The following is a 63260-nucleotide window of genomic DNA, read 5'->3' as shown; positions in this document are numbered from 1 at the left end:
ATAGCCAATAATAACTGGCCCGCTACTGCAGACAGCCAATAATAACCAGCCTGCTAAATAATAAAGCCAGCCGGAAAATAATGTTCTGAATTCAGCCAATAAAAGAAAGATAGACTTAATTTATACATCACCTTTCACAACTACCAAACATCTCAAAGCATACATCTACCAATGAAATACTTTTGAATTTGTTACAATTATTCGGTTTATAAGATTGTTATAAGATTTTAATTTAAAGTAAAATAAAGGGGTCATGTGACCTGTTTTGACATCTACCTGACAGCAAGCCTGGGAAGTTTGATTGTTAAAGATTAAGGGAGGCTCAGATTGTTTTACTGGGAAGAAGATGCAAGGTGTTTACACTTGGAGACAGTGGCACCTAACAGTAGATAAACTATGAGTCTCCAAAGTCTCAGAAAAGTGTTGAGAACATTGAATTGTAAACAGTTGTGCTTTAAACTGTCCGTTTACTTCCAAGATGAAAGAAGACTTCAAGGATAGCTAATCAGCATTTCTGTTTAAGAGCAGGTGAAGTATCCCCTCTTAAACAATATAAAATCCATCACATTTCTACTTCCCTTTAGCTCTGAAGACGTGTCATATGGACTTGAAACGTTAACTCTGTTTCCCTCTCCACAGATGCTGCCAGACCTGCTGAGTTTTTCCACCATATTTTGTTTTTATTTCAGATTTCCAGCATATGCAGAATTTTACTTTAATCATAATCAGCATTTCTGTCTGGCTACAAGGCCCATGTGATTTACAATGTCATGAAGATGGGTTTTGGCAGGGAAAGGGTTTCTAAGACATCCCTGAAACTCACAGATAAGTTTGTCTGCTATGATCTAGCTATCTGCTATCATTGGTCAATGAGGTGACAAATTGACATTCCCTTCACAGGAAGAAATGTATGTTTATATATGTAGATATTGCATTTTTGTCTATTGAATTGAGAAATCATATGGGTTAGCTATTTGGTTAAGTTTATAGTTCAATTAGTTCCTGAAACACAGCTTTCAATCATTGGAAAAAGACCATGTCAATCATTTCAAACTAAATCTACAAGACATATCTTTGGAAGGAATGTGCTAGTTGTTAAGCGAACAGCATGAGAATCCACAAACTGGAGTCTATATCACTCTTGAGACATATGACATTATTGTACCAAGGAAACATTAAAGAGAAAACAAAACCACAAGCTAAAATTAATGATCTAACAAAGGCCTGATCTAATTGAAGGAGTGGATTATCGCACTAGCTACAGTAAAGATGTCACAAATTCCCTCTATCGATAGAAAGGTGGATGAGCTAGCAGGTAGTCATAATGTCTCACGCATAGTCAGGTTCTGGAGGTTCCCAGGGCCTTTGCATGTCTCTTTAACATTAAAAAGGGTACTTACACTGTTGGTGCTGTTTGGGTCAGCTTCAATTCAAAAGTTTACTAGTTTACGTTTAACTCAGAATCTAACAGCCTCCTCCTTACGGAGGCCTATATATAACATAAAGCATCAGGCTTCCAGCATTTCAGTTGAAAATCTCACACTTATATGGTGCAGGGGGTGGAAGAGAAACCATCATTAGAAATGTGGTGGTTAAGTTCAGCCTGGTAGAACTGGAACCACACAAGGGTACTCACACAGATCTGGACAATGGGGGAGTTGCAATTCCCAGTTTGTCAAATGCCACAGAGGTGTTGAAGGGGGCAAGAGATAATGACATGCTCAAGCATAGTCACATACAATAACCTTTGTAACATTGTTCAGGGCAGTATCAGTGCTATGGACAGGACCGAACACAGACAAGAGGGATTTGAAGGCTGAGTTTTGGGTCAGATTGACATTGAGATGGGGGTCATGTTTGAGGACTTTAAAGCAGAAAGGAAGGTTAGAAATAGGTGAGAGTTAGATAAGATGGATAGGAAAAGGATTTTACAGGGGGAGCGGGATGACAGCAGTTTAGAAAGAAGGAAGGAATGATGCCTAAGGAAATGGATCTAATAATAATGTCAGCTAGCAAAGGGCACTGAATGTGTAGTTGAATTATCTGGAGTTCACAGAGGAGGGAATCAAGGCAGAAGGAATCAATAGGTCTCCTAGGAGAGATTAATTTGGGGATGAACATAACACAGATAGCTGGTAGAGTATATAGGCACATAATATATGTCAGTGGGAAACCTGTTGTTAAATATAGAGAGAAGGAAGTCCAGACGGGGAAGTGTCTGTGATGGACAATGTAAAGGTGAGGTATGGGTCAAAATTCGAAGCATAGTTAAGAAAGATTAGCATGAAACCACAAGGTCTTGTAGTGTAGTGGGTAGCATCCCTGTCTCTGAGACAGGAGCTTCAGGATTTAATGGCCACAGGAGGTGTGTTCATAACTTGACCAAACAGGTTGATTATCAGCCTGCAAATGCTCCCGATTTCCTATGGCAGACAGTAAGACTGGGAGGGTCTCCTGGTCAGCCATAGCCTGCAGAAGGCAATGGTAAACCATTGCAGTACCTTGCCAAGCATAATCATGGACCAACACAGGGAAGCCCATGGTCACCAAAGCCCTCTTAGGGCATGTTACCCGAAGAGAGAGAATGTGAAATGACAAGAACAGCACCAGTTGTGAGTTTAATTCAGCAAGAGGCCAAGGAGGGGGCTTGAGTAGGAACTGGAAGAAAGAATGTTGGCACTATCCTACACAAAGATAGGCATTGCTGGAATCTGTGTGGCTTCCCCTGGCAGCATCTATTGTGTGAAGGAAATGAATGAAGTTAAAAGAGAAACTATTCAAGGTAAGTGGATGCTGAGCCAGGGAGAAGGTAATGATACTGAATGGAAAAAGCTGAAATCCCGAAGATGGGTAGAGGCCTAAAGCAAGCCTCTTTATCTATGCTGAAAATGTGAGTGGGTCTAAAGAACAAGTGACAAATGATGTCAGATTTTTATGCAGGGGGACATAATCTCCCTTATGCAACAATGGATGGCAAACCAGGTGATGTTGTAAATATCACTTGCTCCAACCTGGAAGGAATCAAACAGACAAAAGTTAATAGCCATGGTCATCTTCACAGCCACTGCCAATGCCATCCCCACCCTGCTCTGAGGCAAAAGGTGGCAGATTTCAGTGAGACCATGCTAAGCGAAGTGGAAATGTCTGACCCAATGTTCTTTGCTGTGGTTCAGGTAGGAGAATTGCTCCCTGAACACCATGGGTGAATATGGCCTCTTGCTTCCTATTCCAGCAGTTTGTCCTGCTATGTGTTTCTCATTCTCCCTGTCATGCGCTAGTCCAATGGGAATGCATATTGCTGTACCTATGAATGGGAGCAAGTTGTTTGCGCAGAGTCCTTGAATTCAAGCCAAAGTCCTTCAGCACCTGTCACACCACTCCTTATAGACTTTAGCCACAGTAAATAATTCTAGAAATCACCAAACACTTCAACATTGCAGTAACAGCAAGTAGAAATTAATCAGCAACTAACTTGTAAGTATTTGACAACTGATTAAAAAGCACTGATGTTTTTATCTCTGCAAGATTAAGTGAGGATGCTGGCTGGAGCGTAGAGCTCCAAAATGGCACCATTGGCATGTTGTAATGATCTGCCTACTCTGCATACTTCCAGCAGGCGATCCCTGTTTATACACTAATGCCATCTGCAAAATGGCATACAGTGCGGCTCACACCTAAAATGTGCTCATGTGCCGTGGACACCATTTGCAGCCAAAATGGTATTTGTAGTGCTGTAAAAGTGGGCACTAAGGAGCCAAATTTTAAACCCCATGGTTTCAGAAAATAAAGCGCTGGAGGTTAAAATATTAAGATTGGAAGTTTAGTTTCAAGGCCAAAACTGAGGGGCTCTTAAAAATACAATTCTTTAAATATATCTTTGGTACATCTCCTCAAAAAAAGTCCTGCTTTTGCTGTGCAGAGACTTCCTTTTTCCACGTTAAGTACTTTGAGATGTTATGCTGAATGAAGAATCGTATTATAATTACAAACTGCTCACCTAAAAATTGGGAAAGTTTGTTAATGAATGTAGTTACAGATCCAAACGTGGAAACTTTTCCATAGAATTAAATTTTCAATTTCAAATTTAATTGCATTTATATTATATAATATACATATATAGGTGTGTGTATATACATATAGTAGTGATATTGTCACCGGACTAGTAATCCAGAGGCTCAGGCTAATGCTCTGGGGACATGGGTTCAAATCCCAGCATGGCGTCTAGTGGAATTTAAATTCAGTTAATAAATAAATGGAATTGAAAGCTAGTCTCAGTAATGGTGGCCGTGAAACTATCATTGATTGTTGTAAAAACCCGCCTGGTTTGCTAATGCCCTTTAGCGAAGGAAATCTGCCATTCTTACCTGGTCTACATGTGATACCAGACCCACAGCAATGACTCTTAACTGCCCTCTGAAGCAGCCTAGCAAGCCATCCTTGCATATACATAATGCACACACACACAGACACAATATCCTATGATGTTGCACATGGTACATCTCTCTGTTATGTGTATCCACTGAAGTATTTTTGTTTTATTCTCTGTTGCCAAAGCTTTTCATCTTGCACTCATCAGGACAAATTCAAGAATGCCAAATTTCAAACAATCACAACAATTTATACTACAGGAGAAAAAGGGTGCTGATTGTTTGGTAATTTGGCTCTTATTGGCTGAGGCATTACCCTGGAGAAAGTAACACAGAACTATAGGCTCCCCATGCTTCTGGGGTAATTCAAAAAAGGCACAAGATTTGAACACATTCCTTCCATTTGAGGAGAACGCATATGAATGTATGTCATTTCTAGTGAGTATAAATGAACCTCATTACAGGCTCGAGTGATTCTCTTAAATTGGTTGTTAGTGTAGCTATTAGTGCACTCAGGATTTATAAAAATTTATTCTTTTACAGGGTGTGGGCATCGCTGTCTAGGCCAGCATTTATTGCCCATCGCTAATTGCCCTTGAGAAGGTGGTAGTGAGCTGCCTTCTTGAACTGCTATAGTCTATGTGGTATAGGTACACCCACAGTGCTGTTAGAGAGGCAATTCCAGGTGTTTGACCCAGTGACAATGAAGAAACGGTGACATAGTTCCAAGTCAGAGTGATGTGATGCCTGGAGGGGAACTTGCAGGTGGTGTTCCCATGTATCTGCTGCCCTTATGCTTCTAGGTGGTAGAAGTTGTGCGGTTTGGAAAGTGCTGTTGAAGGAGCCTCGGTGAGTTGCTGCAGTGCATCTTGTATATGGTACATACTGCTGCCACTTTGCATCGGTGGTGGAGGGAATGAATGTTTAAGGTGATGGGTGATGGATGGGGTGCAAATCAAGCGGGCTACTTTGTCATGGATGGTGTTGAGCTTCTTGAATGTTGTTGGAGCTGCACTCATCCAGATAAGTGGACAGTATTCCATCACACTCCTGACTTGTGCCATGTAAATGGTGGACAGGCTTTGGGGAGACAGGAGGTGAGTTACTCGCCGCAGAATTCCCAGCCTCTGACCTGCTCTTGTAGCCACAGTATTTAAATGGCTGGTCCAATTCAGTTCCCGGTCAATGTTAACCACCAAGATATTGAGAGTTCAGCAATTGCTGCCCAATCACAGACTCACATCTATCAGAAAACGTTTTGTGCCCTGTTGTTTTCTCCATGGCAATGCAAAGTGTGTAAACAGGAAGTGTGCGGAGGATTTTTAATAAGATATAGATATATACAGAATACACAGTAGCACATTTAGAATATTACAATTTTTATTTCTGATGAATAGTCACAATTCAATTTTACAGAACTCACCTTATCCATGTCCCCAGCCAAACCATATTATAAAAATAAGCCCAGTATTCATTGAGAATATGTAGCTGTAAATCTTTGTTCATTGCAATTATCTGATCAGGAAAAGGGATGATAATTAGTATTTAGATATAATAATATTTTGGGGTACATATCCATGCATGAACCCAAGGTTATTATTCATACCAGATGTTATCAATGGGAGAAATCAATGCACAATATATTTTAAATAGATTTTACTCGCAATGGTCCCTATCTGTATACATTAATGCATTTATTTATAGTCATACGGTAGAGTGCCAGAGAATTATCCTGTAGTTACTCACAATATCACCATAACATGTTATTTGCTAATGGAGGATAAAATGCTATTGAGAGCACAAATGCAATAATGCAAATGACAATGGCAACATAACTACATTGACATTCAAAACAGAATTCAGTGTTTATTGATTCTAACTGAAGAGACGAATGTCCAAGTTGCCTAATATCTGTCCTAAAGCTATTTAGATAGGGGACACAACAGAGATCTCCATGTGACACCACATTTAAAAAATAAACAGCAAAATCTTGAGCGCATTGCCTGGCTGGAGCCGCCAGTTGTTTATATGCTGTAGTTTATTATTACCCCTGCTTACTAAAATTACGTAGAATTTATAGCTCAGAATCAGGTCGTTTGACCAAACTGGTCAATGGCCATGCTTTAGTTCCCACAAGAGCCTCCTCCTACCCTACTTTTTCTGGATCCTTTCCCTCCCATGTGTTTATCTAAGTTCCCCTTAAAATATTTGCTTGCTGCTGGCTTTACCCACTCCATGTGGTTACGAGGTCCAATTTTTAACCGTTCTAGGGTAAAGATTTCCTGAAATCCCGAATAAATTCCTTTTTTCAAAAAATATGCTTTATTCATAAAATTTGTAAAGTACATTACATAACAGTTCAAAATTTGACATTACATAATGTGGAAATACGTTTCTTTCATTGCTAACTATTTTATATTTGTGGCCACCAGTTTTGAACTCCCCATATGTGATAATAATATCTTCTCGTCTACCGTATCAAACCCCTTCATAAAAACCTTTATCTGGTCGCCCTCAGTCTTCGCCTTTCTAAAGATCCTGGCTTGTCAGTTTGTTTACACAACAGCATTTTTTTTGGGCTTATAGCAAATGTAAATAAATTAAATACCTATCATATAATTAGACTCGTCGTTATTTGAAGGGATGTCATAGATGCATATGCTAGTTATCCAGTGCCTGCAAGAGAAAGTATTCGCAGATCTGACAACCGGGCGCGTTGTGGGGGGAAAAATGAGTGGAAAAGAGGGAGAAAGAGCCTTTTGCTTCGAATCACATTTGATAGTGGCTGGGTTTCGGATTGATCTCTCACCGACAGATTTGGGCTCGCCCTGGGAGTTGACAGCACTGGGGAGTGAGTGAGGGTTGACTCAGTGAGAGGCGGTAAGCGAGGGTAGGAGCTCCGCCCCAGGTGCTTAGTGGTTGGCGCAGCCCTGCTTCAGCCCGGGCTTGTTATTGAGCATTTCATTCGCCGCCGGCTAGGCGAGCTGTTCCGTAGGATGTTGTGTGCTGTGTATTTCCTCAGTGAGAGGCCGGCTTGCTGTCACTGTGTGCGCCTGCCGACTAACCGATGGCTAGGGCGATGATCAGGAGGGACATCGCCGGCTCTTACCGAGAGGTAAAGGCTTGACCGGGGCGGGGTTTATTGAAAACCAGCCTTTTCCAGGCGGGATCCTTGGATTTTCATTGAGTTGAAATCAGTTTCCTAAAGTCAACTGGTCTGTTTTGAAATAATAGTTTAAAGACTCGCAGTTTTGTTTATCGTGCGTATCGCACACTTTTTTTTTTCTATTCGCAATAACATTTAACATTAGCTTTTCATGTATTCATGTCTTGAACGGGGGATCTGCAGCTGGTTTTACCGCCGCCCGGGAGGGTGAGTAACCCCTCCAGCGGCCAGGAGGGGATCCCGGAGCACGGTCCAAATGGATGGCAACTTCCTGCAACATGCAGCAGCTTTATTGTCTTCAAGTGGCACAGTTAAGGCCAAAGATACTTGTTAGCGTCATCAAAGAGTGCAAGGCTAGTGCATCAAATCTAGTGTTCCTGTGCCAAATCCTGGAATGCAAGATATTTCAGGCCAGATGTTGCGATAAACATTTGTATCCAGTGTGACAATGCTGACATCTTGGGTCAGATGAGTTGGATTAGGCCAGATGTTGCGATAGACATTTGTATCCAGTGTGACAATGCTGACATCTTGGGTCAGATGGGTCGGTTGAAACAATTTCAGAATCTTGAAGATGGAGGTCCAGGAGCCACTATGATTTGCAAACCTAACTGAAGATGCTGCAAGTGCCATGAGTCAGGCGTTACCCAGGTTCAGAATGCGCTTATGGCTTGAAATAGTGGTGATGGGACGTGAGGTTGCAATTAAGAATTTGAAGAACTGAGGTTTATCAATGAAGATACTCCCACATCCATGACAGAGTTTGTGGAAAAAGTTGCTTTTGATGCTGTAAAGTGTACTTCTAATAAATTTTTAATATTAAAAAAAACAAGGAGCCATTGGACATTAAAGAAGGGTGGGACCTAGCTGATCCAGCACCATCCATCAGGAGAAAAGGTAGATTCACTTTGGCTGGGGAGGGGATTGATCGGATCCCTCCTCCATCACCTTCTCACCATTTTTGCCCTCTATATACACCCTGCAGTACATTAGCTCCTCTTTTTCCCTAATTGCGCCCTAATAGATTCTGTCTTCCAACCCTCAAGTACTTCATCCGTGCCTTTCTAGTGCTGTAACTGTATCTCCGAGCAAACTGCTAACCTCCTCCTGTTTTTTCCTTCTGTCATCCTAAATACATTGTAGCCAGGATTACTAAGAGCCAGTTCCTCCCCTTGTTTGAACCAAATTTTTGTGCTTGCCACTATATCATTATCTCACATAGCTACTTGTATCTGCAGTTCAGTAACCATATTTATCCTTGTTGGATCTTGTGGATCATCGTCACATGCTTGTAGTAAGTGGTGACCAAGTTGATACTATAGATAGAGTTGATCAGCAGAAGCTCTTAAGTGGAAAACATTGTTTATTTGCAAAGGTGCTCAGCAGCAACTACATGTGTGCTTTCACTTCAAACCCTATCCCCCTTCCCATATTACTAGCTACAGAGGTAGCCCACACTACTGTTCTATTGGTTACTCAAGATCATGTGATCTTCCTTTATAACATTTTTCTTAAAGATATATTACACATTAGATAGAACCATAATTACCACATCCCTCCCCCTTTACTCGGAAATACATTTTATATTTACAAGTACAATTTTCTCAACATAGCGAAATATTTACACTGATAAGTAATTTACAAGTTCAGTCTTTCTGGTGGTTTCCTTATGCGTGTAGAATGTCTTGGCTCTACAATTTAAGATGCTATGTCAGGAACCTCTTCCTCAGTTGTCTGAACATCAGGTGCTTCACTGGGCACCTGCAGATCTGTATCCTCAACTCTTGCAGGTATATCAGACATGTTGGTGCTGGGCTGAGTTCGCTCAACAGGAAACGTTGACCCGGTCATGAACACTGGTGGAATCATTTCTTGGTAATTTGTTTCTCTCTCCCTTCGATGATCCACGTGTCCCCATATGACTCGGCCTTCCACCTTCATGTGGTAAGATAGAGGTCCAGTCGCTGCACTTATTTTACCCAGTAACCACTTTGGTTCTTTTTCAAATTTCTTCACGTATACCGTCTCTCCCACGATAAATTTCCTCTCACGCCTATACCAGTCGTGTCTAGTTTTCTGACTTACCCCCCTAAACTTGGCATTATTAAACTCAATCTCGTCCTGTGACAGCGTTTCATCAATAACTCTGCAGGTGTGACACCTGTTGTTGTGTGAGGGGTGGCCCTATGATGAAAAAGAAAGCGTGCTAGCCTGGTTGCTAAGGAATCTCCAGTTAACTTTTTCATGCCTGCCTTGAACATTTGAACGGCCCTTTTGTCCAGTCCATTTGAGGAAGGGTGGTACGGTGCAGTTTTTACATGAGTGATACTATTGTGGCTGATAAACCGTTGAAACTCAGCACTCGTAAATGCCGTGCAAATTTCAGAAACGACTACTTCTGGTAGTCCGTGAATGGCAAAACTTTGATGTAGCTTCTTAATTGTAGCAGAAAACACTGGTGACTTCACCTCATATACGTCCATCCATTTTGAGTGCGCATCAACAATGAGCAGAAACATTGTTCCCATGAAAGATCCCACATAGTCAATGTGTAACCCCACACAGAGTCTACCTGGCCACTCCCAAGGGTGCAACAGAACTGTTGAAGGTAACTTTTGCAGTTGCTGACATTGCACACAGTGCTTTACTAAACTCTCTATTTCTCCATCCATCCCAGGCCACCATAGATAGCTGTGTGCTATGGTCTTCATTCGGGAAAGTCCTGGATGTGCACTGTGTAGTTCAATTAACAGTGGCTCTCTTCCCTTTGGAGGTACTATCAGTTGTGCACCCCACAATAAGATGCTATCCTGGATGGTTATTTCATGCCTTCTGTTGAAGTACAGTTTTATTTAATCATATATGGGCTCTTGTGACCAACCATGAAGCACTTGTTCTCGTACTGGAGATAGGACTGGGTCCCGACTTGTCCAGTCTCTGATTTGTTGTGCGCATACCAGTGAGGAATCTAAGAAATTTAACAGTAAAACAAGTTCTTCCACAAGAACTTGCTCATCATTTTCTTGTAAAGGCAAACAACTAAGTGCATCGGCATTTGTAATTTGATTTCCAGGCCCGTGTACAAAAGTATACTCATATGCTGCCAGGATTAATAATTATTTGTGTTTCTGTGTCGTCTTTCTACGTGCCTTCTTCTTTCTAGCGCTGGCTTTAATCTCGACCTTTTTGACTTCAATATTGGCTAGTCTACCTCAAATGCAAGCTTGACTTGAGTGAGCTCAGTGGTTGAGCCTCCCAAAGTTTCAATCATCTGTCTGCTTCTTAGAAAATTCTGCGACTTTTGCCTCCAAAGCCTCTTTGGCTTCATTTAGTTGATTCTTCAGCTCTTCCGTCTCTTATTTGTTTGCTGCCTCCTGGAAAATTGAACATTGTTGTGTCTTCTCTGCCAACTCATTCTTCAGTTTATTCAGAGAAGTGCTGAATTCTTTCTGTTTCTCTTCATACTTTTCCAGAGGGTCAAACTTTGGCTTGAGGGAATCTTGTAGTGTGGGAAGGTCTTTCAACAGGTTCTCTTTTTTCTTTTGAAGGTTGCTCACCTCGCCTCGAACTCTGTCATTAAGCACGGTCTCTTTGAGTTCCTTTTGCTATTCTTCCATGTTTTGGCTTAAGACGGACTGCATTTCTTCAGGTTGTTGAGTCCTTACATGCTCCCTTCCCAGAACAGGAACACTTCCAGCTTCCTTTTGGTGGAATCTCAGTGGCCATGCAAGGCTGATTTCCCTTAGCCAATTTCACCCTAGGAGGTTGGTCCTCTGCCTTTCAACACTAACTTTACCGGTGGCTTCCATAATGGACAGTTACTCTACTTATGCCTCTGACTTGAATGTCTTCACCCATGTATGTTTTTAATTTGGCAGTTGTTTCTTCTAAATTTAATTGATCCCCATAATTCAGATATCTGAAGTATGTTCCCCAATTACTGTGATGGAAGCTCCTGTGTCCACTTCCATTCTAACAGGTTTGCCATTTACTTTCACTGTTACAAATATTGTTTCTGTTTTTCCAACCTTCAGATTAAACAATGAGTAAATATCTGAATTTGTTGTTTTAGGCTCTTCTACATTGTAGATGTCACTGGGTTTTTTCTTGTGTTTAAAAGCATGCTTGAATCTTTCCTTGCATTATATGTCCATTTCTGTGACAATAATAACATTCGATTTTTTTAAACTGCCAATCATTATGAGACTGCTTGTTTCCACCTCTATTGAAATCATTCTTTGTTTTCGCTGCTAAGTTATTTTTTCTCATTTTGCGGATAGTGTTTCCCACTTCTCAGCAGAGTTGCATTTTCGTGCCCTCTTTGGCTGGGGCTTCCCGCCCGATGTGGAGGGCAGTGCCATTTTGCGTGCCTGTATGGTTTTTGAATCTCTTACTGCACTTTCCGTGGCCAGTGCTATCTTTAGTGCCTTCTTGAAATCCAAATTCATTCTGGACAATAATTTCTTCTGAATCGTGTCCTCATTCACACAGCACATTAAACGATCTCTGAACATATTGTTTAGAGATGTACCAAACTCACAATGTTTCGTTAATTGCTTCAAACTTGTCACATAGCATGCAACTGTCTCCCCCAGGGCTTTCTTTCTTGAGTTAAACTTGAACTTTTGCATCGTTACCAAGGACTTTGGCTGGTAATGACCCTTCACGAGGTCCACCAATTTGTCAACATTTTTTGAATCTGGGGCACAGGGTGCCATCAAACTATGAATCAAGCCATAGGCTTTATTCCCACATGTACTTAAGAGGATCGCTAACCTCTTTTCTTCCCCCGTAATCTTGTTCACTTGGAAAAAGAACACGATTGTCCATGGCTGGATCGGAAGGATCAATTCTTCCGAACTGCGGCATTCTGAGAGGGAATTACCTCTTCGATTCGAATGGAACTTCTATGTACAATTACTGGGTGAGGTACAGTGCCGATTTCTTTTCACTTGATTTCTTCTGTTAAACTTGTTTTATCCTCATCACCAGTTTGTTGGATCCTGTGGGTCCTCATCGCCAGTTTTTTGTGAGAGGTGGTTGACTGGTACTATTGACAGAGTTGATCAGCAGACACTTCTTAGGTGGAAACTTTGTTTATTTACAAAGGTACTCAGCAGCAACTACACATGTGCTTTCACTTCAAACTCTATTGCTACACTACTGACTACTAACTACAGAGGGATTCCACATTACTCTCCTATTGGGTACTAAAGATCATGTGATCTTCCTTAACAAGCATTATTCTTAAAGGTATATTACACACTAAATAAAACCATAATTACCACAGAGGCACTGATCTTTAAGCTTCTGAAACTATGTCTGTAGGACCTCAACACTTTTTCTATTCATCTCATGGTTCCAGCAACTTCTGGCAGTTCCCTTTCCCCTTATAAAATATTCTGCACCTGTTCAGAAAGACACAAAATTATCGGTGAAAAAATATAGTGACTAAGAGACTATATTTTAGGTACATATTTGAATGCCATTTCATATAATTCTGAATTGTATTAATGCAATTATATACAGTATGACTAACACTTATTCCCCCTCTGGCTCTTTCCATTAAACATGTCCTTCCCTGTCCCTTCCCAAAAAACATTTTGAACCATTTTGAAATAAATAAGAATCCAGTAAACAGAAATATGTAAATTGTATTCAAGCCAAATTCCGGATGATGGTTTCTGAAATTTATGGGTTGTGTTCTTGATGGAGGACTCAGAGATTGAATGTTATGGGTTACTTGCACTCAAAGGAAATCAGGTTTGTTAATACCCTACAACAAATTTGGTTCCAGTTTTGAGTATTTCTAATGCTAAAAATCTTTTTCAGTATTCACATGAATTTTCTATTTCCAAGCACTTTACCTGAAGTGATTCTTTAGGCATGAGACATAATAAATTTCTTATTTGTTTATTTTATAATGCCAAAAGTAAATGTAGAAGTGCATTTAATTTATGCCATCCATATGCTGAAGCCTCAGTTCAGTGCTTGAATCTAGCATCAAACACAACTTATTGCTTTCTCACAGTTTGTTCACCTGAATCAATGAATGTTTAAATTGGTTGCAGTGTTTCCCAACATTACAACAGTGACTGCCCTTAAAACTATTTCATTAACTGTGATGTGCTTTGAAACATCGTAGGATCATGAAAAACAGTTTATCAACACAAGTAACTTGATCTAGGTTCATTGCTCCTTTTGCCATACTATTTGTATAAATGGGCCCTTAAAGTAATATTGGTGCTTCTCTGTCAAGCTACATATGAAATCATCTCCCTTTATGTGTAAATTACTTAGTATGCAGCATTTGAGCCAAAACCTGCCTCTCATGGAATGGTCTGTTCAGCCGTCAGCAAAAGTGCACCATGTGAAGATACCACATCCCCAGTGAATTTGATTTGCTGCATGTCCATCATCTTGCACAGATGGATGGATGCTGGTGACAATATATAAAGTATTACATCCAGCATGCTTCAAAATGTCAATATTAAATTCAAAAAATGAAATATTAATATTTATGATTTGGAACTGGAAGTGTACTATAAGTAACTGCAGAATTTCCTTCACTTGCACTAATCGATCTAGTCATTTGGTAGTACAGAACTTGAGTATTGGTGAAAAAAGAGACATGCCTAAGCTTTTCGTCTTGCACTCATCAGGACACTTGCAAGAATACCACTGTAAAGGGAAAACAGCAATTTATGCTGTATGTGAAGAGAGTGCTGATTAGTTGGCAAGTGGCATTGCCAAGAAGAATGCACCAGTGATGGTGACTGACAGTTAACTGCCAAGCATTGTTTGAAATTTAAACCAGGCAGCTTGATCCTGATTGGTCAAGGCATTGCCCTGAGGAATGAATCAGCAAATGGCTGTCACTTATTTTGTTTAGCTGAAACAGGCACAATGTGTGTATATGTTCTTTCAGTCTGCAAAGAACAGGGCCCTGTGTATTAATATATGTAGCTTCCAGTACATGCAAATGTGCCACACTGCAAGCCCGACTGACAATCTTAAATTGGTTGTCAGTGTGATTCTTACACATTGAGGATTATTTAGCAAATGTTGTCCAATGGCGGAATCACAACAAATGTTGAACACTGTGTTTTGAATTTTGCAAGCACGGGCTGGTCTGTACACTGCCTGTTGCGAACAGCGGCTGGGATAGGATGTTTGATACGATCTGCCAGTCTTTGGGACGTCCGGCCTACATACCTAGCATCTCACTGGCACTGAAATTCACATACAACATTACTCATTTGTGTGATAAGCAGAACATCTTTTTTGGCTTGACAGCAGCATCCTGTTAGTGGCGAATACCACTCGTGTTGCTACTGCATAGTATCAGCATGAAACAGCTAGCTTCACCTGTTGCTCAAATTTTTGAGACACTTTGCCCTTACTGAGTAATTTGAGGTAGACTGGGCACTTTCCAGGGCCGAAAGTGATGGCCTTGGGTCCGTTCATGAATTGCGGGATATACAGCATGAAATGATCTGATCAGGGTAGTCATTATTCTGCAAGATGCCTTTGATGTGCCCAATTTCAGCATCAAGCTTGCATGGTGAGCAAATGGCTTGGGTCCTATTTTACAAGGTTGCCGATGATACCAATCTTATAGCATGTGGAATCTTATAGCAGTGGCATAGTGGTATTATCACTATAGTGATATTCTCAGCGAACTGGTATTCCAGAGATCCCAGAGGTCTCTGCGGACCCGGGTTCGAATCTCACCACGGCAGATGAATTCAATAAAAATCTGAAATTAAAAGTCTGAAGATGACCATGAAACCTTTGTCAATTGTCGTAAAAACCCATCTGGTTCACTAATGTCCTTGAGGGAATGAAATCTGCCGTCCTCATCTGGCTTGGCTTCCATGTGACTCCAGACCCACATCAATGTGGTTGACTCTTAAATGACCTCTGAACAAGGGAAATTAGGGATGGGCAGTAAATGCTGACCTAGCCAGTGATGCTCACATCCCATGAATGAATAAATTTTAAAAAATAAATCCCAACACACATATTGACCAGTGAAGGTAGGCTTGTGGTAGACCATGATAGAGAATCCCCTGGCAGATTTCTCAACCAGTACGTCAAGGAAGGGGAGTTGATTTGACTGCTCCATTTCAAAGGTGAATTTGAGTGCAGGATGGAGCCCATTAAGATATGTAAGGAAATTGTTACATGCAGCTGCGGATTTAAATAAAGCAAATGTATCTCGTATCATCCACATATTGGAAATATACGGGGGTAGGAAGTTAGGCGTCATTCCATCGAAGACACATTTCTCATGGAACCCAGCAAAGATGTTTGCGAGAGCTGAGCCTAGAGGGGTTCTCATGGCAGCACCATCTATTTGGGCATACATGGTGTCAATAAAACTGAACTCAACTGCACGAGTTGCTGAGTTCATAAGTTCAATGAACACTGATTGAGGCAATGGTGGCGGGTCTAGATCACCATAATAAAGTGCTGCAATGCAAATATCTATGGCTTCCTTAAGTGGAACATTGGTGAATAGGCTGGCAATGTCAAATGAGCACATGGACACAGCATTGCTATCGATATGCAAGTCCTGTAAGGCCTTCACAAATGTGGAAGGCCTTCATTGTGTATGTGGAAAACCTGGTCAAAACTAGTTGTAACGATTTGCCCAACCATTTGGCCAATTCATGTTGTGCAGAACCGGTCATAGGTAAGGCATAAAGAGATAAAGGGACATCGCTTTTGTGTGTCTTGGGCAGCCTATACATACACAGATATAGAGAACCGTGAGGAAGAACCCAGTCATATATATCACATGGTAGCTGATTGCTCTTATGTAAGTCCAGGGGTTTTTTTTTTAGCTTACTTTCGCGCACCCGCAGAGGTCAGATGTTGCTGGGGTGGCGGTGGTGCCTGATGTGGAAAGAAGGCCATTGAAGGAGGGCCCTCCCCTCACCACCCCACCTCCCTGCCATTTTCCCGCCTGAGGCCCCTGAGCAGGATGACTTTTCACCAACCCTGAACTCCTGCCAGCCTGAATATTGAGGTTGGTGGGAAACGGCTGTTATGTTGTCATTTGAGGCCCTTAATTGGGCAATTGTTCGGTCAAGGACAGGCCGGCCTAGGCCCTGCCCGTCCCACAGTAAAATTGCAGACAGGTCGGAGTTGGAAGGAAGGCGGTGGGAAGACCATCCAGGGAATTTGAGGGACTGTCTCCCACCTGCAAACCCCTTGTACTTGCTGCTATTTCTCTTCCCACTTCTCACTGGCAGGCACAATATGCATTGCAAAATACTCTTAAGTGGTTTGATTACGCCAGACTCCCTGTACCCTGAACTGGATCTATTCTTACTCAATCCCTATGCAGAATAATTAATTCCAATATCCTGACCTAACATGAGTTGATTTTAATTAGTACTGTCTTTGAGCCTTTGATGCCCTGCTGAAATATCCAGATCTCTGAAGGTCTCAGTTCTCAGTAGGCCCTGTCACTTGGGACTAGTTTTTGAAAACTGTAGTTTGATAAAAATTTTACTTTTCTCTGCAGCTTTCAGATGCTGGGACAGAGGAAAGAACTTGTAATTCTGAACTCGTGGATGAGGCTGATGCTGAGGAAGATGATGTAAATGGACCAGTAATACAAGGTATAAACAAGTGTTGTGAAAGACTCACTTTGCCATAACTCTCTGCAGAGAATCACCTGGTGCTGAATTTTATGGGCCGGTGGTGACATCGTGCCCGCTGACAGCCCACTCACACGATTTTATGGGAGGCACTGGTCGTATCAGATGGGCGGCCCGTCTGTAGCCCAATTGAGGGTCTTGGGGAAATTAATACCCAATTAAGGGGCTCATCCCACCACCATTCTGCTTTAACAGATGAAGGCAGAGGCCTGCACCCAACATGTAGCCTGGCAGATTTGATCCTGCGGGTTGCTGATCAGTGAAAGGGGGGTTCCTCCTTCCCTGGCTTCCTGTGCCAAGCAGACACCCCCACCCCCACCGTTTTCCCCTCCCCCCACCCCCACCCCCACCATTTTTCCCTCCCCCCACCCCCACCCAGACCGCCTGTAATACTGACAGTGACCACTGATCCTTCTGTGGTGCAGAGCTTCTGGCCTTTGATTGGTCGCTAGCTCTATGGGGCGGGACTTCTTCCTGGTGACAGATGGAAATCCCGCCTCGTATTAATTAAAGGGCCATCACCTGAAAAATTAAAGCCGGGCGAGTCAGCCAAGCAGAGGTGGGCCCGCCCCCAAAATTTACCCTGGGGCGTGGGGAGTCTGTCCTCAATGTATAATCCAGCACTTGGTCTCTATTTTGTACTGTTCAATAGTTGTGCGGTTGGGAATGGGATAACTTTTAAACTGCTTTTGTAGTTGTTTTAATTTGGAGCCCAGAAAAGTGTCCTCCTTGAACCAGCTCCTTGTATTTACATATCTAAAGATGGCACCCATATCCTGAGAGTTTGTCACAGGGATACATCAGCTGGCATTAGTAGTGCGAATGCCAAGAGCCAATTTGCAGCAACTGGTCTCTGGAATCCTGATTAAAATAAGGCCATTATAATTGTTGAGTTGTCTCTCTTTTTGTTGGTTAAAGGAAGTGATCAGCAAAATTGTTTGGGTAAATTGAGTCTGCTTGTGACTGTTCTGAAGTTACTTTTTCCCTTGGGTTATTGACTGTTGGTATTATCTGGTTCCATTTTAAATCTTTACAATAGTGGTCAGATGTGGGAATATTATCTGGTTTACAGTGTTACGAACAGGTGAGTTGGGGTCGAAGGACACCCCCCCGTCCATCTATTCATTTCATATCAAAAGTAAACAAACCTGTTGCTAAGGATATCGTTGCCAATTCAATGTGTACTTAACTGTTTGTGTGCTGTGTTCATAAAGAACCAATCAGACAGGTTTCCTTGAGTTTAACAAAGAGGTCAGTTTATTTATACTTAAACCGATCTAAGTAAAATAATAAAATACACTCCGACTTCCACACATTCACACACACTCAAAGCTCACACACTCATACACGTTACAGAGTGGCGGAGGATAGATTTGGGCAAATTAGAGTTCGTAAAAATAAAAGAAGTTCACATTTTGTAGCTTTGTCTTCACTGGCTGCAGCTAGAATCCAATGGTCTTGCTTCCAGGGCTGAGGTGGTTTAAAAGATGTAATTGTTATTTCTTCCTCTCTGGGAATGCTGCTGCGAAATTGAATTCTTATTAAAAAATTCTGTCTACTGCAGAATGGAGATGCAGTTAAATTAGTAGACAGGATCCAAGCTTTTAGTTGGGTGGAGAGAGAGAGATAAGCACGAGCTTCCAGCTTGCTGAGCTGCTAGACCAATTCTGCAAAAACCATGTGATCAAAGCGCACACACAGCTTGGCCTGTCATGTGACTTCTCCCTTCAACTGCCAGCAATTCAAACAATAATTGTCTATTCCAATTATAATTTGATTAGCTTGTCTGGAGAGCTATCTTAAAAATGAAGGTTTTTGATCCAAGTAATTAACCTTGAATAGTTCGTCTTCAGCTGTTGAATGCTGTAAATGATTTCCATAATTATCTTGTCAAGAGCGCTGGAAGGTCTTTCACAGTCCCTTGGGTTTGGGGGTGGCAGGGTGGGCGGGCGGTGTAGATCATTGTCTATTGTCTTTGCTGAGTTTTGCAGACTTGCCTGTGGATAAAAATCAATATTTGATGTAAGCACGTCTTCATAGCAGCAATAATGTTAATCAGCACCTATCTCTGAAATGCAGGGCTTGATTGACTATTTAGCAAGTAGATTTTTTTTAAGTGGGCTCATGCTTCCAGTACCATCTTTAACTTTATTTTGTCTTCTTTTGTGTCCTTCAGATAAACTTTTAGGTTTAATGCTCAATATTATAGTTTGGGGGAATTTGTTACCTTGTACTTTGTTACAGCAATGTGAAAACATTTACTTATCAAACTAAAAACAAGACTCCAGGCGAAAGTGAATATACACCATTAAGTATGCATGAAGGACAGCACTGCTATAAAATATGTATATTGAAAAAAAGTAATTCATTACCTGCTTACTATCCCACCTGACATTCCCTTTCTCTTCTGACATTTCCTAGAACCATAGAACCATAGAACACTACAGCACAGAAAACAGGCCATTCGGCCCTTCTAGTCTGTGCCGAAATATTATTCCGCTAGTCCCATTGACCTGCACCTAGCCCATAACCCTCCAGACCTCTCCCATCCATGTATCTATCTAATTTATTTTTAAAACTTAAGAGTGAGCCCGCATTTACCACGTCAGGTGTTAGCTCGTTCCACAGTCTCACCACTCTCTGAGTGAAGAAGTTCCCCCTAATGTTCCCCCTAAACCTTTCCCCTTTCACCCTAAAGCCATGTCCTCTTGTGTTTATTTCTCCTAATCTAAGTGGAAAGAGCCTACTCGCATTTACTCTATCTATACCCCTCACAATTTTGTAAACTTGTTACAGATTTGCTCCTCCAATTCTCTCTGACTATTGGGCGGTCTATAATACAACCCTATTAGGGTGGTCACACCTTTCCCATTCCTCAGCTCCACCCATATGGCCTCTGTAGATGAGCCCTCCGGGCTGTCCTGTCTATGCACAGCTGTGATTTTCCCTGACTAGTAATGCCACTCCTCCCCCTTTCATCCCTCCCCCTCTATCACGTCTGAAACAACGGAACCCCGGAACATTGAGCTGCCAGTCCTGCCCCACCTGCAACCAAGTCTCACTAATAGCAATAATGTCGTAATCCCACGTGCCAATCCACGCCCTAAGCTCATCTGCCTTTCCGACAATACTCCTTGCATTGAAATAGATGCACCTGAGAACATTTCTATCATGTACGGACCCTTGATTTCTGTCTATACATGCATTCCTCGCTTGACCTTTATCCTCCTCCACCTCACTATCTGCTCTAACACACTGGTTCCCCTCCCCCTTCAAATTTAGTTTAAACGCCCCGGAGCAGCACTAGCAAACCTACCCACAAGGATGTTTGAACATCTTGCTCTTCATCATCCACCATTCCCATCTCTCCTTCAGAGGCTTTGCTGTGCACTACTGTCCAAAGTGTCCACGTAACTTCTTGCACTTAACCTCTACATTGAATGGCTCCTGATCTTTGAGCGAAATCTCCCTCCATCCCACTTTCCCCCACCTCTGGTAAACAGCAAGAGTGCAGAGAAATCAATCTCATCCTTCCATTTGTGACCTCTGTCCGCAATCACTTCCTCAATCTCACTACATCTGATGTTTCAATCACTGACAAGGTTATCCTCACTCAACATCCATATTTGCCTGTCTGTCTCCAGCCCGCCAAACCTCACCCCCTGAGCCTGAGTGGGGGGGAACAGTACCCTCGCGGTTCCTTCCTAACATCCTGTCTTATTTCTAACTCTTTCCCATCTGGCCTATCACCTGCTATGACAATGCTCATCTGTTGATCTGTTTAACAGATTCTTTCCTTTGGTGTGGGTTTGGGAGAGATGATGACATAGTGGTAATGTCACTGAACTAGTAATCCAGAGGCCCAGGCTAATACTCTGGGGGCATGAGTTCAAATCCCACCATGGCAACTGGTGGAATTTAAATTCAATTAAATTGAAAGTGTGTTTCAGTAATGAGGACCATGAAACTACCATCGATTGTTGTAAAAACCCATCTGGTTCACTAATGTCCTTTAGGGAAGGAAACCTGCCTCCTTGCCTGGTCTGGCCTACACGTGACTCCAGACCCACAGCGATGTGGTTGACTCTTAACTGCCCTCTAAAATGGTCCAGCAAGCCACTCAGTTCAAGGGCAATTAGGGTTGGGTAACCAGTGCTGGCCTTGCTGTCAATGATGTCCACATCCCATGAAAGAATATTTTTAAAAATCTCCTTGTCCCCAACATTGCCACCACTCCTGACATTCCTGCAGTTGCTCCTTTACATCTGAGAACATTAAGTGTGTGTGCATCTTGTGCAGCCAGACATAAGTAATATAGCTTGTCTACCCCTCTATTATTAAATCCCCAACTACTCTCATGAGGGTAAGGGAAATCCCAATGGATTTTGGGTGATAAAGACTCGGATTTTTGCCATAATGGAGAGGCTCTCCATTGTAGAAAAAATCCCAGAACTCGCCGAAATTTCAAAGTCCCGTCCCCCAAACCCGGCATCTCCCATCTTTGTGGGGGTAGGACTGGAGTCGGCCGGGGTTCGCATAAGCACGATTCGTGGAGACAGCTGGCTATTTAAATCACCAGCTACTTCTGGGATTTTCGAAGAATAGAGTGTGAAACCCAGAGTGTGCAGATTAGAACAGGTAAGAGGAGATCTGAATTTGATGGATGCATTTGGATAGCCAGGGCGTCCCTTTGAAGAGGTAAGGAACCCCTTTGGATAGGGTCCAGGGACGCCATTGGGAGAGGTAAGGCACCCTTTGAGAACATTATTATGCATTTTTTGTGCACAAACTCATGTAACTGTCAAAGAGCTGTCCAGCTATCAAGGAACTGTCCAAGGATACTAGATGAGTTGGCATGGAGTGGTTAAGGGAAAAGGGTGGTGGTGGATAGGGACATTGGTTGGCACTAAGCTGGTATGGGGTAATGGAGGTGGGTAGAGGGAAACTAAGTTGGCGAAGGAGATATGGGGGTAGGGGACAATGGGAAGTGGCTGGGGGGCATAGGTTGGCATGGATGGGGCATAAGGAATTTGCAAGGGGTGGTGGGGTGAGGGCTGGAGGGATTTTTAAATTATTATTATTTATTTATTTAAGCATAGTTTCGGGGCTCAGAGGTAGGCCTTGTGCCCGGCCCGCCTCTGCACCCAGCAGCCTGCGCATTTGTTCTGGAGTCACCTGCCCTGACCCCTGTATCAGCTCCCCTCCCCCGAATGAAAATTTGACCCATGGGCCTAAAAACCTGGGTCTAACTCTTCCAGTGCTCCCTTCATCTTCACGTCCAACATCAATTGTGAGGAACTTGTAAAACTTTTTTTGTTTTAAAGATTCCCTCCTTCTCTCCCTCTCTCCCTCCCTCCCTCCCTTCCTTCCTTCCTTCCTTCCCTTCCTTTCCCCCCTCCCCTCCTTTCCCTTCCTTCCTTCCCCCAGTCCTAATATCGCATATTGATCTAGTTTCATTCTCTCTTCTTTTCATTTCCCCACGTTCCCCAAACACATTTCCATGAAACTAACCTTGCACCTTCAGACTCCTAATAAATTGCCTGACCATGTAACTCTCTCCTTGGTCTAATATTCCCTGACATCCACAATTCCTTTCAGATTCTGTTATTCAGCTTTCATAATAGCAGTCAACATCCATGTTCTCTGCCTGTTCTAAATCCCCATTCTCTAACTTTTTTCTCCCTAAGATTCCTTTAAAGCATTATTACTATTAAACTTTATGCTCACTTCTTCCATTGCCCCTGTTTGAATCTCCTCAGTCCTGTTTCTTCCACAGCACTGAAACGCATGATAAAACACCCTTAGTAAGTTTAATCGTAGCGGCTTCCCTTCTTGGTGTTCCTCAGCCTTCTGCAAAATTTGACATACCCATCCCCACATCCTCCTTCCATGTTCATCTTCAGTGCCCAGAGGTTCAATTCTCAGCACCTTGGGTTCTTTGTCCACATGTGGCCTCAGCAATTGTGGACAAGAGTCGGATTCCATAGCGTATCGATCCAGCTCTTAATTTTTCCTCACCACTTTCAATTCCGCAAGCACCATCAATCTGACATCAAGTTGTGGACAAGCTAAAAGTTTCTCCAACATTCTGGTTGACTTGGGTCAAAAGCTCCACACTCGGCCTCCAATTCTAACCCCTGAGCTGGTTGTTTCAATTGAACCTGATTTGTCTGCAACTTCAAAGTTCTGTTTGATCCTGAGCTGAGTGTCAAACTACAAATATTATCCATTGCTAATGCTAATTGTATATTAGTTGGGTTTAATTGTAGACAGATAGTGGGCATTAACTGACGATTCACTTGTGCCCCTATAAATAGACATCCACTTAAATATAATGGTTAGGCTGGGTGGTCTTGCTTATAATCAGTAACTGGTAAATAAATGCTTTAAAGTATGGAAAAATTGGCTCCAGTTATATCCTTCACAAACTAGCTTTCTGGAATATAACAACCACGACCTTTTCCTCCCTTCAGAGTACTGCCCATTTCTGTACTTCCTTCATTCCACCAGCACTGAAACTCTCAGCAACACCTTTCTAACCTCCGTGATCGAGATTCTCCTCGCCAGTCTCCCAAACTTCCAACATACATAACCTCCAAATCACTCAAAGCTCCACTGTCTGCATCCTATTGCACGCTAAGTCCATACTCCTTTCTTGCCTATCTTCACCAACCTCCATTGAGCTCCTCATTCCTCAGTGCGTTGAATTCAAAATCAGTGTGGAGGGATTTGTAAATGAGAACAATGTTGATGCTCCCAGCTGTTTAGTACTATATACTACAGCGTGCCCGCTCTTCTGACGATGGCCTCCTTTGTATTCTTCCTTCCCTCCACTCCTTTTTGTGGCAAATCTTCAACTGTATCTTGACCCCGTCTCTGAAACCTTGCCTCGAAATACCTCTGCCTTTCTTCCTACAGTAAAGAACGAGGTAATCAGTTGCAGTACCACTCCACACCGCTGGAGGTGAAAGTATTGGCAGAGAGATAGCTAGATCTGTGTGAGACTCCCTTCATTGTCAGCGGTGAGCATCTTTGCTTCACTGACTTTGGCTCTGAGCCAATGTGTTTATGTATACAGTAGTCACTGCAAGATGTGAATGATTTATTACTTTATTGTGTCAGTGTTAAACCTGAACAGTTTAAAGTGCTTGCTGTAAGGCCTTAAGTGAGGGAAGGAATTTGCAGTTAAATTACTGTTTTCCCCTGTTCTAGGTGGTGAACTTGGCTCCACAAGTCCTTTTTCCATCTTTGGTAAAGTCTGTCTGAAGAACACGTTTGCTGTGATTCTTATCTTTATCTACCTGCTCCTGATGTCCGTGGCAGTGTTCCTGGCCTATCAGACCATCACAGACTTCAGGGAGAAGCTCAAGCATCCTGTTATGTCTGTCTCCTTTCAGGAAGTTCTGAAATATGATGCTCCTGGTGAGAATACAGTTTTTTTTCCCTTTACCTTTGAATTACTTCATGTCAGCAAAATACCGCGGATTCTGGAAATCTTAAATAAATACAAAGTGCTGGAAATACGCAGCAGATCACACAGTATGTGTGGAGAGAGAAGCAGAGTTAACATTTCATATGTATGAACATATGAATTAGGAGCAGGAGTAGGCTGCTCGGTCCCTTGAGCCAGCTCGGCATGGCTGATTTGAATGTAACCTCAACCCCACGTTGTTGCATACCCTAGATAACCTTTCACCCCCTTGTTAATCAAGAATCTATCTAGCTCTTGTCACAAAGATATAATAATGTTATTGAAATTTATTGTAAATTAGTGGTGTGTGTGTGTGAGACAGAGACTTAATTAGATAAAAGGCAGCTGGTCTGAAGACTTTGATGTATTAGAAGATGAGCCAGGTTTGAAATGTTAAGTAGGTAAACATGGGGGAAGTTTAGAATGTAAGTTGTAAAAGGACACTTGCATTTTTAAATAAACTAGACTATATTATTTTCAAAGGAGGGGTGAAATGTGTCATCTGGTCAGGTGAAGTTCAGAAACTGTGTGTCTATTTTCTCAAAGATTATTGGTAAAATTAGTACTATGAGAGATTTTTATGATCAGGAAGTAAAGTCCAAAGACATAGTGAAACAATGGGATAAAAGCAAAATACTGCAGATGCTGAAAACCTGAATCATAAACAGAAAATGCTGGAAAAACTCAGTAGGTCTGACAGCACCTGTGGAGAGAGAAAGAAACAAAGTTAACGTTTCGAGTCCGTATGACCCTTCTTCAAACAATGGGAATTTGCTTTCAAAGGGGAAAATATGTATAAAGGAGCGAAGGCTGTGTGTAAAGGTAGGCATTTTAAGATCTAACAAGTGTGAAAAGCCTTCAGCATCTATGCCTCAAGCTTCTGTCTACAAAGAGCTGAAGTTAAGGAAACTCACTTTGAATTGGATTGTTCAGGGTGTCATGTTTCTTTGCCTGGATCTTTTAAAATATGTGTTATGCTGTTGCCTTAATGGAAGTGTAACTGGGAGTCAGATTAAGTAGGGGATTTAGAAGTTATCATAGTAGTAACCTGTAGATCTATGTATGTGTTTAAAATCGTTCCTTCTATTAACGAAGGTTTAATTTAGTTTTGTAAGAAATCTATAAGACTTGGTGATCTTATTACTACTGAATTCAAGGCACACATCTCAAAATTTATACAAATTGCAAAACAAGTTGTAGCAGTTGTTTCAAGTCTCCCTCTGGGATTTGAACAGCTCAGCATTTACCATCGGCTGTACCACGACACTGTGCCTAAAAAATATTCAAAGACTCTGCTTCCACTACCTTTTGAGGAAGAGAGTTCCAAAGACTCAACCCTGTGACAGGAAAAAATTCTCCTCATTTCTGTCTTAAATGAGTGACCCCTTATGTTTAAACAGTGGCTCCTAGTTCTAGATTCTCCCACAACAGGAAACGTCCTCTCCACATCCACCCTGTCAAGACCCCTCAGGATTTTAAAGGTTTCAATTGAATCACATCTTACTCTTCTAAACTCCAGTGGATACAAGCCTAACCAGTCCAGCCTTTCCTCATAAGGCAACCTGCCCATTCCTGGCATTTGTCTAGTAAATCTTCTATGAGTTGTTTCTAACGTATTTACATCTTTCTTTAAGTAAAGAGACCAGTACTGTACATAGTACTCCAGATACGGTCTCACCACATTGGAGAGGCAGTGGCATAATGGCATTGTCACTGAACTAGTATTCCAGCAACCCAGGGTAATGCTCTGGGGACCTGGGTTCAAATCCCACCAATGCAAATGGTGAAATTTGAATCCAATGAAAATCATGAATTAAAAGTCTAATGGTGATTATGAAACCATTGTTGATTGTCATAATGTCCTTTAGGGAAGGAAATCTGCAGTCCTTATCTGGTCTGGCCTACATGTGACTCCAGACCCACAGCAATGTGGGTTGACTCTTAAAATGTTCTCTGAGCAAGGGCAATAAATGCTGGCCATGAATGAATTTTTTTTAAAAAAACAGTGCCCTGTATAACTAAAGCATAACCTCTCTACTTTTGTAATCAATTCCCCTCAAAATAAATTATAACATTCTATTTGCTTTACTAATTACCTGCTGTACCTGCATACTAACCTTTTTGGGATTCATGCACGAGGACAGCCAGATCCCTCTGAATTTCAGAGCTCTGCCATCTCTCACCATTTAGATAATAAGCTTCCTTTTAATTCTTCCTGCCAAAATGAACGATTTCACTTTTTCCCACATTATACTCAATTTGCCAGATCTTTGCCCACTCACTTAACCTACCTATGTCACTTTGTAGCCTCCTTACATCCTCTTCACCATTTACTTCCCTACCTATCTTTGTGTCATCAGCAAATTTAGCCACCATTCCTTTGGTCCCTTCATCCAAGTAATTTATGTAAAATGTAAAAAGTTGAGGCCCTGGCACTGATCCCTGTGGTACACCACTCGTCACATCCTGCCAACCAGAAAAAGACCCATTTGTGCCATCTCTTTTTTTTTCTGTTAGATAACCAATCTTCTATCCATGCCAATATGTTACCCACTACCCCATGAGCTTTTATTTTCTGCAGTAACCTTTGATATGGCACTTTATCAAATGCCTTCTGGAAATCTAAGTATGGTACATCCACCCCTTTATCCACAGCACATGTGACTCCTTCAAAGAACTCCAATAAATTGATTAAACATGATTTCCCTTTTACAAAACCATGTTGACTCTGTCTGATTGCCTTGAATTTTTCTAAGTGCCCTGCTATAACATCTTTAATAATAGCTTCTAACGTTTTCCCAATGGCAGATCTTAAGCTAACTGGCCTATAGTTTCCTGCTTTCTGTCTCCCTCCCTTTATGAATAGAGGAGTTAAATCTGCTATTTTCCAATCTAATGGAACCTTTCCCGAACCTAGGGAATTTTGGAAAATTAAAAAAAATCAACTATCTCACTAGCCACTTCTTTCAAGACCTTAGGGTGAAGTCCATCCGAACCTGGAGATTTGTCAGTCCGCAGCCCCAACAATTTGCTCAATACCACTTCCCTGGTGATTGTAATTTTCCCGAGTGCCTCCCTCCCTTCCATTTCCTGATTTACAGCTATTTCCAGGATGTTGCTTGTGTGCTCTATAGTGAAGATCGAAGCAAAATACCTGTTTAATTCGCCATCTCCCTACTTTCCATTATCAATTCCCCAAACGCACTCTGTATAGTACCAATGCTCAGTTTGTTAGCTCTTTTCTTCTTTTAAAAACCTATTGAAACTCTTACTATCCATCTTTATATTACTAGAGAGCTTTCTCTCATAATCTAATTTTTCCCTCCTTATTAGACTTTTTGTCATTCTTTGCTGTTCTTTATATTCTTTCCAATCTTCTGACCTGCTACCCGCCTTTGCATACTTATATGCATTTCCTTTAAGTTTGATGCTGTCTTTAGTTTTTTTAGTTAACTACAGAGGGTGGGCCCTCCCCTTGGAATTTTTCTTTCTCATTGGAATGTATATATTCTGTATATTCTGTAATAACCCTTTAAATTACCGCCACTGAATTTCTATTGACCTATCCCTTAACCTCATTTGCCAGTTCACTTTAGCTAGCTCTGCTTTCATGCCCTCATAATTGCCCTTATTTAAGTTTAAAATACTAGTCTTGGAAGAACTCATTTCTCCCTCAAAATGAATGTAAAATTCAATCATTTTATGATTGCTGCTGCCTGGGAGTGCCTTCACTAGAAGATTATCAATTAATCCTATCTCATTGCTCAATACCAGATCTAGTATAACCTGCTCTCTGGTTGGCTCCAGAATGTGCTGTTCTAAGAAACTATCCCGAAAACGTTCTATGAGCTCCTCATCTATGCTACCTTTGCCCATCTGACTTTTCCAGCCTATATGTAGATTAAAATCCCCCATGATTATTGCTATACCTTTCTGGCAAGCTCCCATTATCTCTTTTATACTCTGTCCTAATGTGAGTTATAATTAGGGGGCCTGTACACCACTCCCACAAGTGACTTCTTGCCTTTATCATTCCTCATCTCAACCCAAACCGCTTCTACACCCTGGTTTTCTGAACTTGGGTCATCCCTTTTTAATGTACTAATAGCATAATTAGACATTAAGATGTAGGAGCAGAAGTAGGCCATTCGGCCCATTGAGTCTGCTCCACCATTGATCTGATAATCCTCAACTCCACTTTCCTGCCTTTCCTCCATAACCCTTGATTCCCATACTGATTAAAAATCTGTCTATCTCAGCGTTGAATATACTTAACGACCCAGCCTCTATAGCCCTCTAAGGTAAATAATTCCACAGATTCACTACTCTCTGAGAGAAGAAATTCCTCCTCATCTCTGTCTTAAATGGGTGACCCCTTACTCTGAGGTTATGCCCGCTGGTCCTAGACTCTCCTACAAGGGGAAACAACCTCTCAGCATCTTTCTTGTCAAGTCCCTTAAGAATCTTATATGTTTCAATAAGGTTGCCTCTCATTCTTCTAAACTCCAATGAATACAGGCATAACCTACTCAACCTCTCCTCATACGAAAATCTTCCCCCATACCCGGGATAACCTAGTGAACCTTCTCTGGACTGCCTCCAATGCAAGTATATCTTTCCTTAGATAAAGGGACCAAAACTGTTCACAGTATTCTAGGTGTGGTCTAACTAGTGCCTTGTATAGTTTTAGCAAGACTTCCCTATTTTTGTAATCCATTCCCTTTGAAATAATGGCAAACATTCCATTTGCCTTCCTTATTACCTGCTGAACTTGTATGCTAGCTTTTTGGGATTCATGCACGAGGACCCATGAATCCCTCTGTGCTGCAGCTTTCTGCAGTCTTTCTCCATTGAAATAATATTCAGCTCTTCTATTCTTCCTGCCAAAGTCCATAACCTCACATTTTCCCACATTATATTCCATCTGCCAAGTTTTTGCCCACTCACTTAACCTGTCTATATCCTTCTGAAGACTCTTTGTATCATCCTCACAACTTGCCTTCCCACCTATTTTTGTGTCATCCGCAAATTTGGCGATAGTACATTCACTTCCCTCATGTAAGTCATAGGGCAGCATTTTCCTGTCGGCGAGTGGGGGGCGGGGCCCACTCACCCATGCGTAAAATGACACGCGGTGATGTTGGGCGGGCGTCCCGACATCACCGCGTGTCATTTAGATTTTCAGTTCGGCGGGCGCACTGCCGACTCTGCTGCGCGCCTGCTGAACTGTCAAGGGCCTATTAAGGCCTGTTAAAAACTAATTAAAACAATTAAATGAGCTGCCTTTCCAACCTTAAGGTTGGTGGGCAGGCAAAGAGCCCAGGCGGCCTTCGCATCTTTCATGGAACCTCATCCATGGGCGGGGTGATGTTTCAAGAATTGTTTAAAGAAGCTAAATGTGCAACTGCTGACCCCAGAGAACATTGAGGAGCTCAAGAGGGATTACAAAGGTTGGAGAACCGTGAAACCCCTCTTTGAGTCCCTGACACACTGGTGGGAAGCGATCAAGGGAAGCATCAAGAGGTTTTTCATCCTCAAAGGCACCCAGAAAGCTAGAAAGGAACAGAGGGAAATGTCCCGACTCCAGAAAAAGATGCAGAATCTGCTCCGGCTGCAGTCGATGGGGGTCGATGTCAAGGAGGAGCTCCAAGAGGTGAAGGGCCAGCAAGCCTCGCACTTTGCCTCGGAGGCCTCCAAGATCATCTTCCGTTCCAGAGTCCGCTCCGTGGAGCAGGATGAGACGTGCTCACGTTTCTTCTTCCAAAAGGTACACAGAGAGCGCTCTGTGATCAGCAGCCTGAAGGAAGAAGACGGCTCAGTAAAGTCATCACGGTCCGACATTCTGAGGATCAGCAAATCCTTTTATGCCGGATTGTATGACGTGAAACCCACGGACAGCACGGCCTCCCAGTCCTTCCTGTCCTCTATCACAGAGGTCTTAGACCACAGTACGCGGGAGAGCCTGGACAAACCGCTAACTCCTGATGAACTGACTAAGGCCCTTGAGTCCTTGGAGAAGAGTAAAACTCCCGGAAGCGACGGCTTGCCGGCGGAGTTGTATTCGGCTCTGTGGGACTTGATCGGCCCAGACCTGCTAGGAGTGTACGAGAGTATGCTCCTGGCCGGTAGTATGTCAGAATCCATGAGGAAGGGCATCATCACCCTCATCTACAAGCACAAGGGGGAAAGGGAGGAAATTAGAAATTGGCGACCCATTTCACTGTTGAATGTGGACTATAAGATTCTGTCCAAGGTCATCGCCAATCGGGTCAAATCTGCTCTGGAATTGGTGATTCACCCTGACCAGACCTGCTCTGTGCCAGGCAGGAAGATCTCTGACAGCCTGGCGCTGCTCAGGGATACGATTGCCTATGTACAGGACAGGGGTGTGGATACCTGCCTCATCAGCTTGGATCAGGAGAAGGCCTTTGACAGAATATCGCACACCTACATGGGGGATGTGCTCTCCAAAATGGGGTTTGGGGAGGGAATTCGAAATTGGATCCAACTGCTCTACACTAACATCAGTAGCGCAGTCTCAATCAATGGGTGGGAAACAGATAGCTTTCCGATTAAATCTGGAGTCAGGCAGGGCTGTCCTCTCTCGCCTGTCCTTTTCGTGTGTTGCATAGAACCCTTTGCCGAGTCCATCAGGAAGGATCCGGGCATAAGAGGAGTGACGATCCCAGGCAGTGGAGGCACTCAGGTAAAAGCCTCCCTGTACATGGACGACGTCGCCGTCTTCTGCTCGGATCCGCTGTCGGTGCGCAGACTGATGCACATCTGCGACCAGTTCGAACTGGCCTCGGGAGCCAAGGTAAATCGTGGGAAGAGCGAGGCCATGTTCTTTGGGAACTGGGCTGACCGATCCTTTGTCCCCTTCACTGTCAGGGCTGACGGCCTGAAGGTGCTGGGGATATGGTTCGGAGGGACCGGGGCATGCGTTAGAAACTGGAAGGAGCGAGTGGCTATGGTGAAAAGGAAACTGGGCATGTGGGAGCGACGCTCCCTCTCCATTGCGGGAAAGAACCTGGTCATCAGGTGTGAGGTACTCTCGCTGTTGCTGTACGTGGCGCAGGTCTGGCCCATTCCAGACTCCTGCGCGATGGCGATCACTCGAGCCATCTTCCGCTTTATCTGGAGGTCGAAAATGGATCGTGTCCGCAGGGACGCAATGTACAAGCCTCTAGATAAAGGGGGAAAAAACGTGCCCAACATCGCCCTCATACTGATGGCCACCTTTGTGTGTGGCTGCATCAAGCGGTGCGTAGACCCTCAGTACGCAAACACCAAGTGTCACTACGTGCTGAGGTTCTACCTGTCCCCGGTGTTGCGAAGGATGGGTCTGGCCACGCTGCCGCGGAACGCTCCAAGTAGTTGGACCGTGCCGTACCACCTGTCCCTGGTGGAAAAATTTATGCAGAAAAACACCTTTGACCACAAGTCCATCAGGCAGTGGTCAGCACGTAACGTCCTAGAGGCCCTGAGGGATAAGGAGAGGGTGGACCCTGTGGGATGGTTCCCCGAGCAGGCTGTCAAAGTCATTTGGCAGAATGCCTCATCGCCAGAACTTTCCAACAAGCACCAAGACGTAGCTTGGCTGGTGGTGAGAAAGGCCCTCCCCGTCAGATCCTTCCTACATGCCAGGAGGCTCACCCCCTCTGCACGTTGCCCTCGAGGTGGCTGTGGTGGGGAAGAGACCGTTGTTCACCTCCTTGTGGATTGTGCCTTTGCAAAGAAAGTCTGGAGAGAGATGCAGTGGTTGCTGTCGAGGTTCATCCCGAGCAGTTCTGTGACACAGGACTCTGTGCTCTACGGGCTGTTCCCAGGGACACACACCGAGACTAACATCAACTGCAGCTGGAGGATCATCAACTCGGTGAAAGACGCGCTTTGGTCTGCCCGAAACTTGTTGGTCTTCCAGCACAAAGAGTTGTCCCCGACCGATTGTTGCGGACTGGCACAATCCAAAGTCCAGGACTACGTGCTGAGGGACGCACTAAAGCTTGGGGCAGCTGCCGCAAAGGCGCAATGGGGAAGGGTCGCTGTCTAAGACCTTTCTACCACAGCGCACCGAGAGACTGGGAACTGTTTAGAGCCCCTCGGGCTGTACAGATCAAAATGAAAGGCTGTAAATGATTGTAATATTGTTTGTACTGATGCACCTGGTGATACATTTTGTAAAAGTTTAACCTGGATTGTACCCTTGTAATGTTGTTTTTGAAATGGTTTTGAATGTGATTGAAGATATTTTATGAATAAAGTATATTTTTACAAAAAAAAAGTTTAAAAAATCAGTAAAATGTTTTCCAAAATTTCATTAACATGTCCCAGCTCAAGTGACACTGTCACCTGAGGGGACATGTTTCAAAAGTTTAAAAATCCTTTATTTAAAAGTTTAACACTGAAACAAATCTCACTGAGACACCTTCATGACTCAGGGCAATCACTGTGCTCTTTCACGTGCATGCGCGAATGAGCGTAGGGAACCATTCAGGGAATCTCCCCCCCCACCCCGCCTGCACAGAGAGTGCTCAGCGCTTCTGGGCGAGCATCATGCTGGGCAGGCCGCAGGCCTTAATTGGCCCACCCACGTAAAATGGTGGCGCGGACCCGATAGGGGGCACCAATCGGGTTCGCGCCTGCCCCCGGCCGCCCACACACAACTCCCCCCCCCCCCCCAACCCCCACCCAACCAACGGGGGGAAATTTCTGGCCATAAATATATATTGTAAATAATTGTGGCCCCAGCACTGACCCCTGTAGCACTCCACAAGTTACAGGTTTCCATGCTGAAAATGCACCCCTTATCCCAACTCTCTCCTATTGGTTGGCCAATCCTCTATCCATGCTAATATACTACCCCCAACACCATGGGCTTTTCTCTTATTAAGTAGCCTTATGTGCGGTACCTTATCAAACGCCTTTTGGAAATCCAAATATATTACATCTACTGGTGCCCCCTTATCTATCCTGCTTGTTACCTCCTCAAAGAATTCTAATAACTTTGTCAGGCATGATTTCCCCTTCATGAAGCCATGCTGACTCTGCTCAATTAAATTATGCATTTCTAAATGCTTTGCTATTACATCTTTTATAATAGACTCTTAACATTTTCCCAATGATGGACATTAAGCTAACTGGCCTATAGTTACCTGTTTTTTGTCTCCTTCCCTTTTTGAATAAGGCAGCTGCATTGGCAGTTTTCCAATCCTCTGGAACTTTTCCAGAATCTAAGGGTTCTTGGAAGATTACTACCAGTGCATCCACTATCTCTGTAGCTACTTCCTTTAATATCCTAGGATGCAACCCATCAGGTCCAGGGGAATTATCAGCCTTTAAACCCATTAGTTTCCCTAGTACTTTTTCTCTAGTGATAGTTATTGTATTTATTTCCTCCCCCTCCCCTGCCTTTACCCCTTGATTATTTAGTATTTTTGGAATGCTATTAGTGTCTTCTACCGTGAAGACTGATGCAAGGTATTTATTCAACTCCTCTACCATTTCCTCATTATTATTTCCCCAGCCTCATTCGCTTAAGGGCCCATGTTCACTTTGGCTTCTCTCTTCCTATTTATATATTTAAAGAATCTCTTGCTGTCTGCCTTTATATTACTTGCTAGTTTACCCTCAAAGTTTATTTTCCCTCTCTTTATTACTTTCTTGGTGATCTTTTGTTGGTTTTTAAAACTTTCCTAATCCTCTGGCTTACCACTAATCTTTGCCACATTGTATGTTTTTTCTTTCAATTTGATACTATCCTTAACTTCTTTGATTAACCATGGTTGGTTTATCCCTTTCCTAGAATCTTTCTTCCTCAATGGGACATATCTTTGTTGTGAGTCATGAACTATTTTCTTAAACGTCTGCCATTGTTCATCAACCATATTTTCTGCTAAGCTCCTTTCCCAGTCCACACCAGCCAACTCTGCCCTCATTCCTTTGTAAATACCCTTATTTAAGTTTAGCACAGTGGTTTCCGACCCAAATTTCTTACTCTCAAACTGAAGGCTCAATTCTACCATGTTATGGTCACTGTTTCCTAGAGGATCTTTTACTCTGAGATTATTTATTAAAATTAACTGAGACACCCCTCCACCTTTTTCTAACTTCCTGTCCTTCCTAAATGTCATATACCCTTCAATATTCAGGTCCCAATCTATATCATCCTGTAGCTATGTCTCCGTAATGGCTATCAGATTGTATTTATTTATTTCTATTTGCGCTATCCGTTCATCTGTTTTGTTTCAAATGCTACATGCGTTTAGATACAGAGCCTTTAGGTTTGTCCTTTTATTATTTTTGTAGTGTTCTAGCCTTATCTGCTGATTTACTCTTAGAATTGTACTCTCTGCCCCTTCCTGTCACAGTCTGTTTATTATTTCCCATATTAATACATGAGGATACATCTGGTGATCTTAAGTAATGTTTCTGATTTTGCTTTACATAGCGCATGCAATCTTGCTCAGCTTTTGTTACTCATTCATGGGGCTGCATTTTACATGCTCCTGGTGGGTGTGGTTTTGGTGGGGAATGGGTGCATGTAAAATAGGGCAGGTGCCCCCCCGACCAGCTTCCCCCACACCCCAATCTTACCCCATAATGCGGGGGAGGTGGGCCAGCACCCAAATGGGAAACTCGCCTGCCATGTTTAAATGAATAATTCACTGTCCATGCCATAAAACGTTTGGCGTGGGCAGACGGCAAGGAGTGGGCAGCCTTGTTAAAAAAAAAATACTCTCTTCAAAGGGCCGGATGGAAGGGGGGGTGGGTTCTACCTTCGGGGGCTGCTCTTTGCTGATCGGGGAAGTGGCCCACCCAGAAAGAATCCCCCCTTTCTTCCTACCTGCCTGCAGCCTTAACCCCACCTCCCTGCCCCCCTCCCTATCGCAGACTCCAGCCTTAGTTGTTTCCGGGGATCCAGAGGCCGCCACCTTCCTCTTGCAGACCCGGCAGCGACCGTTAATGTGCTCTTGGCGCTGCCGGCACTGATGAAGCTGCTGATCCATAGTGCGTTATGGCTGTGGGGTGGGCTGATGCGGAGTGAGTTAGCTTTATGCCAACCTTGTTTCTGGGGCGCGGTTGGGTGAGGGGATGTGGGCTATGTTCCTCCCCCTCCACCCTGCGTAATATTCAGCCCATGGGATGTGAGCGTTTCTGGCAAGTCTGTCATTTATTGCCCATCCCTAATTGTCCTTGGGAAGGTGGTGCATCTTCTTAAACTGCTGCGGTCCTTGTGGGGTAGGTACACCCACAGTGCTGTTAGAGAGGGAGCTCCAGGACTTTGACCCAGCAATGATGAAATAACTACGATGTAGTTCCAAGTCAGGATGGTGAGTGACTTGCAGGGGAACTTGCAGGTGGTGGTGTTCCCATGCATTTGTTGCCCTTGTTCTTCTAGGTGGTAGAGGTCACTGGTTTGGAAGGTGCTGTCGAAGGAGCCTTGGTGAGTTGCTGCAGTGCATCTTGTAAATGGTACATGCTGCTATCACTGAGAATGGATGGTGGAGGGAATGAATGTTTTAGGTAGCGAATGGGGTGCCAATCAAGCAGGCTGCTTTGACCTGGATAGTATTGAGCTCCTTGATTGTTGTTAGAGCTGCACTCATCCAGGTAAGTGGAAAGTATTCCATCACACTCCTGACTTCTGCCTTGTAAGTGGTGGACAGGCTTTGGAGAGTCAGGAGGTGTGCTAGTCACCACAGAATACCTAGTTTCTCTAATGATGGGAGATGCCAATGATCCTTTGGACTATGGCTAATTACTTATTTACTAACCAGCTCTTGTAACCACAGTATTTATATGGCTGATCCTGTTAAGTTTCTGGTCAGTGGAGACCGAGCTCCAGGTGGGGGGGATTCCGTGGTGGTAAATGATGTTGTTGAAATTCAATGGATCTAAACACTGCGATCATCAGCGAACATCCCCACTTTGACATTATGACGGCGGGAAGGTCATTGTCGAAACAATTGAAAATATTTGGGCCTAGGACACTCCCCCTGAGGAACTCCTGCAGTGATGGCCTGGGGCTGCAATGATTGGTCTCCAACAGCTGTATCTTCCTTTGTGTTAGGTATGACTCCAGTCAATGGAGAGATTTCCCCCAATTCCCATTGACCTCAGCTTTGCTATGGCCCCTTGATACTGCACTTGGTCACACTTACTCACTCTGATCTCACCTTTGGAATTCTGCTCTTTCGCCATGTTTGGATCTAAGTGGTCCTGGTGGAGCCCATACTGAGCAGGTTATTGCTGAGTAATTCCTGCGTGACCATACTAACAACACCTTCCATCATTTTACTAATGATTGAAAGTAAACTGATGAAATGGTAATTGGCTTTTTATAGACAGGGAAATTTTCCACACGTTTTTTTATTTGCTCCTGGTTGGCCCATCCCATTCAGAGAACAGTTAAGTAAGAGTCATTGGAGTCACATGTAAGCCAGACCCAGTAAGGACAGCAGGTTTCCTTCCCTAGTGAACCAGATGCTGACAATCGGCAATGTTTGCCAGACTTTTTAAAATTCAAGTTTCACCACCTGCTGTGGTGGGATTTGAACCCAGATCCCCAGAACATCATTCTGGGTTTCTGGAATACCAGTCCAGCGACAATACTCGCTGCCACCACCTCGCATTGCTGGGTAGATGCCAGTGTTGCAGCTGTACTGCAACAGCTTGATTAAGGTTGCAGCTAGTTCTGGAGTACAAGTCTTCAGCACTATTGCTGGAATGTTTTCAGTGCCCATAGCCTTTGCAGCATTCAGTGAGTTCAGAGGTTTTTTGATGATATGTGAAGTGAATTGAATTGTCTGCAGACTAGCATCTGTGATACCTCAGAAGGAGGCCAAGATGGACCATCCACTCAGCATTTTTGGCTGAAGATGGTTGCAAATGCTTCAGCCTTGTCTTTTGCACTCATGTGCCAGGCTGCACCACCATTGAGGATATTCATGGAGCCTCATCCTCTTGAGGCTCTGAAGAAGGGTCATATGGATTCAAAACGTTAACTCTGTTTTTCTCCCCACAGATGCTGCTAGACCTGCTGAGTTTTTCCAGCATTTTCTGACAGTGAAGGTTGTCCTCATTTTGAAGATGCACCTTGTCTCCACAAGGATGGTGTCGTGGTCACTAACACCAATACTGTTATTTTAGCTTGTTGGTTCTCTCACCACCTGCTGCAAGCCTATTTTGGTAGAAATGTCCTTCAGAGCTTGGTCAGTAGGGGTGGTACCAGGACAGTTTTGATGATGTTCATTGAAGTCCCCCACCCTGTGCATTCTGTGCCCTTGCTACCTTCAGTGTTTCTTCCAAGTGATGTCCAACATGGAAGAGTACTAATTCATCATTTAAGGGAGGGTAGTAGGTGATAATTAGCAGGAGATTCCCTTGCTCATGGTAAACATGATGCCATGAGACATCTTGGGGTCCAGTCAATGTAGAGGTCTCCCAGGGACACTCCCTCCTGACTGTATACCACTGTGCTGCCACTATGGGGTCTATTCTGCTGGTAGAACAGGACATACCCAGGAATGGTGTTGGAGGAGTCTGGGACATTGGCTGAAAGGTAGAATCATGAGAGTGTGACTATGACCGTTGCTTGAGTAAACTATGTGACAACTGTCCCAATTTTGGCACAAGTCCCCCGATTATTAACGAGAAGGACATTGCAAGGCTGACTGGGTTAGGTGTTACTTTATTGTCAGGTGCCTAAGTCGATGTCCATTGGTCCTTCCATTTAAATTCTTAGAGTTTTTCATTGCAGTTTGATATAAATGAATGGCTTGCTCAGCCCTTTCAGAGGGCAGTTAAAAGTCAATCATATTGCCATTGATTTGGAGTCACATGTAGGCCAGATGGTGTAAGGATGGCAAATTTCCTTCCCTGCAGGTCATTTTTGAACTGGATGTGTTTTTACAAACCGATTTCTGGTCACTATTTCTGATGCTAACCTTTTATTCCAGGTTTATTTTATGAACTGAATTAAATTGCCCTACTGCTGCGGTGGCATTTGAGCTCGTGTTTTCCGAACACAGACCCCTGGATTGCTAGTCCGGGGACATAAAGTCTGTGTTCTTATTCAGTTACTTGCTTTATGATCTAGGGAGCAGACAGACATCAATGTTTTGGGAGGATAAATTCTTCATTTGTTAACAGTTCAAGAGGATGACCTTTGTGGAGCTTTGTTTACTTTCAATTAACTCAGTCTTGGATACAACCAAGTCATTGGCCTCTCTCATAACTACTTAACAGTGAACCTTCACATTAGACCATCATGCGCAGTGGATATCTTCTCATAAGTAATCTGGGCTGACATTTCAAGGCACTTCCCAGAGAGTACTGCATTGTCAGATGTTGGCTTTCAGATCAGATTTTAAACTAAGATTCTGTTTGCTTGTTTGGATGCTTTGTTTTGAGGAAGTGAAAGATATTCCCCTGATGTCCCAATAACTATTCATCCCTCAATCAACATCGCCAAAACAGATTAACCATTGTTTTTGAGTCTTCCTGTGCGCAATTCGGCTGTCATACTTAATGGCATAAAAATGACCCCAAATCCAAAATCAAGAATTCATTGGGTGTTATATGCTTTGAAACATCCTGAGGATGTGAAAGGTGATCATTTAAACGCAAATTCCCACAACCTCTTCCCTAACCCAGCTGAGGTTACAGATGTTTAAAATATCTGTATTTAATACCTTTTTCTCTGACTTTACTGTAGGTTTCAGATATTCACTTTTTAATATTTTTCATCTTTTGAAAAAGTAGTGTGTTTTTAAAGTGGTTTGCTGTAGTATAAATTAGATGAGTAATCATCCTTCTGTGCTCCCCTAACATTGTACATTAAGAGTAAATCAGGCTCCCAGGCATCATGAGTAATATCCCATTGATAATGGTAAAATTGCATTAACTTTCCAAAATTGTTCACATATGAGTCACCTGTTTGATTATTTTCTTTTGCTTTAATCATGTTAATGCCTTAATTGTAGTTATGCGATTTCTATTTGAGTTCATCCAGTTCTGCCAAATCTTACATATTACCACTTGCCTTCCTCTCTATGCACTATTGCATACATCAAAATATTTCAGTCTAAGGCCTAAATATCCCCTGTGCAAACTTTTTCTCTATTAAAGTGTTTTATTGTTGTTGTTAATCTGGCCCAACCATACTGCCGTCTGTTATTTCTGTAGAGATCAGGAGGCCTATTTTTAGGCAAGCAGTGCTAAAGTGCCTGTTGGTTATTGTCCAGTACCTTCGAGCTTTAATTCTCACATCTGCCACAATTTCTCCTTTTAGTTTGAAAATGCTAAAGTTTTAAATAAATAACCCTCCACAAGGCTCAAAATAGCAAGAGTCCCATGGGCAGAGGGGTGGGGTTGCTGTTGTGCCTTTTTTCTACAATTGGGATTTTGCTTTAGTGAAAGTCAGCATTTTGAGTATTTGCTTTTCCTCCTCCAGAGAAAGAATTTCAATTATAGCTACAGCTTAAATTACAAGCAACTGCATATTTTGTCAAAAATAGGACTGTTCTTCCGTTGCTGATTTCTGGGGTGTTTTCTAAAGACTATATAGAGCAATACTTAATGAAACCTACCCTGGACTTCCTGGAACACGTTTTTTTTGTGTAAATTGACAGCCATTTGGTAGTGCATTTTAAGTATTTAAATTCATTTTTAATACTCCCCAGCCTAGTGAAAAGCTGCTGAACAGCTTCAAAAAAGCTAATTGGCCTAGAAATGTTGGCAACTCGAGAGTAGTCTTGATTATTGCTTTCTGGCATATGAAAACCATCATTACCATTGCACTTTGTATCTTAAGTTGCAGGTATACATATTTCTTCAGTAGGGGGGAAAAAATCTATGTGAAGGTTGAGAGGAAATTTGATAGAGATATTCCAAGATATGAGGTGTCTAGATAGGATAGATAGAGATAAAAACAAAAAACTACTGCGGATGCTGGAAATCCAAAACAAAAACAGAATTAGCTGGAAAAACTCAGCAGGTCTGGCAGCATCGGTGGAGAAGAAAAGAGTCGACGTTTCGAGTCCACATGACCATTTATTCTGTTGAAGGGTCATGAGGACTCAAAACGTCGACTCTTTTCTTCTCCACCGATGCTGCCAGACCTGCTGAGTTTTTCCAGGTAATTCTGTTTTTGTTTTAGATAGAGATAAACTGTTCCCATTGGTGGAAGGGCCAAGAACCAGAGGAGGACAACGTAAAGTGAATGCCAAAAGAACCCATGAGGAAAAATTTTCTTTTTTACATATTGAGTGGTTAGGATCTGGAGAACACTGCTTGAGAGTGTGGTGGAGGCAGATTCAATTCTGGCTTTCAAAAAGGAATTGGATAAGTGCCTGAAGAGAGAAAATCTGCAGGACTATGGGGAAGGTGCTGGGGAGCGAGACTTGCTGAATTTCTCTTGCAGAGAGCTGGTAAGGATACGAGAGGCTGAGTGACCTCCTTCTGTGCTGTAACCATTGTATGATTCTACAATGAAAACCTTAAGATGAAATCCAAATATTGAAGGTGAAATTAATGATGCATTCCTAGTGGATTTCCCAGAAAAAATGTTTTCTTCATGTTAAAAATTATGCTTTTTGATTAATATTGAGGATTTTGGGGCTTTACAACTTTTAATCTTAAAAGAAATATGACATTTTAATTCTGTGTTTTCATCTGAGATACCAGAACACTTGTAAACCTCTATAAACCTCTGTGTTCATCCGCCAGTATAACTCTATAAACCGTTGTGCTCATCCACCAGTATAACTCTATAAACCTGTGTTCATCCGCCAGTATAACTCTATAAACCGCTGTGCTCATCCACCAGTATAACTCTATAAACCGTCATGTTCATCCACCAGTATAACTCTATAAACGCCGTGTTCATCCGCCAGTATAACTCTATACACCATCGTGTTCATCCGCCAGTATAACTCTATAAACCGCCGTGTTCATCCGCCAGTATAACTCTATAAACCGCCGTGTTCATCCGCCAGTATAACTCTATAAACCGCCGTGTTCATCCGCCAGTATAACTCTATAAACCGCCGTGTTCATCCGCCAGTATAACTCTATAAACCGCCGTGTTCATCCGCCAGTATAACTCTATAAACCGCTGTGTTCATCCGCCAGTATAACTCTATAAACCGCTGTGTTCATCCGCCAGTATAACTCTATAAACCGCTGTGTTCATCCACCAGTATAACTCTATAAACCGCTGTGTTCATCCACCAGTATAACTCTATAAACCGCTGTGTTCATCCGCCAGTATAACTCTATAAACCGCTGTGTTCATCCACCAGAATAACTCTATGCTGAGTAAAGTTTGGTCCAGAAACAAATAACTCTTATGCTGTTGTGTTCATCCACCAGTATAACTCAATACCTTTGCCAGTGACTCTGTCTCCCTGCCCATCACTGGAACCAAACATATTTACAACCTGCCATCCTATTTGGCCTGAGCTGAGCTTCTGACCTCGTATCCTCTCCATCACAAAGACCCTTTTCCCTAACTTTGTCACTTCCAGACCCAACTATTCAAATGTTCTTCTGGCCGCTCTCCTGTTTTCCACCCTCCATAAATTTAAGCTCACTGAAAACTTTGGCGGTATCCTATCCTATGCCAACTCCCATTCAAACTTCACCCTTCACTGACCTATGTTCCAGACTTTCAGCACTTCCAGTTTAACATTCTCATTCTCCTGTTGAAACTCTTTCGAGTTATCAACAGTCACAGATTGAAACTCTTTCAAGTACAATCACAGTTCTTGGTTTTCCGGGAGTGGGACATGAACCCACAACCCTCTGATTCAAAGGCGAGGGTGCTATGAACTGAGCCACAGCTGACAAAGTTGTACTCATAATTACTAGTTGTCATCCTCCCTATCAGGGCAGTGCTTAGGGGAAAGAGACTAATTTCTCACTAATTTGTTTGCGAGCATGCTAACTTGAGGACTGCTGTCCCAAACTGCCATTGGTTTGTATTGTTATCTCTTCCACTAGCAAACAGGTTGAGCCCAATGGGAAAACCTAACAGATTCACCCTGGTAGCAAAAGGCCTGTGTGTACTTAATAGGAAACAGCTAGTTAATTAATCAGACAATTGTTGGTTGACTCACTGAGCTGCTCAGTAATTTAAGTGCATCCATGACACCCAATGGCAGGAAGTAGTACTGCATGACAAATGTGTGAATCCTGCCGACAGAAATTCTTATGTAAAAGAACAAACAAAACACTTGTGTTTTTATAATGATATAAAGGCACCAATCACTCAAGGGTTTGGGTAAACACATTGTGGGTTCATTTATTCAAACTGGCCACATAGGAACCTTTTATACAAAGGTATAAAGCTTGAAGACATCAGCAGCACAGCTCTTTGCTGCTCACAGGCCAAAGTGAAACTGAAACTGGATCACAGGACTCACTTCCCTTCTAGCCATGGCATGCTGCTATCCCTTAAAGGCACATTACAACAAAATTTGGAAGCACTTTTTCATACAAATGGTAAAGGAAATCTAGAATTGCTCCTCAAAAGGATATCCCAAAGTGTTTTACAGCAAATTAAGCACTTTTGAAAGTGGAGTTGAGGTAGAAGATCAGTTAGGATCTTATTGAATGGTAGAACTGTCTCGAGGGGCCATATATGGCCTGCTCCTATTTCTTACGCCTGTCACAAATTCGGTAAAATAAAAAGTGTTACATCCCCCCCTCCTTGCTGGTTTCTACACTGTTTACCTTCTAATTGATTGGGTGGGCAGCTACCTTACCTACCTTTACATTCTCCAGTCCACTGGAGAATGGCTTGTGGGCTGGGAGGAGGTGCTGAAATGCACAGAACATTCAAAATATTCATATATAATGTTATGCCTGTGGTGGGATGTCCTATCAAGGATCAGCTTGTTGCCTGTAAAGACCAAGTGCTTCTCACAGAAAGAAGGAAAACTTTAAAGATGATGTGACCCTGGGACATTTGTATGTCCTTCTCGTGGCTGGATAGAGGGTCACTGGGGGAGACTTGCAGGCAGGGTAGCAGAAAGGGTGGAGGAAGAGAGGGAATTTGCAAAAGGACAAATATTTGTAAATGTTTGATTCTGGAATGAATCAAGTCTGATGAAAGTATCAATCCATTTCACAGGTATAGCACTGTATCCTGATAAAGCTGAGCTCCTGAGCTGTAAGCACCATTATCATGATCGCATTCAGCTTATGGTGAATCCAGGCCAACAAGGAGAAATTGACTGCACCAAGGAGCACATCAGTTATACAGACCCATACAGAAACAAAACACTGGTAAAGTATAGGGTGCATCCGCTGATTTAACTCTTACAATTAAAGTGTTCCCATTTGACCGATATCCATTTGTTGTACTACTGATCACACAAAGCGTTTTGTACAGTCTTGCTGACTCTTCATGTGATGGTTTAAATATGACATTTCTTTTAGCAACTGGAGCAGTTTCAGCTAGTAAGTTTTAACTTTCTTATTATGAGCTAAAACGGTCAGCAAATATTGTCTATGCTTGATGTAGTATTTAATACCTCAAGCTTGCTTTAGCCACAGTTAACTTAGTGGAAAACGAAACATGGGACTATGACAATTGAAGGACTGATTGGCATCTCTCATCCTGTATATTCGAGTATTTCTGTGCTTTTTCTTCTAACCAGTCTTGGCTCAGTGATGGAACTGTCACCTTTTGAAGTGTAGGTTGTGGATACTCACCTCACTCCAGAGACTTGAGCGCATATTCTAGGCTGACACTTTAGTGCAGTACTGTGGGAGGCACAGAAGTGCCACCTTTCAGATGAGATGTTAAATTGAGGCACTAGCTGCGCACAGATCTCGTGGCATTATTCACAGAAGAGCAGGGGAGTTCTTCCAGTGTCATAGCTAATATTCTTTCCCCAACCAACATCACTGAAACAGATTTTCTGGTCATTAATTTCACTGCTGTTTGTGAGACCTTGCTCTGTGCAAATTGTTTGCCCCATTTCCCAATATTACCAAAGTGACTCCACTTCCATTGACTGCAGCAATTTGGGATATCCTGAAGTCATTAAAGGTGTTTATAAATGCAAGCTCTTAGTCTGGCGCCTGATTTTCTGTTATGTCGGATTGGGGTTAAAAAATTTTTAATTTCGGTAACTACTTTAACCATCCTGTGCCAACCTTCCACAGATTTTGGGCAGTTAGATAGTCAAGTTCCTAGAACGTAAACAATTTGCATTTATATAGCAGCTTTAACATCGTAAAATGCCCCAAGGCTCTTCACGGGAGCATTATCAAAAAAAATTTGACACTGAACCACATAAAGAGTTATTAGGACAGGTGACCAAAAGCTTGATAAAGTGGTTTTGAGGAGCGTCTTAAAGGAGAAGACAAAGGCAGAGAGCTGAAGAGGTTTAAAGAGGGAATTCCAGAGCTGAGGGCCAGGGCAGTTGAAGGCACAGCTACCAATCAGTGGTGGAGTGAAGAAAATCAGGGATGCCCAAGTTGCCAGAATTGGGAGGACAGGATTCTGGGGGCTGGAGGAGGTCACATAGGTTAGGGTGAGGCCATGGAAGGATTTGAAAGTAAGCATGAGAATTTTAAAATTGAAGGGTGCCAGACCAGGGGCCACTGTTGTTCCGCGCTCGGGGCTAATGATTGAATGGAATTTAGGGCAAGTTAGTATATGGACTGCAACGTTTTGGATGAACTTTTATGGAAGTTGCAAGGTGGGAGGCTGGCCCGAAGAACATTGGAATATTGAGTCTAGAGTTAATGGATGAGGGTTTCAGCATCAGATGTGCTGAGGGAGGGACAGAGAACTAGTGAGCAGTGTTACTCGCAAAGTGTTTCTTGCAAATAGCATCAATTTGTTCCATAATCAGAATCACAGAATCATGCAGTGGAGAAGAGGCCCTTCGGCCCATCGAGTCTGCACCGACACGTGAGAAACACCTGACCTACCTACCTAATCCCATTTACCAGCACTTGGCCCATAGCTTTGAATGTTATGACCTGCCAAGTGCTCATCCAGGTACTTTTTAAAGGATGTGGGGCAATCTGCCTCCACCACCCTCCCAGGCAGCACATTCCAGACCGCCATTACCCTCTGGGTAAAAAAGTTTTTCCTCACATCCCCCCCTAAACCTCCTGCCCCTCACCTTGAACTTATGTCCCCTCATGACTGACCCTTCAACTAAGGGGAACAGCTGCTCCCTAGCTACCCTATCCATGCCCCTCATAATCTTGTACACCTCAATCAGGTCGCCCCTCAGTCTCTCTGCTCCAACGAAAACAACCCCAGTCTATCCAACCTCTCTTCATAACTTACATGTTTCATCCCAGGCAACATCCTGGTGAATCTCCTCTGCACCCCCTCCAGTGCAATCACATCCTTCCTATAATGTGGCGATCAGAATTGCACATAGTACTTCAGCTGTGGCCTCACCAAGGTTCTATACAACTCCAACATGACCTCCCTACTTTTGTAATCTATGCCTCGATTGATAAAGACAAGTGTCCTATATGCCTTTTTCACCACGCCACTAACGTGCCCCTCTGCCTTCAACAATCTATGGACACACACGCCAAGGTCCCTTTGTTCCTCGGAACTTCCTAGTGTCATGCCGTTCATTGAATACTTCCTTGTCAAATTACTCCTTCCAAAGTGTATCACCTCACACTTTTCAGGGTTAAATTCCATCTGCCATTTATCTGCCCATTTGACCATCCCGTCTATATCTTCCTGTAGCCCAAGACACTCAACTTCACTGTTAACCACCCAGCCAATCTTTATCATCCGCAAACTTACTAATCCTCCCCCCCACATAGCCATCTATGTCGTTTATATAAATGACGAATAATAGGGGACCCAGATCCCTGTGGTACGTCATTGGACACTGGCTTCCAGTCGCTAAAGCATCTTTCTGTCATCTCCCTCTGCCTCCTACAACTAAGCCAATTTTGAATCCACCTTATCAAATTACCCTGTATCCCATGCGCATTTGCCTTCTTTATAAGTCTCCCATGTGGGACCTTGTCAAAGGCTTTGCTGAAATCCATATAAACTACATCAACTGCACTACCCTCATCTACACACCTGGTCACCTCCTCAAACAATTCAATCAAATTTGTTAGGCATGACCTCCCTCTGACAAAGCCATGCTGACTATCCCTCATCAAACCTTGCCTCTCCAAGTGGGGATAGATTCTCTCCTTCAGAATTTTCTCCAATAGTTTCCCTACCACTGACGTGAGACTCACTGACCTGTAGTTCCCTGGCTTATCTCTACAACCCTTCTTAAATAGCGGAACCACGTTAGCTGTTCTCTAGTCCTCTGGCACGTCCCCCGTGGCCAGAGAGGAATTAAAAATTTGGGTCAGAGCCCCTGTGATCTCCTCCCTTGCCTCCCTCAGCAATCTGGGACACAAATCATCCGGACCTGGAGAATTGTCCACTTTTAAGCCTGTCAACACCTCCAATACCGTGTCACTCCCTAAATCAATTTGCTCAAGAACTTCGCAGTCTCTCTCCCCGAGTTCGATACCTTCATCCTCATTCTCTTGGGTGAAGACAGATGTGAAGTATTCATTCAACACTCTACCGATGCCCCCGGCTCCACCTATAGATTGCCCCCTTGGTCCCTAATGGGCCCTACTCTTTCCCTGGTTATCCTCTTCCCATTGATATGCTTATAGAATATCTTGGGATTTTCCCTACTTTTACCAGCCAGAGCTTTCTCCTGCCCCTGCTCCTGAGGGACTTGGGTTATGTGGAGATACTAGAGGAACTGGAATTGTTCTCCTTAAAGTAAAGGAGGTTATAGGGTGATTTAATAGAGGTGTTCAAAATGATAAGATGTTGGGATAGGGTAAATAATCCAAAACTGTTTCTACTGGCAGGAAGGTCAGTAACCAGGATACGGATTTAAGTCGACTGCCAAAAGAGAGGGGATGGGGTAGAATTTTTTATTTACATAGCATGTTGTTAGGATCTGGAATGCATTGAAAGGGTGTGGAAACAGATTCAATAATCATTGTGGGGAAAGAAAATTGGATGCAGACAAGAAAATATGCAGGGCTATGGCGAGAGAATGGGAATAGGTGAATAGCTCTTTCAAAGAGTCGGAAGAGGCATGATGGGCTGAACGTTCTCCTGTGTTGTATGATTCTATGAATATTCAATATCATTTCTAGGTGGGAGAGCAGATCAGGAGCTGTGATTGAGGAGAGCAGGTTGGGAGTTGTGATTCAGTTTGCAATTCATGACTTTCCACTGATTGTGGGGCAGTAATACAATTCTCTAGTTTCAGCTAATGCATTTCTTGGACCAATGAGAGATGTTGTCAATAAGTGGGAAATTTTAAAATTTACTAGCAAGCCAGATGTTGTTTGTTATGTTCACAAGCTTTTCTGCTATACAGAATGGTTTACAATCTGAAGATCAGCAGACCTTGCAGAGAGCCAGCATGGACTTGACAGGCCAAATGGCCACCTTCTGTGCTGTAACCATTTTATGATTTATTAGGTAGGAATGAATAATGATGTCTGATCCTTCCTCACTAAATTCCAAGTTTATGTACAACATTGACATCCAGGAAAACACTAGTTGGTCTGGCAAGCCTGCCTCACGCCCTATTGCCTGAACATTGCAGCTAAACACTTCATCCCTCCCCCAGCCCTTGCCCTCCCCCGCCAATCCCAAAACTCTCACCCACCTTAGTTGTTTAGAAAATGCACTACGCCATTTTATATTCAGAGCTGTGTTCCTGTTTGTTGACTGCAGAAATCAGCCCTGATTATCCGTGGACCACAAGATGTGAGAAAGAAGGAACTGGTATTCTTGCAGTTCCACCTAAATAAAACAGAAGAAGATTTTAGTGCAATCAACTATCTCTTATTCTCATCATTCAAAAGATTTCAGGAGAGGTGAGTAAGGAGCACACTTAGTCTTTCCTTCTGTGTGGGATTGGGGAGAATTGATACTTTGTTGGAGTCTTATTATTAAGGGTCACTTTTAAAATGGCTGAGTTACCTAGCTAGCTGTCTGAAGTGGAAGGTCAGTCAGATATGTTTTAAATGTATTTATTTAACTTTAATTGCAAAATTAATAGCGGTGTAGTGGTAATGTCACTAGACTAGTAATCCAGAGGCCCAGGCTAATGCTCCAGGGACATGGGTTCAAATCCCATGGCAGCTGGTGGAATTTAAATTCAATTTAATAAAAATCAGAAATTACAAAAAATGCTGGTCTCAGTAATGGTGGCCATGGTGTCATCATCGATTCTTGTAAAAACCCATCTGGTTCACTGATGTCCTTTGGGGAAGGAAATCTGCCATCCTTAGGTCTGGCCTACATGTGTTTCCAGACCCACAGCAAAGTGGTTGACTCTTAACTGCTGTCTGAAATAGCCTAGCAAACCACTCGGTTCAAGGGAAAATAGGAATGGGCACCAAATAAAAACAGAAAATGCTGGAAAGACTCAGCTGGTCCAGCGGCATCTGTGGAGCGAGAAACAGAGTTAACATTTCAAGTCCTTTTGACTCTTCCTCAGAGCTAAAGAGAAGTAGAAATATGGTAGATTTTATACTACTTGAAAGGGTGGAGCAGGTGGAACAAGGTAGAAGGTCAGGGATAGGTGATAGCTAAGGAGAGATTGACAAAGGTGTCATGGACACAAGACAAGTTAGTGCAAAGTGGTAAAGAGCAAAGAAGGTGCTGATAGTGGCATAAAGGTAAAATAGCAGAAGGTGTTAATAGCAGAACAAGGGTCAGCGCTTGTGAAAGCAAAACATAGAAACAAATGTCAGATGGCCCTGTGGGGGAGGGGGGTTTGGGGAAAAAGGATAAAGAAAGAATAAATAAATAAAATAAAATTTTAAAAATAAATAAATAAAAATTGGATTAAAAAGAGGTCAAGATGGAGGACAGGGTTCATGATCTGAAGTTGTTGAACTCAATATTCAGTCCGGAAGGCTGTAAAGTGCCTAGTCGGAAGATGAGGTGCTGTTCCTCCAGTTTGCGTTGAGCTTCACTGGAACACTGCAGCAGGCCAGGGACAGACATGAGAGCAGGGTGGAGTGTTGAAATGGCAAGCAACAGGAAGGTCTGGGTCATGCTTGCAGACAGACTGAAGGTGTTCCACAAAGCGGGTTACCCAGTCTGCGTTTGGTCTCCCCGTTGTAACGTAGAAACTAGGAGCAGGAGTAGGCCATTCGGCCCTTCGAACCTGCTCTGCCATTCAATATGATCATGGCTGATCTTCTGTCTCAATGCCATATTCTCGTTTTCTCTCCATACCCCTTGATGCCCCTGATATTCAAAAAATTATCAATTTATTTTTTGAATATACTCAGTGACGCGGCCTCCACAGCCTTCTGTGGTAGAGAATTCCACAGGTTGACCACCCTCTGAGTGAAGAATTTTTTCCTCATCTCAGTCCTAAATGGCCTGCCCCATATCCTAAGACTGTAGCCCCTGGTTCTAGACTCCCCAGCCAAGGGAAACATCCTCCCTGCACCCAGTCTGTCTAGCCCTTTTAGAATTTTATACTTTTCAATCAGATCCCCTCTCATTCTTCTAAACTCTAGTGAATACAGGCCCAGTCGAACCAATCTCTCCTCATATGATAGTCCTGCCATCCCCAATATCAGCCTAGTGAACCTTTACTGCACTCCCTCTATGGCAATTTAACCTTTCTTAGGTAGGGAGACCAAAACTGCACACAATACTCCAGGTGTGGTCCCACCAAGGCCTTGTATAACTGCAGTAAGACATCCCTACTTCTGAGCTCAAATCCTCTTGCAATAAAGGCCACCATACCATTTGCCTTCCAAATTGCTTGCTGCACCTGCCTGTTTACTTTCATTGACTGGTGTACAAGGACACCCAGATCCCTTTGTACATCCACATTTTTCAGTATATCACCATTTAACTGATACTCTGCCTTTCTGTTTTTCACACCGAAGCATATAACTTTACATTTACCCACGTTACACTGCATCTGCCGTGTGTTTGCCCACACACACAACTTGTATAAATCGCCCTGAAGCTTCCTTGCATCCTCTTCGCATCTCACAACCCTGCCCAGTTTTGTGTCGTCAGCAAACTTGGAAATATTGCATTTGGTTTCCTTGTCCAAGTCATTTATATATATCGCGAATGGCTGGGGCCCAAGCACTGATTCTTGCGGTACACCACAAGTCACCGTCTGCCATCTGGGAAAAGACCCATTTATTTCCACTCTGTTTCCAGTCTGTCAACCAATTCCCAGTGTAGAAGAGACCACATTGGGAGCAGCGAATTTGAAACGTTGCTTCACCTGAAAGGAGTATTCGGGGCCTTGGATGGTGAGGAGGGAGGAGGTAAAGGGGCAGATGTTGCACCTTCTGTGATTGCATAGGAAGGTGCCGTGGGAAGGGGATGAAGAGCTGGGAATGTTGGAGGAGTGGACCAGGGTGTCACGGAGGGATGGTCCCTACGGAATGCTGACGGGGGTTGAGGGGAAGATGTGTCTGGTGGTGGCATCATGCTGGAGTTGGCGGAAATGGCGGAGGATGATCCTTTGAATGCGGAGGCTGGTGGGGTGATAAGTGAGGACAAGGGGGACCCTATCATGTTTCTGGGAGGGAGGGGAAGGGGTGAGGTCAGAGGTGCGGGAGATGGGCCAGACACGGTTGAGGGCTCTGTCAACCCCAGTGGGTGGGGAACCTCGGTTAAGGAAGAAGGAAGACATGTCAGAAGCGCCGTTTTAGAAGGTAGCATAGTCAAAACAGATGCGACGGAGGCGAAGGAACTGAGAGAATGGGATGGAGTCCTTACAGGAAGCAGGGTGTGAGGAGCTGTAGTTGAGGTAGCTGTGGGAGTCGGTGGGCTTGTAATGAATATTGGTGGACAGTCTATCACTAGGAATGGAGACAGAGAGGTCAAGGAAGAGAAGGGAAGTGTCGGAGATGGTCCATGTGAATGTGAGAGAGGGGTGGAAATTGGAAGCTAAACTGATAAATTTGTCCAGGTCCAGAAAGGAGTATTAAGTGGCACCAATACGGTCATCGATGTACCGAAAGAAGAGTTGTGGGAGGGGGCCTGAGTAGGATTGAAACAAGAAATGTTCCACATACCCCACAAAAAGACAGGCATAACTGGGGCCCATGCGGGCACCCATAGCCTTATATTTGGAGGAAGCGAGACAGGTTTAAGGAGAAAATGTTCAGTGAGAGAACAGGTTCAGCCAGGCGGAGGAGAGTGGTGGTGGATGAAGGTATAGAGGGATTGGACGTCGATGCTGAAGAGGAGGTGGTTAGGGCCAGGAAACTGGAAATTGTTGATATGACGTAGGCCATCAGAGTAATTGTGGATGTAGGTGGGAAGAATCTGGACAAGGGGAGAGAGAATGGAGTCAAGATAGGAAGAAATGAGTGCCGTGGGGCAGGAACAGGCTGACACGATGGGTCTACCAGGACAGTCCTGTTTGTGGATTTTGGGAAGGATTTAGAAGTGGGCTGTGTGGTTTTGGGACACTGGGGTTGAAGGTGTGGAGGGAAGATCTCCAGAGAGAGATGAGGTCAGTGACAGTCCTGGAAACAATGGCTTTATGTTCGGTGGTGAATCATGGTCCAGGGGGAGGTAGGAAGAAATGTCTGCGAGTTGGCGCTCAGCTTCTGCAAGGTAGAAGTCAGTGCGCCAGACAACAACAGCACCATCCTAGTCGGCAGGTTTGGTAACAAAGTCAGGGTTTGACCTGAGAGGATGGAGTGCAGCAAGGTCAGAAGGAGATGGGATGAAGTGGGTGAGCGGAGCAGAGGAATTAAGGCGGTTGATGTCACGCTGACAGTTCTCAGTGAAAAAATCAAGAGCAGATAAGAAGCCAGAGGGAAGGGTCGACAAATGCTGGTCTTGCCAGCGATGCCCACATTTCATGAAAGAATAAATTTTTTAAAAAGGGTTACCAAAATTTCATAAAATTTGCCAATCCAGTAGCCTAGATTTTAGTAACCAATTGATTTCTCTTGCCAGCAAACTCGGATAGGAATACCAACAGGTTACAGAGAATTATACAATATACAGCACAGAAATGGGTCATTTAGTTAAACTGGTCTACTCTGGTGTTTATGCTCCACCTATCCCATTTCATCTAACCCAACCACATCACATTCTATTCCTTTCTACCTGTTCTACATAAGTAGAAGCTAATTGGTTATAAGAAACTGCTCTGTAACAGTACTGTCTGTTATGACGACAATAGGAAATTGTTGCCTATTGAAGTCCATTGAGTGGTGCACCAACATGCCAGCTGACTTCCTGTTTTATATTGTGGCTAGTGCTGAGCTCAGCTAGCTGGTGACCTAATTTCTCTACCACATATTTGGCAGCAGCATGGTAACTTTTAGTTTTGCCAAATTAATGTTATGTTTTAAAAGTGACAAAGTTAAATTCTTCCACAACGTAAGTACTAAAGCAAAAAAGTGCTGGAAATCTGAAATAAAAACAGAAAATGCTGGAAGTATTCGACAGGTCTGGCAGCGTCTCTTGGGAAAGAAACAGAGTTAATGGCCAGAACTTTTCCCGTTGGCAATTTGGGGGCGGGGCCCACTCATCGACGCAAAAATGACGCGGGATGACATCGGGAGGAACCCCCGACATCATCCTGCCCCATTTAAATATTCAGGAAGGCGGGGGCGCAGCAAAATCAGCTGTCCGCCCGCCGACCTGTCAATGGCCAATTGAAGCCATTGACAGGATAATTAACCCAATTAAAGGACCTGCCCGTCCAACCTTAAGGCTGGCGGGCAGGCCAGGAGCCCCGGCAGCAACTAGAAAAAACATGAAACCTCATCCACTGGCGGGATGAGGTTTCATGTCTGTTTTTAAAAACTTTGATAAACTTTATGTAATATTTATTAACATGTCTCATCTCGTGTGACATTGTCACATGAGGGGGACATGTTAATAATTTTTTTATTTTGCTATTTTTTAGGTTTATTAAACTTTCAGCACTCTCCCTGAGACAGCACTTAGTCTCAGGGAGCAGTGCGCTCTTTCACGCGCATGCGCAAAAGAGCACACTTTGACAGATGGGGAATCCATTCCCCCCCCACAAAGGAAGCGCTATCCATCGGGCAGCCCGCTGGGCGGGCCTTAATTGGCCCGGCCACTCAAAATGGCAGCGGGCCCCGTTTGGGCGGCGGAGTTCGGCTGCCCACCCGCCACCGAGCCGGTTGGGCCCACCTGCCCATCGAGGGCTAAATTCTGCCCTCTGTTTCAGGTTGTGACCACTCATCAAAATTAAATTCTGATTACATTGTGACACTAACGTGCAAAGATGAACACTGAGTGAATTCTGTTGTTCTGTATTGTTTTAGCGTAAGACGGCAGAACAGCCTCACAAGCTGAATAGAGAATATTGTGTTGGCGTTTGTCTTTCAGTTCCGATAAAGCACAATTCATGCAGGACTGTGAACGTTCTTATTCTATCTGGACCTTTTCTGGGAGTTTTCGAACTTGGGTCAAGATGTCTCTGGTGAAAACAACAGAGGAAGATGGAAGTGAATCGGTGGAATTTAGACAAGAGGTAATGAAAGCATTGGGATTATGGCCTGAATAGATCTGCAAGTATTGTAGGGATGTAACAGCAAATTATCCTGTTGTGTGCAAAGTTTTGCTACATCAAACAAATGTAAGGTTAATTTTTTTTTTGGCTTTGTCAGCAAAGTGTAACTGGAGTTAACCTGTTAGTGTGGTGTTGGCAATCTTATTGCCATCTCCGACATTTTTCCACTTATGAACCAAACAAGTAGGCGGGAGATTTGTAATTGATAATTCATTGATAAATTAAGCTTTTTGCTTCAAATGCTGCAGGGAAAGGAAGGAAAATATTTAAAACTAAATCAAAAACAATTTGTATTTTTATAACACTCACTTTTAAACATCCCAGGACCATTAAACAACTGCTGAGAGAGTAGATTAAGCAGTTGTGGGAGAATTAGGAGAGGTAATAGAAATTATAACAATAGGTGTCGAGGTGGCTTTTAAAGGGAGGCGTGGAAAGATTAAGGCAAAGTGGCTTAGGGAAGATATTTCAGTCTAAGACCTAGACTGCAACCAAGGGAAGAGCATAGGCATAGGTAGAGGGAAGCCATAGGAGACCAGAAGCTGAGGAGTCCAGGGTATGTGTTTGGGGCACAGGAGAGGCAGAAAGGATTTGTAAACAAGAGCTTGAACTTGCCACGAAGAGAATTTTGGAAGTCGAGTCTTGAGGTAACAACAGTGTGGACCAAGATTTTGATGGCAGAAGTGATGAGATGAAGACAAGGAAGAGCAATGTTGTGAAACTGAAATTTACTGTCTTAGTGATTGATAGGGCGTGGGTTTTAAATCCGATTGAGCAGCACACTGAGGTTGCACACTATTTGATTTAACATGAGTGAGTAGCCAGGGAGGAGTTAGAAGTAAAAGTACAGAATCTTGTTGAGTCAAATTTGATGCCTTAGGGCTTTCCAATGTTCTACTGACTTACTCAAGATTTAATGTTAAATAGGCAGTTAGACAACTTGGTGAAACCCAGGACTGTAGTTCAGAGGTAGTGCTTTATGTCATTAGTGCACATATGAAAATAACAAGTCAACAGGTAAAAATGTAAACAAGAAAAAGGAATGGGAAATCAATGATTATATGATTCTGGTATTGGCACTCTTTGGCCATTATGGCTTTAATATTCACTCGTTAAAAAGCTCTGACTCAGTCAACTGTCGGTTCCCAGATTTTCCATATCTGGCACATGTGAGTTCTTAGAAACTAGATGTTTAATCCATTCTATTAGTGATGTGAGTTATTAGATTTGGATCTGTACTAACACACCAGTCAGCTGCAATTACCTCTATCACCCTCTCAAAAGAAAATAATTGTATTTTTAAAACATTTCATTACATCACTGAAATGAAATGCCCCAGAACATTCTGCAACAATAATTGCTTTAGAAGTGCGGTACTGTTAAGTAAGCAAATCTGGCATCCAATACGCACACACGATTCCTGAAGCAGCAAATGCGGGAGGAGCATTGCCTGAAGGAGAAATGTTGACAAGGGGTCCAGGAAAACTCCCTGCTGCTCACCAGTTGGAAGCCTGGGATATTTAATATCCACCTGAGCCAAAGGTACAGCCAGACAGGGACCTTGCTTCTAATTTCTCATTAAGAGCACTACACCCTGACAATGCTGCATTCCTTCAGTACTGTACTGCAGTATTAGCCTGAATCAGTGGTTCTCAAACTGGGATCCACTGACCTTTGTGGGTCCATACTCTCCAGGGGGCCCATAGAGACTTCCGTGAAATAAGCTCTGTGGTGGGTGAGGGAGAGAGAAAAATGCAATGGTTTCAGGAGAAGGAAGGAAAAAGACCAAGCTTCCCACTTTGTAAAAATTAACTGTAGTTAGTCCCACATAAGGAGTTGACAAGGTGACCGCTTCCGAAGCACTTGAATAATCAGCTTCTTCATGGTGATGGGCATCTGGACTGTCACGGTTTTCAGTGATGAGTCTTGGCATTTACCTATGGCAGGAGGGAAGGTGGGAGGCAGTTGCTGCTGTGAGACTCTGCATTCAAATTGGACTCTTGCAGTGAGCAAATGCCATTATAATGTTGCCTGGCCTGCTGAATATTTCAGTAATTCTCTTTATACTAATCTCTTGTTGGTTCGACTCTTGTGATCATGGAAAAGGTGTCAGTTTGACTTACTTAAATCTTCTGCCATATTGCAATAATGTAAATTCCTTGAATGATTAAATAACCAGAGAACCTGGGCTGGGTTTACACAGGTCAGTGAAATATTCCCAACAATATCGTGTTTGTGTGATTACAATAGTATTGAAGGCAAGGAAACTCATTTGTTTACAGAAGGTTATTTTTTTCTTAATTAAAATGATAACCTGCTTCGTATTGTCGCTGGAATAGTAATCCAGAGACCCAGGGTTATTCTCTGGGGACCCAGGTTCAAACCCCAACACAGCAGATGGTGGAATTTGAATACAATAAAATCTGGAATTAAAAGTCTAATGATGACCATAAAACCATTGTCAATTGTCGTAAAAACCCATCTGGTTCACGAATGTCCTTTAGGAAAGGGAATCTGCCATCCTTACCTGGTCTGGCCTACATGTGACTCCAGATCCGCAGCAATGTGGTTGACTCTTAAAAGTCCTCTGAAATGGCCTAGCAAGCTACTCAGTTGTATCAGACCGCTACAAAGTCACAAAAAGGGAATGAAACCGGATGGACCACCCAGCATCGACCTAGGCACCGGAAACGACAACGGCAAACTCAGCCCTGTCGACCCTGCAGAGTCCTCCTTACTAGCATCTGAGGGCTTTATCAAAATTGGGAGAGCTGTCTCACAGACTAGCCGAGCAATAGCCTGACATAGTCATCCTCACAGAATCATACCTTACAGATCATGTCCCAGACACCACCATCACCATCCCTGTCCCACCGGCAGGACAGACCCAGCAGAGTTGGCGGCACAGTGGTATACGGTAGAGAGGGAGTTGCCCTGGGAATCCTCAATATTGACTCTGGCCCCATGAAGTCTCATGACATCAGGTCAAACATGGGCAAGGAAACCTCCCGTTGATTACCATGTACCATTCACCTCAGCTGATGAATCATTGCTCCTCCATGTTGAACACTACTAGGAGGAAACACTGAGGGTGGCAAGGGCGCAGAATGTACTCTGGATGGGGGACTTTAATGTTCATCAACAAGAGTGGCTCGGTAGCACCACCACACACTGAGTTGGCTGAGTCCTAAAGGACATAGCTGCTGGACTGGGTCTGCGGCAGGTGGTAAGGGAACGAACAAGAGGGAAAAACATACTTGAGCTCATCCTTATCAACCTGCCTGCTGCACATACATCTGCCCATGACGGTATCGGTAGAAGTGACCACCGAACAGTTGTTTTTGAGATGAAGTCCTGTCTTCACATTGGGGATACCCTCAATCGTATTGTGTGGCATTACCACTGTGCTAAATGGGAAAAATTTTGAACAGATCTAGCAACTCAAGACTGGGCAACCATGAGGTGCTGTGGGCCATCAGCAGCAGCAGAATTGTTATCGACCACAATCAGTAACCTCATGGCCTGGCATATCCCCCATTCTACCATTACCATCAAGCCAGGGGATCAATCCTGGTTCAATGAAGAGTGCCAGGAGCAGCACCAGGCATATCTAAAAATGAGGTGTCAACCTGGTGAAGCTACAACACAGGGCTACTTGTGTGTCAAATAGCATAGGCAACAAGTGATAGACAGAACTAAGCGATTCCACAAGCAACGGATCAGATCTATGCTCTGCAGTCCTGCCATATCCAGTCATGAATGGTGATGGTGAATTAAACAACTCACTGGAGGAGGAGGCTCCACAAAAACCCATCCTCAATGATAGAGGAGCCCAGCACATCAGTGCAAAAGATGAGGCTGATGCATTTGCAACAATCTTCAGCCAGAGTGGATGATCCATCTCGGCCTCCTCAAGAGGTCCCCAGCATCACAGATGCCACTCTTCAGCCAATTCAATTCACTCCACATGATATCAAGAAACGGCAGAAGGCTCTGGATACTGCAAATGCTATGGGCCCTGAAAATATTCCAGCAATAGTACAAAGACTTGTGCTCCAGAACATGCCATGCCCCTAGCCAAGCTGTTCCAGTACAGCTACAACACAGGCATCTACCTGGCAATGTGGAAAATTGCCCAGGTATGTCCTGTACACAAGAAGCAGGACAAATCCAACCTGGCCAATTACCGCCCCATCAGTCTACTTTCTATCGTCAGTAAAGTAATGGAAGGGGGTCATCAACAGTGCTATCAGGCAGCACTTGCTTAGCAATAACTTGCTCACTGATGCTCAGTTTGGGATCCACCAGGGTCACTCAGCTTCTAACCTCATTACAGCCTTGGTCCAAACATGGACAAAAGAGCTGAACTCCAGAGGTGAGGTGAGAGTGACTGCCCTTGACATCAAGGCAGCATTTGACCAAGTGTGGCATCAAGGAGTCCTAGCAAAACTGGAGTCAATGGGAATCAGGAGGGGAAAACTCTGCTGGTTGGAGTCATACCTAGTGCAAAGGAAGATGGTTGTGGTTGTTCGAGGTCAATCATCTCAGTTCCAGTACATCACTGCAGGAGTTCCTCAGGCTAGTGTCCTAGGCCCAACCATCTTCAGCTGCTTCATCAATAACCTTCCTTTCATCGTAAGGTCAGAAGTGGGGATGTTCACTGATGATTGCACAATGTTCAGCACCATTTGTGACTCTTCAGATACTGGAGCAGTCCATGTCCAAATGCAGCAAGACCTGGACAATATCCAGGCTTGGGCTGACAAGTGGCAAGTAATATTCGTGCCACACAAGTGCCAGGCAATGACCATCTCCAACAAAAGAGGATCTAACAATTGCCCCATGACACTCAATGGCATTACCATCACTGAATCCCCCACTATCAACATCCTGGGAGTTACCATTGACCAGAAACTGAACTGGACTAGCCATATAAACATGGTGGCTACAAGAGCAGGTTAGAGACTAGGAATCCTGCAGTGAGTAACTCACCTCTTGATTCTCCATAGCCTGTCCACGGTCTACAAGGCACAAGTCAGGAGTGTGATGGAATACTCCCCACTTGCCTGGATGAGTGAAGTTCCAACAACACTCGAAGCTTGACACCACCCAGGACAAAGCAGCCTTTTTGATTGGCACTCCCTCCACCACCAACCAATAGTGGCAACAGTGTGTACCATCTACAAGATGCACTGCAGGAATTCACCAAGGCTCCTTAGTCGCACCTTCCAAACCTATGACCGCTACCATCTAGAAGGGCAAGGGCCACTCACCTTCCTGACTTGGAAATATATTTCCGTTCCTTCACAGTCGCTGGGTCAAAATCCTGGAAATCCCTCCCTATCAGCATTGTGGGTGTACTTACACCTCAGGGACTGCAGCGGTTCAAGAAGGCAACTCACCACCACCTTCTCAAGGGCAATTAGGGTTGGGCAATAAATGTTGAGTCTAGCCAACGACGCCCACATCCTGTAAACGAATTTTTAAAACTCTAAATATGGTATAACTGTTAATACTGATTGGCCAGTAGCTATGTGAGCTGCGAACTGATTGGGTATGTATGCTATTAAAAGGCCATGTTTAATTACATTAAAAGCAGGTTCAGTTGGCATGAAGTAGAATGTTAGTGGAGCCACACTTATCCTTTATCTCTGGTCTGTCCCATCACTGTCTACATCAGTGAAATTGTCCTCAAAAGTACCTTTGTGTTTTACATGCAAGATTTTCATACTATGAGTATTTATAATATTATAATTTTTTTATTACAATTTAGATTCTGGGCCCATGATTTCTAATCATTTGAAAGGTGCCCTTCAACCAAAAAGATTTGAGAACCACTGATCTAGACTAGGTGCTTATTTTAGAGTGCGAATTGAAACCACAATGAAGTGAGAACATGATCAACTGAGCTAAGCTGACACTTATAAATTTTATGGAAGGTTGCAACATTTATAACTTAAGATTCAATTGGAACTTTATGTGTTTGTTACCTTAAAATGCCATCTGACATCCAGTTTGATTTCCAATAAATCCAATTAAGTCTATACTGTCCCAATCTGAATACATTTTGAATTTACTGTGGGAATGAACATTTGATGTTTGCTTTTATTCTAAACTATTTTATTACTGTTCACAGTCTACTGTGGTGAGATATAATGACGACCGGCCTGTTTCTGAACAAACTGACCAGTTGTTCTTTGTTGTATTTGAGTGGAAGGATCCTTTCATTCAAGAAGTCCGAGATGTAAGTGTGTGTTCAGCTATCACTGCTTGTCGTTGTATTTTAATTGGGGAAGAGCAAATTGGAGACCCCACAGTTTTCCAGAGAGCAGAATATTTGAGGAAAAGCTGCTATGGTCCATTTGGCCACACCTCCAAGTGATCAGCTCAAATGGCACAGGCAATGTTTCCTCCTTTATACCTGGCTCTGTAATCTTGTAAAATTAGTGAAGAGGAAAAAATAACTGAATTGTCATGGAACAAAAAAAAATACAGTTATTAAATTGCTTATGGGGTAACCAGTTGGTGCAAATCACCATTGTGACTTGTGCTTGTGATCTTTGAGATGCAGATCATCCACATCCATGAAGTACCACTAATATATTTACTAGTACTCTATAGAAAATAAATTATTATACATTTAGTATAAATTGGTGCATGCTAATTAGAAACCCCAAAATGTCTAGATTAATTCTTGTTTGATTTTGTTGTTTACAGATAATCACAGCCAATCAGTGGAACACAATTGCCATCCTGTGTGGTGTCTTCTTGGCTTTGTTCAAGGCAGCAGAGTTTGCAAATTTGAGTGTTAAGTGGATGATCAAAATTAAAAAGAGACAACAAAAGCGCAAGGCCCAGGAACTGAACCAGATGAGTTAAACTAAGGACCCAATCTGAGACCCTTGAGGGGATGCAGTTTTAATCCTCTATCTCCCTCCCAGCCAACACTTCAGTTGTATGTTGGTGTGGAGCTCTGTGCTCAAGGTCATGAAGACTATGCCTTATTCCATTTCTGGCACATGTCAACATTTTGAAAGAAACATTACATGGTAATAGTTGTCAGTATTCATATGAAATGTTGATGGATTAGACACTTCAGTCTCAGTTTCAAAGTCCTTTTGATTTTTTCCATTCTGTTTGTTTATCGAGCTGTTGGGCTTGAATAAAAGCTATTTAACAAGATAGCACACCATCTCCTCCAACAGCAAAGTTACTTTCCAATTCTGTCATTTTTAAGATTGTGGTTTACCATGACTTGATAATTTGGTGATTTAAGGCACATAATCCACATTCTGTAGGTGATTGAGAGAAGAGTTTTGCAATTCATAGGTGACATTTATGCTACTGATGTCCTATTGTTGCTTGATCAGTGATTGACATCAGCATCAAGTTGTGTTGAAATTCACAGGTTGTTTGTGGCAATGCAGCATTGGGTAGTGCAAAATACATGGATGCTTAATGGTCCCAGTAAAGTTGTTTTTAAAAAAAAGTTTCAGTTGCAAAATTAGTGCTGTCAATGCTGCTGGTGATTACTGTATTTGTGTGCTATGGTTTGTAGTTAATAGTTTTTTGAATTATCCTCAGTGACGACTTGTACGCACAGTAAGTTCACCCACATCACTGTCAACTTCAAGTAAGTAGAAGCTCTAAACGCCACTTTAATCAGCCATTTTATTTGTGTAATTTGATAATAAAAATATCACTGCGGGATCTATTTTAGGAATTGTGATGGCTGTTTTAAGCAATTGTTAGAGTGGGCTATGTGCTTATTAGAGATGGGTAGCGTATGGTATTACAAATGTAAGCAGCATTAGAACAGTTGAACTCTGTAAATGTTGGATCCAAGGCTGCAAGGAAGTTTTCCATGTGCAAGGAGCTCATCTTCTTATGATTGAATGTTATGTGAGATTCATATTTGTAATTTTCACAGCCATATATAGTGCATTCATGCAGATTTTATATAGACTTTAATGAACAATATGTTACAAATAGTTCACACAAGTAACTTTTTCTCTATTCGAAAACACACTGTGCATCTCTGCAAATGGCACTCTGGATTTTAAATGTCCTTTTAATGGAACATATTATAGCTTAGATGTCAGAAGAGTGCTGTGAGTAGTGCAGAGAGCTTGCATTTGGATCTCTTAAGCACTGATGTCACCACTACTGGAATCTGAACTTGAAAGTACAGCATGCCAGTCAATTAGTATACTGTACTATTATAGCAAAGTTTTAGTTATTAACCTGAAATTATGTTAAAAGTATTTATCAAAAGGATTGGTTCTCTTGTTGTGATGTAACTCTTAGGGCATGTTACAAAAGATGTACTGTCAAGGTGAAATTTTTCCTTATATGGGCTAGAGAGGTTCTTCAGTGATATGTATAGGTAGAACATCAAAAGTATTAGGATAATCAGCTCTAATAATAGTAGGTGCAAGTGCACAGAGATTAGACATTATTTGAAGGGCTGGCCATTTTGCATCATTTGAGAGTGATTAGCTCCTGGTCTTCAAGCATACCTCTTAGCTGGGAATTGGGTGTGGCGCTATAAAAACTACAAGAAAAAAGGCTGACTCAAATTTTATGGTAAAATTAATAAGAGAGGCTATCAGTGTATTTGGATGTGCACTTGCGATGCCATGGCATACAAGGCTGTGGGCCTAGTGCTGGAAAATGGGATTAGAATAGTTAGGTACTTGTTTGACCGGCGCAGACTCGATGAGCTGAAGGGCCTTTTTCTGTGCTGTAGACCTCTATGACTCAATGCTCACCATCATTGGTATAAATCGGACAGCAACTTTAGATGACTGCACATGTGCAGTTAAGTAGGGAAACCTGGAGGTTGCTTTCTGAATTACCCTGGTCCTCAAGAAGCTGCATGAGAATGGAATCTCAGTGAAAAAACCTGGCTTTGAATAATATGGAACAGTGTGAAATTGTTATACTTATGTGTTAGATACTAAATGTTGCAGTAAAACTTGGGGCTTC

The 63260-nt window shown here is 43.1% G+C and overlaps 1 protein-coding gene across 2 annotated transcripts; it reads left to right on the top strand.

Annotated features, from left to right (window-relative positions):
• Positions 1-7263: 7263 nt before the first annotated feature.
• Positions 7264-61454, top strand: pacc1 (proton activated chloride channel 1). Of its 2 annotated transcripts, XM_078557034.1 has the most exons (8): positions 7269-7482; positions 17069-17165; positions 24417-24626; positions 43814-43968; positions 48449-48591; positions 54089-54233; positions 60409-60516; positions 60990-61454. In XM_078557034.1, the coding sequence occupies exons 1-8, from the start codon at positions 7435-7437 to the stop codon at positions 61149-61151; spliced, it is 1068 nt and encodes a 355-aa protein (XP_078413160.1). In that variant the 5' UTR covers positions 7269-7434; the 3' UTR covers positions 61152-61454. The 2 variants fall into 2 exon arrangements, with proteins under 2 accessions (XP_078413161.1, XP_078413160.1); XM_078557035.1 differs by lacking the exon at positions 60409-60516 and having other exon boundaries at positions 7264-7482.
• The last annotated feature ends 1806 nt before the right edge of the window (positions 61455-63260 follow it).

Source organism: Cetorhinus maximus, chromosome 14, assembly GCF_964194155.1.
Source record: "Cetorhinus maximus chromosome 14, sCetMax3.hap1.1, whole genome shotgun sequence".
Classification (NCBI taxonomy): domain Eukaryota; kingdom Metazoa; phylum Chordata; class Chondrichthyes; order Lamniformes; family Cetorhinidae; genus Cetorhinus; species Cetorhinus maximus.
Note: the sequence above shows the minus strand (reverse complement) of the source record. Positions and strands in the feature narration are given on the sequence as shown.

What these genes read in the sequence shown, in the direction of transcription:
- pacc1 (XM_078557034.1), top strand. Translation starts at nt 7,435, where the DNA reads ATGGCTAGGGCGATGATCAGGAGGGACATCGCCGGCTCTTACCGAGAG. An exon ending in TTCAAAAGATTTCAGGAGAG is followed by an intron (nt 48,592 to 54,088) that starts GTGAGTAAGGAG and finishes TTTGTCTTTCAG; the next exon opens with TTCCGATAAAGCACAATTCA. An exon ending in CGGTGGAATTTAGACAAGAG is followed by an intron (nt 54,234 to 60,408) that starts GTAATGAAAGCA and finishes TACTGTTCACAG; the next exon opens with TCTACTGTGGTGAGATATAA.